Source organism: Sapajus apella, unplaced genomic scaffold, assembly GCF_009761245.1.
Source record: "Sapajus apella isolate SASKATOON/1434 unplaced genomic scaffold, GSC_monkey_1.0 scaffold90, whole genome shotgun sequence".
Taxonomy (NCBI): domain Eukaryota; kingdom Metazoa; phylum Chordata; class Mammalia; order Primates; family Cebidae; genus Sapajus; species Sapajus apella.
Genome location: NW_022437030.1, coordinates 881,309 through 953,397, shown reverse-complemented (window position 1 = coordinate 953,397; position 72,089 = coordinate 881,309). Strand labels below are relative to the sequence as shown.

Here is a 72,089-nt window from a genome sequence, read left to right as displayed (position 1 = left end):
CTCCCATTGCCTTTAGGCTGCACTCCAGACTCTAGAGTCAGATCAAACTCAAAGTCAAACCCATAAGAGGAAGGGCACAACACTAAAAATAATTGAAAAATTTGTGGATTCATCAGTAAAAACTGGGAAATGTATGAAATGATTCTGAAAGCGCTGTGCACAGGAGGCAGAAGCAGTTTTAGTTCCAGCTGCATCCATCAGTGTGAATGCATTTACTCAAATCTCGGATTCAGTGTGCTGGAGATGGCTGTGGTTCTAACTGTGGCTTATTTGGTTGAGTGAGACTGGACTAAATGGTGAGTTACACTGAATGTAGTGTAAATGTCAGAAATTCCTTCGTATAATATAGGAGAAGACATTCACAGACACAGGAAGATAGGAATGTTGGAAGGGATTTGTTATGCTAAATAAGATTTATAGGAGGCTACGTATTGGTTTGGATTCAGCTCCTACACCAGACCCAACAGACCATACCAAACGGGGTCACTCTTGCTGAAGTTCCACACCACCAAGCTGAAACCAAGCTATTAATCTAACTTTCCAAGAAATCAGGAGAGAGAGAGAATTTCCAAATTTCCCAACAGGCCAGTTTTAGCCAGCATGATTTTTAAAAGTTCCTTCTGCTTTAACCTTTACAAGAAAAATAAGTTTGAAACAACCAACCTACTTTTTGTTGTTTCTGCTTTCCTCAGCCGATTTCTGTCTATAAAACCGACCTCCTTTCCTGGGCTCAACGGAACACTCATTGTGTTTTATGAGTTGCCTGATTCTAGAATTGCAGATAAAAGCCAATTAAGATCTTTAAACTGAATTTGTTGTAATTTTGCCTTTTGATAATCATGTGTGACCTGCTCACCCAACCCTTAACGATATTTTTCCAGAGGGCTCCAGTGACACTTCCTTCGCTGGGATACTGAGAGTTACATTGCATTTCCATATGCCCAGTCCCTTCAATCAGACCCAACTCCTCTTTCTCTCCCATCCCAGATAGAACCCATAAGCAAATCATAGTGATTTTGCCCTTAAAAATACATCCATAATCCAAATGAGGTAGGAGGAGGGCTTGGACACTGGACCAAATTGAGGACTAGTTAAGACAGCACCAAGGGGAAAGCAGCTTTCCATAAGACACGCCCACCAGTATGCCATGTCAGTTTATCATTGCCATGGCAACACCTAAGAGTTACCCCCTCTTCATGGCAACACCAGAAGTTACTGCCCCTTTTCCAGAAATTTCTGAATAGCCCACCCCTTAATTTGCATATAGTTAAAAGTGGGTTTCAATGTGACTGCAGAACGGCCCCTGACCTGCTGCTCTGGGCACACTGCTTGTGGGATAGCCCTGCTCTGCAAGGAGCAAGACCTCTACTGCTGCCATACATTCCCACTTCAATAACAGATGCTACCACCATCCCTCACTCTTGAATTCTTTCCTGGGTGAAGCCAGAACTCTCCCTTTTTGGGGCTTGCCTGCCCTGCATCATAAGCACGTCTCATCACGACCACTGCTGTCTCTCCTGGTTACTTACATTCGGTGGCCGCTTTGTCTCCTTGCGTCTTCTGCTGTTGGTCCCCTTCCTACTACCCTCCACACAACAGCCAGAGTGATCCTGTGTTGTGTCTCTTTTCCAATAACCGATTCTCTAGTTCTCTGATACCAACTGAGGTTCCTATAATTCACTTCAGTTGTGACACTAACTACCCAGAGTTAGCACAGACCTTCACAAATTAAGGATTCTACAAGTCCCACATGATTGCCTCTACTTCAGGACCCAGCCACAAATGGGGTCCCCATGCTACTTGCACTTCTGCCTGGCTGACTACAAATTCAAGAGTTCCCACGACTTCTCTCTCTCCTTAGGTTTGATAATTCACTAGAGTGAGTCACAGAAATAAGGAAAGTGCTACTCTTACCATTACAGTTTTGATACAAAGGCTACAACTTAGGAACAGCCAAAGGGAGCAGATGCATAGCTGAAGGCATTGGAAGATTAAAGGTGGGGTGTGCAGAGCTTCTGTCCCTCCTCCAGGCAGTTGAACTTCCCAGCACATCAATATGTTCACATACCTGGAAGCTCCCCTAGCCTAGTAGTTTCAGAGATTTAGTGGAGCTTTTATTCCATAGCATGTTTTATTATTTTATTCCATAAGCATATTCACCATTGGTGAAAGAACTCCATCTCCAGTCCCACTCCTCTCCCTAGAGCTAGGGGATAAGTTTAAAAGTTCTAACCCTCTAAGCATGGGTTGGTTCTTCTGGTGACCAGCCCCATCCTGAAACTCTCTAGGGCTTCCCCACCCCTTAAATCATCTTGTTTACCTTCAAAAGACACTCCCATCATTCAGCAAATTCCAAGCATTTTAGGAATTCTGTGCCAGAAACTGGAGATGAAGACCGTTTTTTTCTGGGTTGTTTTTTTTTTTATATCACATTCTGCTAAACCACAAGCCATAGTCTGCTAAATTACAATTCTGTTCAAAATCCTCATTTCCTTCAGAGTAAAAGCCAAGGTTCCCACAGTGGCCCATAAAACAATACATTCTGGTCCCATAGCCCTTCTCCTAACTAACTCTCTTCCAGCCACAAAGGCCTCAAATAACCCACGCAGGTTCCCACTACAGGCTGCTTCTGCATGGTTCCTGTTTCCTCTAACAAGGCGCTCTGCCCCCAGAAACCAAGATAGCTTCTTCCCTCCTGCCTTTTCTCAGAGATCATTTGAGTTGTAAGGTCTTATCGACCTCCCTATTTAAATTGTGACTCTCTTCTAAGACTCCATTGTTTTATTTTCCTCCAAATCACATATCACCAGCTTGCATACTATGTGTCCTGTTTTATTGTCCAATTCCCACCACTAAAATTGATCTTTTTCTTCTTATAGTTTTTTTAAATTGTTTTGTTCATATAACATAGCAGTACATATTTTGGGGGTATGTGTGATATTTTGATACCTTTATGCAATGTGTAATAATCAAATCAGTGTCATTGAGATATACATCACCTCAAACATTTATCTTTTCTTTGTGTTGGAAATGTTAGAATACTTGTCTTCTAGCTATTTTGAAATATACAATGAATTATTGTTAACTATAATTTCCCTACTATACTACTGAATACTAGAACTTATTTCTTCTAACTGTATATTTTACCCCTTAATCCATTTCTCTTCATACCTCCCTTTTCTTTTCCCTTCTCAGCTTCTGGTGACCATGATTCTATCCTCTCCTTCCATGACAAACACCTTTTAAGCTCTCACATATGAGTAAACCACATCATGTTTTGCCTTTCTGTGCCTGGCTTATTCCACTTACCATAATGACCTCCGGTTTCATCTATGTTGCTGCAAATGATAAGATTTCATTCTTTTTTATGGTCAAATAATATTCCATTGTGTATATATACATTTTCTTTATTCATTCATTCATTGAGGAGCACTTAGATTGATTCCTTATTTGGGTATTATGAATAATGAAGCAATAAACATGGGAGTGAATATAGTGCTTTCAGACACTGATTGCCTTTCTTTTGGATATATACTCAGCAGTGGAATTACTGGATCACATCGTAGTTTATTTTTAGTTTCTTTAGGAACCTCCATACTTTTTCCATAATGGTCTACTACTTTCCTCCCTGACAATATACGCATGTCCTCTTTTCTCCACATCCCTACCGGCATTTGTTATTTTTTGTCTTTTTGATCATAGCCATTCTAACTGGGTGAGATGATATCTCATTGTGGTTTCTATTTGCTATCCCTGATGATTAGTGATGTTGAGCATTTTGTTGTATATCTACTGGCCATTTGTATTTCTTCTTTTGAGAAATGTCCATTCAGGTATTTACTCCATTTTTAAAATCAGATTGTTTTTTGCTATTGAGTTGTTTGAGTTTCTTTTATATTCTAGCTATTAATCCCTTGTTGGATGGAGAGTTTGCAAATATTTTCTCCCATTCTTTAGGTTATCTCTTTACTTTTTTATAGTTTCCTTTGCTGTGCAGAAGATTTTTGCCTTGATGGAGTCCCATTTGTCTATTTTTACCTTTGTTGCCTGTGCTTTTGAGGTCTTACTTCAAAATCTCTTTGCCTAGATCAATGTCCTGTAGTGTTTTCCTAGTGTTTCCTTTTAGTGATTTCATAGTTTCAGGTCTTACATTTCAGTCTTTAATCCATTTTGAGTTGATTCTTCTATGGTGAAAGATGGAGATCAAGTTTCATTCTTCTGCATACAGATATCCAGTTTTCTCAGCCCTATTTATTAGAGATGATCCTTTCTCCCAATGTATATTCTTGACATCTTTGTCAAAAATAAGTTGGCTCTTAGTATGTGGATTTATTTCTGGGTTCTCTATTCTATTCCAGTGGTCTATGGGTCTGTTTTTATACCAGTACATGCCATTTTGGTTACCATAGATTTAGAGTATAATTTCACATCAGATAGTGTGATGCCTCCAGTTTTGTTTATTTTGTATCCTATAGCTTGTAGAATTCCTTAATCAGGTCTAGTAGTTTTTCGGTGGAGTCTTTAGGTGTTTCTAAATATAAGATTGTTTTATCTGAAAACAAGTACAATTTGACTTCTTTCCAGTTTGGATGACCTTTATTTTTTTTTTATCTTGTCTAATTGCTCTAGCTAGGACTTTCAGTACAATGTTGAATAAAAGTGATAAAAGTAGACATTCTTGTCTTGTTCCAGATCTTAACGGAAGACTTTCAATTTTTCTTTATTCAGTATGATATTAACTGTGGATTTGTCATAAATGGTCTTTATCAAGTTGAAGTATGTTTCTTCTACACCAGTTTCTTGAGAGTTTTTTTTTTTTCATTAAGTGATGTTCAATTTTATTGAATGCTTTTTTTTACTATCTATTAAAATAATCATATGGTTTTTGTTCTTGATTCTGTTGATGTGATATATCACGTTTATTTATTTGCATATTTTGAACTATTCTTCTACCCTTGGAATGAATTCCACTTGATCATGGTGAATGATCTTTTCAAATATGTTGTTGAATTTGGTTTGCTAGTATTTTATGAGTATTTTTTGCATCTATATTCATTGCAGATATTAGCCTGTCATTTTCCTTTTTTGTCATGTCGTTGTCTGGTTTTGGTATTTAGGTAATGCCAAACTCATAGGATGAGTTTGAAAAGATTCCCTCCTCTTCAATGTTTTTGAAGAGTTTGGGTAGAATTGGTATTAGTTCCTAAGTGTTTGGTAGGATTCAGCAGTAAAGCTATCAGGTCCTAGGCTTTTCTTTGATGAGAAATATTTCATTATAGCTTTGGTCTTATAGCTCATTATTAGTTTGTTTGGGTTCTCTATCTCTTCATAGTTCAATATTGGTAGGTTGTATGTGTCCAGGAATTTATCCATTTTTTCTAAGTTTTCCAGTTAGGTAGCATATAGTTGTTCAAAATAGTCTCTAATGATTCTTCATATTTCTGTGGTCTCAGTTGTAATGTTTCCCTTTCCAATTCTGATTTTGTTTTTCTTCGTCTTTTTATTATATTTTTCTTGGTCTAGCTAAAGTTTTGCCAATTTTGTTTACCTTTTAAAAAACAACTTTTTTTTAATAAAATGGGATCTTCAAGATCCTCTCTTTGTCTTTGATCTTTGAGAATTTGATTATAGTATGTCTTACCGTGTTTTTATTTGGGTGAACTCTCACTAGTGACCTTTGAGACCTTCATGTATCTGAATATTTATAATTTTCTCAGGTTTGGAAAGTTTTCTGTTATTATTTCTTTGAGTAAGCTTTCCACCCTTTTGTCTTTCTCAGTTTCCTCTCTAACTACAACAATCTAAATATTTAATGTCCCATATAGATCCTATAAGCTTTCTTCATTCCTTTTTATTCTTTTTTTTTTTTCTCCTCTGACTCTATACTTTCAAATAGTTTGTCTCCAAGGTCACTGATTCTTTCTTCTGTTTGATCAGTTCTGCTGTTGATATTCTCTGTTTCTTTTTTTATTTGATTCACTGCATTTTTCAGCTCTAGGATTTCCATTCAATTTTTTAAAATTATTTTGATGTCTGTGTTAAAATGTCTCATAAATTTTTAATTAATTCTCCATGTTTTCTTGAAGTTTATTGAGCTTCTTAAAATGTTTTCGGTTCTTCCTCTGAGAGATCACACATGTCTATCACTTTAGGGTCACTCTTGGTACCTCATTTTTTATGCTTGGTGAGGTCATATTTTGCTGAATGTTCTTGAGGCTTATGGATATGGGATGATATCTGCACATTGAGGGATTAGTATTTATTTTAGTCTTTGCAGTCTGGCTTGGTTTGTGGCTACCCTTCAGAGGGTTTTCCAGGGATTCCAAACAGACTAACTGTTGAATTCCCTGAGCTTTTGAATGCTACCGCCATCTTAGCATTGGAGGATTCTCCAAGCCCAGGCTTGCCAAGAGTCCTGCAAGGACTGCAAGTTAATGTGGCTTTCCAGCCCATATAGGCCTGCATTCTGATGCTCTAGCAGGAGGCATTTTACTGTGGATGGGCATAGAATTTTAGTTGTTGTGGGGGAATATGTGTGGGTTACCTTCTTTCTGCCATCTTAATGATATCACTCTCTCTTTCCAGTTCTATCAGTATTTGCCTCGGGTATTATGATGCCTTGTTAGGAAAATATACGTTAAGGATTGTTATATCGTCATTGAGAAATGTTCCCTTTTATCATTCTGTGATACATCTTTTTATTTCTGATATTTTCCCTTACCCTGAAGTCTGTCTGAAATTGATGTAGCTACTCCAGCTTTCTTTTGATTGGCATAATATACTTTCCTGCATTCTTTTCTTCTCTCTCTTTTTATTGTGATTAGAAAAAACCAACATAAAATTTATCCTCTTAACTATGTTTAAGTGTACAGTTCAGAATGCTAAGTATATTCACAATCTTATGAAACGGATCTCCCAAGTTTTTTCATCTCTGTGCCCCATTAAAAAACAGCTCCCATTTCCTCCTCCCTCAAGCTCCTGGTAACCACCATTCTACTTTCTATGTCTATGGATCTGACTACTTTAGATATCTCATGTAAGTGGAATCACACAATATTTGTCTTTTTGTGAGTGGCTTATTTCACTTAGCATAGTGTGTTTAAGGGTCATTCAGGTTGTGGCATGACAGATTTCCTTCCTTTTTAAGGTTAATATTCCATTGTATATATATTCCACCTTTGGTTTATTGATTCATCTATCAGTGGACATTTAGGTTGCTTCCACTTCTTGGTTATTGTGAATGATACCACTGTAAACATGGGTATGCAAATATCTCTTTGAGACACTGCTTGAAATTCTGCTATATATGTAACCAGAAGTTGAACAACTGGATCTTATAGTAGTTCTATTTTTAAATTTTTTTAGGAACAGTTATACTGCTTTCAATAGTAGCTGCACCATTTTATAATCCTAACGGTGTACAAGAGTTCCAGTTTCTCCACATCCTCACCAACACTTGTTATTTTCTCTTTTGTTTTTTTTGATAATAGCAATTTTAGTAGGTGTGATATCTCATTGTGCTTTCGATTTGATTTCCCTAATAATTAGTGATGTCGAGCATCTTTTCATATGCTTTTTGGCCATTTGTATATCATCTTTGGGGGAATGTCTATTCAAATCCTCTCCCTCACGTTTTTTTTTTTTTTTTTAATAGTCTCGCTCTGTCACACAGGCTGAAGTGCAGTGGTGTGATCTCAGTTCACTGCAACCTCTGCCTCCCGTATTCAAGCAATTCTCCCTGACTCAGCCTCCCAAGTAGCTGAGATTACAGGCACCTGCCACCACGCCCAGCTAATTTTTGTATTTTTTAGTAGAGATGGGGTTTCGGCATGTTGGTCAGGCTGGTCTTGAATGATGATCTCAGGTGATCTGCTTGCCTCGGCTTCCCAAATTGCTGGGATTACAGGCATGAGCCATGGTGCCCAGCCCCAATTTTAATTGTTTTTTTTTTTAATTGTCAAATTCCAGAAGATCCCCATATATTCTGGAGATTAATTTCTTATCAGGTATATGATTTGCAAATATTTTCTCCAATGCTATAAGTTGTCTTCTCACTCTGTTGATGGTGTCCTTTAATGGAAAGAAGTTTTTAGGTTTGATATAAACCAATTTGTCTATTTGTGATTGTGTTGCCTGTGTTTTTCAAGTCATATCCAGGAAATCATTGCCAAATCCAATATCAGAAAGACTTTCCCCTATGTTTTCTTTTAGGAATGTTATATTTTCAGCATTATGTTTAGATTTCAAGCCCATTTGGAGTTAACTTCAGTATTAGATGTAAAGTAAGGGTCCAACTTTACTATTTTTGCATGTGAATATCCAGTTTTCCTGACACCATTTGTTGAAGACTTCATTCCCCATTGATCGGTCTTGACATCCTTGTCAACGATCATTTGACCATAGACTTGAGGGATTATTTCAGGATTGTCTATATCATCCCATTGGTCTACATGTCTGTTTTTATGCCAACAGCACTCTGATTACTGTAGTTTTTTAGTAAGTTTTGAAATCAGGAAAATTGAGTCCTCCAACTTTGTTGTTCTTTTTCAAGATTGTTTTGGCTATTCAGCATCCCTTGAGACTGCGTACAAATTTTAGAATTTATTTTTGTATTTATGCAAAAGAAAATGTCTTTGGGCTTTTCATAGGGATTGTGTTGAATCTATAGATTGTTTTGGGTAGCACTGGAATCTTAAAAGTATTAAGTCTTTCAATCCATGAACACAGTAGTCATTCCTCTTATTTATGTCTTATTTCATTTCTTTCAGCAATATTTTGTAGTTTCCAATGTAAAAGCCTTTCAGCCTCTTGGTTAGGTTTATTCCTAAGTATTTTATTCTTTTTTGACATTATTGTAAATGGAATTGTTTTCTCGATTTCCTTTTTCTGATTGTTCATTGTTAGCATGTAAAAATGCAACTGATTTTTTAGTGTTGATTGTATAGCCTTTATCTTTGCTGAGCTTGTTTAATAATTTGAAGAGAATTTTTATGGAATCTTTAGGGTTTTCTAAATATAATATAATGTTATCTGTGAGCAAAGATAATTTTACTTTTTGCTTTCCAAATTAGATGCTTTTAAAAAAAATTCTTGTCTTATTGTTTGAGCTTGGACTTCCAGAAAGCTTTTAATCTTTCACCTTTAAGTACAATGTTAGCTGTGGGTTTTTCGTATATGGTCCATCTCTTTACTTTTAATCTCTCTGTGTCTTTATTTAAAGTGGGTTTCTTATAGAGAAACAACATATAGCAGATATTGTTTTTTAATATACTCAGATATTATCTGTCTTTTAATTCAAATATTTAGGCTATTAATATTTAAAGTAATTATTGACATAGTTTAATAATATCTACCTTATTTATAACTCATTTATGACTAATTTGCATTTATTATCCTTGTTGTGTGTTTCTTTTTTTCTTTTGTCAGTTGAAGATGAAAGAAAAAAAGAAACACACAACAAGGATAATGAATTTTCTGTCTCTTGTGGTTTTAATTGAACATTTTATATGATTCAATTTTAGCTCCTCTTTTGGCATATCAATTATACTTCTTTTCACATTTTTAGATGGTGCTCAGGAGTTTGCAATATAAATTTATGACCAACCCAAGCTCACTTGCAAATAACACTATAACCACTTTTTGAACAGTGCAGGTATCTTATAATAAAATATTCCCACCTTTTCCCTCCTATTCCTTATAACAGTGTTTATTTTATTGTATTGATGTATAAGTTATAATCACTGAATGCAGTTGCTGTTGTTATTTTAAACAAACTATTATCAGCTAGATCAATTAAGAATAAGAAAAATAAAATATCTTATTTTACCTTCATTTATTTATTTGCTAGTGCTTTTTTTCTTTATGTAAAATTGTTTTTATCTATATCATTTTTCTTATTTCTAAAGAATTTCTTTTAACATTTTTTTGTAAGGCAGATCTACTGGAAACAAATTCTCTCAATCTTTGTTGTCTAAGAAAGTCTTTATTTGTCCTTCCATTTTGAAAGACAATTTGCCTGACACAAAAAGCTAAGATGGTTATTTTTTTTTTCTTTTATCATTTTAAATATTTCACTGTGCTCTATTTTTGCTTACATGGCTTCAGAAGGGAAGTTCAGTGTAATTCTTACCCTTGTTCCTTTGTAGGTAAGTTTTTTCTTTTTTCATTTGTTTGTTTGTTTGTTTGTTTGTTTTACCTCTGGCTTCTTTCAATATTTTCTCTCTGATTTGGTGTCTGTTTACTTTTCCAGTTTAAATATGATATCCCTACATGTTGACAGTTTTGGTATCCCTTGCCTGAGTTTCCTGGACCTGTGGGTTGGCATCTGTAATTAATTTTAGAAAGTTCTTAACCATTATTGCTTCAAATAGTTTAGTTCTTTTCTCTTCATTCTGGAATTCATATTACATATATGTTATGCCTTTTGTAATTGCCCCATGGCCCTTGGATTTTTTTATTCTTTATTTTCTTTGCATTTCAGTTTGAGGAGTTTATAGTGATGTATTTTTTTTTTCCTTACTTCTTTTTGATTTGGATCTATTTTGCTCCTTTTTAAATTTAGGCTCCTGAAGTAAGAGTTTAGATTATTTGTTTTAGACTTTTCATCTTTTTTACTGGTATTTGGTACTATAAATTTAACTTTCAGCACTTTTTTAGTTTTGTGACATAAATTTTTATATGTTGTATTTTCATTCCCACTTAGTTTGGTGTATTTTTTATTTATCTAAGAACTTCCTCTTTGATGTGTGATTTATTTAAAAATATATTGTTTAGTTGTCAAATGCCTGACAATTTTTCTGTTACGTTTCTTTTATCGATTTCTAGTTTGATTCTATTGTGGTTAGAAAACAAGTTCTTTGGCTATTATTTTAAAAATCAAGAAAATAGATGCTGGAAAAGTTATGGAAAAAAAGGGACTCTTATACACTGTTGGTGGGTGTGTAAATTAGTTCAACCATTGTGCAAAGCAGTATGGCAATTCCTTAAAGAGCTAAAATATACTTTGTATTAGGATTCAACCCAGCAATCCTAATACTAGGTATATACCTACCAATCCTAATACTAGGTATATACCCCGAGGAATATAAAGCATTCTACCATAAAGACACATGCACACAAATGTTCATTGCCGCACCCTTCACAATAGCAAAGACATGAAATCAACCTAAATGCTTATCAGTGACAGGTTAAATAAAGAAAATGTGGTACATATACACCATGGGATATTATGCAGCCATAAAAAGGATGAGATCATGTATTTTGCAGAAACGTGGATGGAGCTACAGGCCATCATCCTTAGCAGACTAAAAAACCAAATACCATGTTCTCACTTATAATTGGGAGCTAAATGATAAGAACTTATAAACACAAAGAAGGAAACAATAGACACTGGGATCTACTCAAGTGGGATGGAAGGAGGGAGAAGAGCAGAAAAGATAACTATTGGGTACTGAGCTTAATACCTGGGTGATGTAACAATATGTACACCAAACCCCTGTGACACATGGTTATCTATGTGACAAACCTTCACATGTACACCCTAAAATAGAAATTAAAGATAATGTCCTGTATAATTTCAATTTAAAAATTTTTGTTGGCATTTGTTTTATGGCTCAGGACATAAACTATCTTGGAATATGTTCCACAAGCACTTGAAAAGAATGTGTATTCTTCTATTGTGAGTAGAATCTGCTATAAATTAGATCTTGTTAGTTGATGGTTTTGTTCAGTTCTCTTATATACTTGCTGCTTTTCTGTCTAGTTGTTCTGTTGTGGATTTTTGCATTTCCCCTTTCAGTTCTATCAGTTCCTGCTATACATCTTTTTCAGCTGTGTTGTTTTATGCATACAGTTTTAGAATTGCTATGTTTTGTTGGTGCATTGGCCTTTTTATCATTATATAATGTCTCTCTGTGTCACTGATAATTTTATTTGCTCTGAATTCCACTTTGTATGATATTAATACAGCCTCATCAGCTTGCTTTTGATTAATGCTTACATGGTATATTTTTTCCATCATTATACTTCTAATTTGCCTATATTCTTACAATTGAAATGAGTTTCTAGTAGATTTTGTATGCTTAGGTCATGTGTTTTATTCACTCTGCAAATTTATCTTTTACTTGGAATAGATATACACCATTTACATTCAAGATAATTGTTCATGTTAGGGCTTACGTCTATGTATTTACCTTTCGTTTGTTTGTTTGTTTGTTTTCTCCATTCTGTTTTCCTTTACATTATTTCCTATGTGTTACATAAATTTTTTTTAGAATTCCATTTTGATTTATCTATGGTGATCTTAAGTGTATCTATTACTATAGCTTCTTCAATGGTTATTCTAGGTAGTGTGTGTATGTGTGTGTGTGTGTGTGTGTGTAGTCATTGTTTTACTAGCTTGAGTGGCATATAGAAATGTTACCTTCCTTTACTCTCTTTTACCTGGCCCTATTTATAGTGTGACTGTCTTAACTATTTTCTTTATATATATTTTTTACTGAAGTGGATAGCAAAGTCTATTGTCTTAGCCATATTTTTCCTTACCCTGTCCTTCTTCCTTCCTCATGTTTCTAGATTTCTACTTTTATCATTTCCTGTTTAGAGAATTTTCTTTAGCCATTCTTTGAGGATAGGTCTACAGGCAAAAAATTTACTTAGATTGACCTTGTCTGAGAATATCATGATTTCCCCTTGATTTCTGGAAACTATTTTCACTGGGTATAGGATTCTGGGTTGACAGTTTTGGTTCCTCTCAGCACCTGAAAAATATTTTGCCATTTCCTTCTGACATTCATTATTTCTTTCAGAAATATGCTGTCATGCCAGGCACGGTGGCTCAAGCCTGTAATCCCAGCACTTTGGGAGGCCGAGGCAGGTGGATCACGAGGTCAAGAGATCGAGACCATCCTAGTCAACATGGTGAAACTCCATCTCTACAAAAAATACAAAATATTAGCTGGGCATGGTGATGCGTGCCTGTAATCCCAGCTACTCAGGAGGTTGAGGCAGGAGAATTGCCTGAACCCAGGAGGCGGAGATTGTGGTGAGCCAAGATCACGCCATTGCACTCCAGCCTGGGTGACAAGAGTGAAACTCCATCTCAAAAAAAAAAGAAGTATGCTGTCATTCTAATTTTTTCCTAATAGTAAAAGTGTCATTTTTCCTCTGGATTTCAAGTTTTGTTTCTTTAGTTCTCAGAAGTTTAATCATGGTGCACCTTGGAATGAATTGTGAAGATCTATCTTATTTGGGATTTGTAGGTTTATATCTCTTAACAAATTTGCGGCATTTTTAGCCATTATTCTTCAAGTACTTTTTCCACCATGCTTTTTTATTCTCCTCCTTCTGTCACTCTGATGCCACAAATATTAGATCTTTGTAATAGTTTTATATGTCCTGAAATCCTGTTCAGTTTTTTAATTCTGTTTTCTCTCTGTTGTTTAGATTAATTTCTGTTGTTCTCTTTTCATTTATTCTCTCCTCTGTTCTCTTCATCTGATGTTGATCTCATCCACTGAGGGTTTTTTAGTCATTGTATTTTTCAGTTCTTAAATTGCATTTGGTTGATTTTTATGTTTTCTATTTCTTTGCTGAGACGTTCCGTGTGTTCACTTATCACAAGCATCTTCATAATTGCCCATGGAAGTATTTTTATAATGGCTGCTTTAAAATCTTTGCCAGAGAATTCTAAAATTTCTGTCATATAGTATTAATATGTATTAATTTTTCTTGTTACTACTGAATGGGAGTAGAAGTTCAGGTTTCTCACTCAGCCTCCACTGACAGCTGTGTGTTAAGTGCTCTCTGTTATTGCTCAGCAGGACTGTGATTTCCAGCTCCTCACATGGGCTCTGCTGACACTAGAGGGGGTGATCTCTTTATCACCAAGCCATAGTGAATGTCTTGACTCCTCTAGTTTTCATTTAACCTCTAACCAATGGAGAGAGGATGACTATCTCATAACTGCTGAATGTGATGTAAGCTCAGGTACTTCAGGTACTCCTCACAATTTTTGCTGATACGCAAAGTATACAGTCCCAGCTCCCTGCTTGACTTTCTCTGATATCACCTTTTTGAGGTGGTATTGGGTTTCTTTCTACAGCCACACAAGGGTGAAATCTAAGTTTCCATTTGGTCCCTGATGGCATGGTGGCGGGGAGGGGTAGTATGGGAAAGAACAGGGACCACAGATTTTTTTCATGGTGTTTGGCTGAAGTGAAGAGATCATTGCCTAAATATTTTTTGAAAGACTTAATGAACTTTAATAAACCAATTAAGTGTTTTAAATTTATTTTTCTTTTTATATTCAAGTGTGGGTTTGTTATACAGATATATTGCACAATGCTAAGGTTTGGGCTTCGATTAAACGCATCACTCAAATAGTGGCCACAGTAGAAAGTAGGTAGTTTTTCAACTCTTGTCCTACTTCCTCCCTCTTTTGGAGTCTCCAGTGTCTATTGTTCCCATCTTTATGTCTGTGTGCACCCAATGTTTACCTCCTACTTATAAGTGAAAACACATGATAGTTGTTGTTTTGTTTCTACGTTTTGGTTTCTGTTTCTTATTTTTTTAAGATGGAGTTTTGCTCTTGTTGCCCAGGCTAGAGTGCAATGGCGCAATCTTGGCTCACCGCAACCTCTGCTTCCTGGGTTCAAGTGATTCTCCTGCCTCAGTCTCCCAAGTAGTTGGGATTATAGGTATGCACCACCACGCCTGGCTAAGTTTTTGTATTTTTAGTAGAGACAGGGTTTCTCCATGTTGGTCAGGCTGGTCTTGAACTCCCGAACTCAGGTGATCCGCACACCTCAGCCTCCCAAATTGCTGGGATTCCGGGCATGAGCCATTGTGAACAGCCTTGGTTTTTGTTTCTTCGTTCAATATTGGATTTAAAAAATGTGGTACACATACACCATAGAATACTATGCAGCCATAAAAAAGAATGAAATCATGTCCTTTGCAGCAACATGGATACAGTTGGAGGCCATTATCTTAAGTGAATTAACACAAACAAAAAACCAAATACCGCATGTTTTGGGGCATCTAAGTTGATTCCATGTCTTTGCTATTGTGAATAGTGCTGTGATGAACATACAAGTGCAGGTGTCTTTTTGATAAAACAATTTATTTTCTTTTGGGTATATACCCAGTAATGAGTTTGCGGAGTCTAATGGTAATTCTATTTTTAGTTTTTTGAGAAATCTCCAAATTGCTTTCCACAGGAGCTGAACTAATTTAGAATCCTACCAAAAAGTGTGAGTATTCCCTTTTCTCTACAACTTTGCCAACATCTGTTCTTTTTTGACTTTTTAATAGCCATTCTGACTGTGTGAGATGGTATCTCATTGTAGTTTTGATTTGCATTTCTCTGATGATTAGTGATATTGAGCAGTTTTTTATATGTTTGTTGGTCACTTGTACATCTTTTGAGAAGTGTTTGTTCATGTCCTTTACCCACTTTTTAATGGGGTTGTTTTTTCTTGTCAATTTATTTAAATTCCTTATAAGATTCTGGATTTGTCCCCTGTCAGATGCAAAGTGTGCAAATATTTTCTCCCATTTTGTAGGCTATTTATTCTATTGATAGCTTCTTTTGCTGTGCAGAAGCTTTTTAGTTTAATCAGGTCCCAATTTTGTCAATGTTTGTTTTTGTTGCATTTGCTTTCAAGGGCTGAGTTATAAATTCTTTGCCTGGTCGTCTAAATATTTTCCATCTTCATAGGCCACCCCTTTCCTAGACCTTTACTGAGGCTTCTGTTTGTTTGTTTGCACTTATTATTTATAGGTTGTCAGCTTCTTCAGCTCCAAGTCTAGGATATATCAGGCCGAAAGAAAGCCCAGAGTGCTCATCATCATATCGTTCATCAGGCCCAGAGTTCCCTAGCAGGCCTGCCTGCTCTGTTCATGTTTCTTTATCTTCTTGCACTTATTTTATGTATAATGTCCAGGGCTTTTAATTGCATTATAAAAGAGAAGTAAACAAAAGTACACCTACTCCATCTTCCCAGATTTGGAAGAACCACTTTTGCCCATTTTAAAAATTGAGTTTGTCTCATTGAGTTGTATGCATAAAAAGTTTTTTGACAAAATCTAACAATCGGTTATATTTAACTTGGTTTTATTACTTTTATGACTATGAGTTCTTTTTTAATATCTTTATTAAAAATTTTTTATTTCAGTCTGTGGTAAGTCTTTTTTAAGAGTGTCTTTTGAAAAGTAAATGAATGAATTTGTAATGAAGTACAATATATAATTTTATGTGTTTTTTGTGTCATATTTAAGAAATCTTCCCAAATAAATACAAGGTAATTAAAATTTGTGTCAATGTTTTTAAGGTTTTAACAATGTAGGTTTTACATATAGATCTGTGATCTTTCTTGTGTTATAATTCATTGCTGTGCATTTGTATATGCCATGAAGTGAGGATCAAGGGTCTTCCTCACCCATAATGATATTCCATTCTTCAAGCATCATTTGTCAAAACCTAAATGGCCATATGTATGTGGGTCTATTTCTGGACTCTATTCTGTTCCACTATTCTATACATCTGTCTTTAGACAAGTGTCACATTATTTGATTCTTGCAGCTTTATAATGATAGATTTAGAAATAGGTAGCAATATCTTCTCACTTGGTTCTTTTTCTTCAAAATAATTTTGGTTATTTTAGGTCCTTTGTATTTTAACATAAATTTAAAATCAGTTTGTCAATTTCTACAAAAAAAATGCCTGTAGATTTTTATTGCATTGAGTATAAATATCAATTTGGTAAGAAATAATGTTCGAATAATATTGAGTCTTCCAGTGCATGGGCGTGGACCCCATTCCATTCTGTTGGCAATGTTTTGTAGTTTTCAAAGCACAGGTCTTCATATCCTTTGTCAGTTTTCATATGCTTTGAGGTTAGGGTAAGTGGTATCCTTTTTTTTTTTGAAATGGAGTCTTGCTGTCACCTAGGCTGGAGTGCAGTGCCATGATCTCAGTTCACTGCAACCCCCACCTCCCAGGTTCAAGCAATTCTCCTGCCTCAGCCACCCGAGTAGCTGGGATTACACGCATGCACCACCATGACAAGCTAATTTTTGTATTTTTTGTAGAGACAGGGTTTCACCATGTTGGACAGGCTGGCCTCAAACTCCTAACCTCAAGTGATCCACCCTCCTCGGCCTCCCAAAATGCTAGGATTACAAGCATAAGCCACTGTGCCTGGCTGGTATTTGTTTTTAATTTTAAATTGTGGGCCAGGCACGGTGGCTCATGCCTGTAATCCCGGCACTTTGGGAGGCCATAGAGGGTGGATCACCAGGTCAGGGGTTCGAGACCAGCCTGGGCAATATGGTGAAAGCTTATCTCTATTAAAAATACAAAACATGAGCTGGGCATAGTGGATCATGAGGTGAGGAGTTTGAGACATGCCTGGCCAATATGGTGAAACCTTGTCTTTACTAAAAATACAAAAACTAAGCTGGGCATGGTGGCACACACCTGTAGTCCCAGCTACTCAAGAGGCTGAGGCAGGAGAATCACTGGAACCCAGGAGGCAGAGGTTGCAGTGAGCCGACATCATGCCACTACACTCCAGCCTGGGCAACAGAGCAGAACTCCATCTTAAAATAAATAAATAAATAAAATGTCTTTAAATTGTGATCGTTTATTGTAAGCATATAAAAATAAAGGGTTTTTTTTTCATATTGATCTTGAACTCTGCAACTTTGCTAACTCATTTATTTGTTCTAATAGTTTTTTGTAGATGTTTAGGATTATCTGCATAGTTGATTTTATCATCTGCCAATAAAGACAGTTTACTTATTCCTTTTCAATCTTTTATTTCCTTTTCTTTCTTCTTGTGCTGGCTTAGAACCTCTAACAAAATGTTCAACTGAAGTGGTGAGAATGGACATTCTTGCGTTGTTCTGTATTGTGTGGAGAAAGTATTCAGTTTTCACCATTAAATATGTTATTAGTTGTATGTGGGGTTTTTTTGTAGCTGTTCTTTATTAGGTTAAGTTCCTTTTATTGAAAGTTTGCTGAGAGGTTTGTTATTATTTTTACTATAACTACATGTTAGATTTTGTCAAATGCTTTCTATACATTTATTGAAATGATCATGTCATGTTTTCTTTTTTGTTAATAAGATGTCAACAAGGTGAATTACACTGTTTGATTTTCAAATAGTTAATGAGCTTTTCATTTCTGACATTATATTTTTATGTACCTATTGAGATATTTTTCACTTCTATTTTGTTAATATAGTGAATTGCATTGATTTTCTTGTTAAATTTGTGTATATTCATGGGGTACCAGCACCATTTTGTTACATTCATATATTGTATTGTGATGAGGTCAATGCCTTCAGTGCATCCATCACTGGAGCAATACACATTGTACCCACTAAGCAACTCCATCATTACCTGCCTTCCACTCACTCCCATCCTTCCGAGTCCCCACTGCTCATCATTCCACACCTAGATTCCATGTGTACATGTTACTTAGCCCCCACTTGGGAGTGAGAACCTGTGGTATTTGTGTGTCTGAGGTGTTTCACTTAACATAATGGCCTCCAGTTCCATCTTTGTTGCTTCAAATGATGTTATTTCAGAATACATTTATTTTTGAAAAGAGACTTAGAAGTTATCCTTTGTGGGCAGGGGATTAAGATAAAGGCCACTCATAAAATGAGATCTTCCTTTTTCAGTTAGAATCATGCCATCCAGGAGTCACAGAAGACAAGTGGCAGCACCTGAAGCAAGCTGGGCACAGTTTCTGTAATTGGCAGCAGAGCCCAAGTAGTAAGTAATTAGAAATATGTGAAAGAACATTTTATGAAAGTTATTTAATCATTGGACTCTCTAAGATCAAAACAATGAACAACTCTATGGTCCTACCTGCTCTGTGTCATTGATCATGCTGTGGGTCTGGCGAACAGGACTCATATGAGTCACTATTAAAAAAATCAGTCCCTTATTCAATTCCATGGCCTGAGTCAATTCATAGACTTAGAGCCTCTGGAATAAAGGGAAAATCAGGTAGACATTGAGTAAGAATAGTAAGATAACACAAATGTATACTGAGAGTCTTCTTCCTTGCCATAGCCAAGAGGACTAGAGACCAGAATAACTGATGATTAAGAAAATGAAAATACCAGAACCATTCAGAAATAATTAGACTCTAGCTGTGAGTAAGCACTTCTGGGAAACTCTAGAGTGCACTATGATCCATTTGTCAAAGTGTGGACTTAGAAAATGTCCTTCCCATCTCTGTAACTTTGGACTTTGTTAATTTAGAGGTTTTAGAATTCAAGACGAAAAGACTTCTAGCAGGGGTTGCAGCAACACTTCCATTAAGCCGAAAGTAGAAAATTCCAGCCGATAATTTTGACCTCTTCATGCTGCTGGATAAACAACCAAAAAATTATTGCATTGGTTGATGTAATTTGTTCTAACTTTCAAGAGGAAAAAGGGGTGCTGCTGCAATAACAAGAACAAGAAGGAATATTTCTGGAACCAGAAGGTGCATGAGAGAAACTCCTGGATAATATTGTACTGGGAATAGTCTTAGCGGGAATGTAAATCGAGATGTAAAAGGAAGTTCCACGATCCTTTTCTTACCTCCCCAACAACTAAGGAGTGTGTACATGGTCTAAGCCTAGCTGATCAGAAAACTTTCTCTCTGTCTCTCTCTTTCTCTCTCTCTCTCTCTTTCTCTCATCTTTTAGTCAAAGATGCTAGGATGAAAGAAATGGTCAGAGCTCAGTCATTCTAGCTGGCTATGCTGCAGAGAAAACCACTAGATGCCCACTAATATCCATGCTCCCATCTCTCACAAGCAAACCTTCGTCAACATTGAACAATACATCTCAGACGATTAGGAGAAAAAGAAATAGGCTTACTTGTTCTTACAGCCACTAACGTGGAGGGTTTCTCTCACAATCCTAATACATACTCTAATGATCAATTAACTTCTATCTTGATCTTAGGCCTGGTGTCCAATCTTTGTGCCAATTCAGTGATTTCTATAACCAATATGATAATTACAAATGTAATTACCCTTGGGTAAATGAATATCACAATCAGTCTTCAGCCATTGCATTAGCAGAAAGGAAATTAGTTGACAGTCCACTGAAAACAATGCTCTGTCATAGGAGATGCAAGTGTTGCAGAGATTACTGGTTGTTGCCAAATCTGTTTTCCCCTTCTCCTGCAATAATAAATCCCCCACTTCTGCAGAACACATGGCTATTCAGCGTTTCTTGAAACGAGGTATACGACTAAGTCCTGGCCAATGGAATGTAAGCAGAAGTGATTTGTGTGGCTTTCCAATTGTGCTCTTAAAAGACGGGAGAACACCCTCTCCTTACTCTGTCTGGAAAATAAATATGGTATGTGATATGCTATACTAGTGCATCAGGGTGGCACAGCAAAGACATTAATATGTGTATATATTACACATATATACTAATGTGTGTATATGTGTATATATATATATACATATACACACATATATACAGCCTGACACCATGGACTGCTATGAGAGAAAAACTTCTATCTTATTTAAAACACTTATCACAGTGAGCAGTGAGGGGGGTCTCATTAGAACAATCAAACCAATGTCTTAATTAATGCACACGTGTTTTCAGCATAAAACGGACATGTGAAAGGGACACTCAAATGCATGGATTAGGTGTCAGGAGAAGGGCTCTGTCTTCCTCAGGGCCACTTACTTGCTAGGTGAGTTGGGCAAGTGCATTCCCTTGTCTGGATCTCAACTCCCCCATTGGTAAATGCAGCCCCTGACAGCCTGAACAGCCAAGTCTAAGATGAGAACATGCCATGCCAACAGAACAATGAAAAAGAAAGTGTAGGCACAAGCAAGTCCTGCCAAAGGGGAACAAATCCTCGGAAAACATCTCTTGAAATGCATGTAGTGGGGCAACTCCATGCCCTTTCATGTATTTATTTATTTATTTTGCCTTGGTGTTATTCTCCAAGACATTTGTGTTTTTTAATAAATCTTACACATTCAGTGCCAAACTTCCATCTGCCTCCTCCTGCTGAGAAGTCATAATGCCATATTTATGACACCAGCCTCTGTTTCCATGGGGATGATTGTATCAATGTAATTCCAGCATTATGACTTCTGTGTACATTTGAGAAGATGGTGAAAGCAATGAAAAATTTTCAAGTGTATACATTTATTGTTATCCTGATAACTCACAGGAATGATACTGCTGAAAATAGACTTGGAATCAGACAGATGTCCACTAAAGAATGAGGTCATTCTTTTCTGATGGCTGAAAACCACATTTAACCCCTAGATCCTTCCTTCTTGAAATCTTTGGTCTGCTTTATTTTTAATTTTTTGTTTTAGTTTTTAATATGACATAATTTGCATTAGGTATCTGTAAGGCTTTTATCTGCTCATTGCCTTAATCTTTCATCTGTATGGGAACTACATTAAACTCATCCTGAATAATGGCCTCTATTATTTAAATCCATTATTCAAATTCAATTTTTCTAGGAAGCTATCACTCCTACTCCATCTGTAAATGTGGAAACTTAAATGTAAAGGTCCTTCCTCAAATTTTCCACAGGAAAAAAAAATGTCATCCTTTTAAATGCATGCTTCATGCATTGCACACTCTGTAAGAAGGCAATTTTAAACAACCTCTTTCTTTACAACATCAAAATTGAGATTTTAAAAAATTTTGCTGATTACAATAGTAATTCATGTTTACTGTGAAGAAAATCAAACACGGAAGAATTTGAAGTAGAAAGTAGCTACCCAACATTCTATCCAAAATTGCTATGCCCCACAGAAACATTGTTTTATTTCTATATTTTTCTAAATGTTTAAATCGAAAAAAATGAATATTTACACAAATTGAATTATATGATTCTGCTGCAGACAGTTTTCCAAAGATGGTCACAACAATATCCCTCATCCTGCATGCTTTTCTGCAAGTTTCTTGCCACTCTCCCATCAAGAAATGTTATTTCACCATCTCCCTGAATCTCAGCAGGATTTTGGATTGCTTCGATCAATAGAATAGAGCTAACATAAAGTTATACTAATTCTGTGTATAGCCTTTAACTGGCCTGGCAACTTCTACTTCCTGCTTTTTGGAAAGCAGACATATTAAGAAGTAGGACTACCCTGAGACCACCATGCTAAGAGGAACTGGAAGATGAGATTCCTTTGTTGAGAAGTAAAGAAGTTAAAGTGCACTAAAGCACTAGACACGCTTTTCAGATGCACGCTTTTGTTTGTTTTTGGGTTGGTTTGTTCCTTGATTCCACTCTTACCTACATACATATCAACACACACAACCTGTAAGACTTGTAAATGAAGAAGCCATCTTGGAAACGGTCCTTCTGTCCCAGCTGACCCCGCTGACTATAACAAAAACCACCCAACCAAGCCCCTCTTTGAGTGCTGCTCTATTAAACCAGAACCAGAATGAAAGAGTTACTTTAAGCCCTTAAGTTCTGGCATTGTTTGTATCATTAGCATTTAAATAACCAAAACACATGGCTTGAGCATTTTTTAATTTTAAAACAAATTAAATGCATCTCACCTATTTCAGTAGCTCTCAGAGTATTCTATCATATGCATTTACCCTATGTTAGCTCAGCCTCAATAGATGTACTTTTAGACTATTTTCCATTTTTATTATGCCGTAGCAAATATTTCTTTACATTTATCTGTATGTATCTGATTGTTTTCAAGGATAAATTCTCCTAAGTCTTATCACTGGGCCAAATGAGACTTCAAATATTACATCTTGATATCTTCAGTCTGATTATATTTCAGAAATGTATGGATTTATTCTTACACCAGGAGCATATGACTTTCTCCCACATCTTCATCATCATTGGATTTTATCAATCTTTACAATTTTAGCCAATCTGCTGATATAGACATAGTTTCATTTGTATTGTTCATTTCTTATATTTGGTAAGTTGCTTACTTATCAAGTATAAACCATTTCAAAATCATTTTAAAGCTTAGACTCATATAATTTTAAATAGAAATATGCACTACGTAGATTGTATATAGCATATAATGTATACATTATTGCTACTCACCAGTATTTCCGTATTTTTGTTCCCTTCCAGAGCAGCACAAGAGGAACAGATTTCCCTGACTCCTTGAGCTTATCTACGACCATGTGCTTTGATTTGGGGGTTGCGGGGGAGGCAGAACAAGTTAACATGCATCAATTCCAGATGAAAACCTTTAATTGCTGGTACATAATTCTTTATGTTCTCTCTTCCCCTGCTGTAGCCATGTAAAAACATGTGTGGATAGAAAAACTCCATAAGACCTAAATGGCCTGGAAGATGAAGCCAAACCATTGAGTAAATTTCCTGGAGAGTCTTCCAGACACTAAGGCTTCATGTGAGCAAGAAATAAATGTTTGTTACATTAACACATTGTGATATGGAATTGTTTAAGAATAAGAATAATCTAACTTACCCTGACTGATATATACACGTATGATCATAGACACACCTTTCAAATGCAGACTTGATGGGTTGGCTGGTTGGTTGGTTAGCTGGTTGGTTTGTAAGCTGCTTGACTCTACCCTTACCTACACATGTATCGACGCTCATGACATAGGTCATCTTGGTAGAAGAGTTTTAAAATCTGATATGTAATTTTTCCTTTATGCTCATAATCCTATACAAATATTCACAGGAATGTATATATGTAAAGTGTGATACTAGTCTTTGTTTTATGAAAAGAAAGTAGACTATTTTACACCAGTCTCTGTATCTCATATTTCTTATTCAGTAAGTGGTACCCGTCTTGCAGCTCTAATTCACTCATTTTACTGATTGCCCAGTAGAATGCAGTATGCATGATGCAGTATAATTTATTCAACCAGTATTCCCCCACTGTGGGCATCCACTTTGATCTAGCTTTGTGGCATTAAAACCAATGCTGCAATAAACATTTTTGTGCATTAATACATCCCTTAATACATCTACTTTTATGTCACTTTTTTTTTTTAGGGCAGAGTCTGGCACTCTCAGTCCAGCTGGAGTGCAGAGACACGATCATGGCTCACTGCCACCTCCATCTCCCACCTCAGCCTCCCAAGTAGCTGGGACTACAGGCACGTGCCACCATGCCTGGCTAATTTTTGGTTTTTTTTGTAGAGACAGAGTCTCCCTATGTTGCTAGGCTGGTCTCAAACTCCTGGGCTCAAGTGATCCACCCTCCTCAACCTCCCAAAGTGGTGTGATTATAGGCACGAGCCGCCATGCCCAGCCATCTGCTTTTATTTCTATTGGCGTTCTCAGGACAGGCCTGATAAGGTTAAAGGATACATGCGTTTTTATTTTTCATACATGCCACAAAATTACTTTAGCCAAAGGCTATGGCATTGCACATTTCCACCAGGAATATGAGAGTATTATATTCTTACATCCCTAAGAGAATAAGTATTGTAGCTCTTTCCAATGAATGCTGGAATCTCACTGTTCCTTAAATCTGAACTCTCTTGGCTACCAGCGAATTTAAGCATCTTTTTCTACATGTGTGGCCATTTAAATGTGTTCTGCTGTGGTTTTTTGTTAGCCAGTTTTTTAACAATGTTGTGGTTTTCAGGTCAATTTGGAGAAGCAGTTTGAATAACATAGACAATTTACTCCTATCTGTCATTTGCGTGACACTACTTTTTCTTCATCTATTTGTCCATTGATTTTAACTGCTTCTTTAGCCACACAAAGGTCATTACTTTTTTTTTTCTTTTTTCTTTTTCTTTTATAGATAGGAAGCTCACTCTGTTGCCCAGGCTGGAGTGCAGTGGCACAATCATAGCTCGCTGCAGCCTCAAACTCTTGGGCTTAAACAATCCTCCCACGTAATTGGGATCACAAGCGCATGCCACCACACTAGACATTATCATTTCCTTTATAGTGTCTAAGTTTCTTGCCCTAGTTGAGAAACTCCCTGATGCCCATGTTGCAAGATTTTCTTAAAAGAGTTTTTGTTTGGTTGGTTTGTTTTTCACACTTGAGCATTTCAATAATAAGAAATCTATTTTCTTTTTTAAATTAAGATGTTATTTATATAAAATAAATTGCATCTATTTTAAGTGTACAATTTGATGACTGTGGTAATTGTATAAGATCAATAAATCACAGTTAAGATTTGAAACAGTTCCCCTACCATGTTTTCCTCTCCCCTTTATTCCTCCATCCCCTTCCAGGAAATCACTGACCTGCTTTCCATTGTGACAGCTTTGCCTTTTTCTAGAATTTTGTATAAAGGGAATCACTCAGTATAGACTTCTGTTTGATTTATTCCACTTGGCATAAAGATGTTTTTTAAATTCATCCATGATTTTGAGTAAGTTAATCTTTTGTTGCTGCTTGTTACATACCTACTATACATAGAGAAATCACAATTTGTTAATCTATTCACCAGTTTGTGTCTGTTATAAATTATCTGCTATAAACATTTATGTACATGTCTCTGTGAACATGAATTTATTTCTCTTGGGCAACTACCTAGGAATGGAGCTTTTGGGTCATAAGGGTGTCATGAAGTTCAGGATACTACCAAATCTTGTTTTCCAAAGTGACTGAACTATTTTGCATTTTAACCAGCGATGAGTGAGCCTTACAATTATTTTACATCTTCATCAACACTTGGTATTGTCAGTATTTTTTATTTGAGCCATTCTAGTAGGCAAGTCATGGTAGTTTTTAATAAGCTCTGATGACTAGTGATGTTGAATCTTTTCATATGCTATTGGCCATTCACACATATCTTTATTGGTAAGATATCTGTTCACAAATTTGGTCCTTGTGTTAAAAAGATCTTCTGCCCCCTCCTTTTTCTTGGGGGACGGGGATGGAGTCTTGCTCTATCACCCAGGCTAGAGAGCCGTGGCATGATCTCTGCTCACTGCAACTTCCGCCTTCCAGGTTCAAGCAATACTTATGCCTCAGCCTCCCAAGTAGTTGGTACTATAGGCACGTACCACCACACCTGACTAATTTTTGTATTTTTAGTAGAGTTGGGGTTCAGCATATTGGCCAAGCTGGTCTCAAACTCCTAACCTCAGGTGATCCGCCCACCTCAGTCTCCCAGAGTGCTGGGATTACAGGCCTGAGCCACTGCACCTGGCCAATTCTGCCCATATTTATTGAGTTCTTTTGCTTCTTATTCTTGAGCTATGAGTTTTTTGTGTATTCTAGGTACAAGTTGTTTGTCCCATGTATGTTTGCAAAAATTTTTTCTCCCAGTCAATGGCTTGCTTTCTTTTCTTAACTGTGTTTCTTAAAATCTAAAAGCTTTTCATCCAAATGAAGTCTGTTTTATCAATTTTTAATTTATATTTTATGCTTTATGTGTCTTACAAAGATTTTCTCCAGTGTTTTCTTTCAGAAGTTTTATAGTTTTAGCTCTTCGTTTAGGTCTATGATCCACTTGGAGTTAATTTTTGGTTTAATGTTAGGTAAGGGTGTTAGTTCATTATTTTTTTTGCACATGAATGTACAACTGTTCCAGTACCATTTATTGAAAAGACAATGCCTTCCCCATTGACTTGTCTGGGCACTCAGTTGACCATATATGTAATTTGGATCTATTTCTGGACTCTATTCTGTTCTATTGTTCTATATGACCATCTTTTGTTGTTGTTGTTGAGACAGAATCTCGCTCTGTCACCCAGGTTGGAGTGCAGTGGTGCCATGTCGCAACCTCCATCTCCCAGGTTGAAGGGATTCTTGTGCCTCAGATTCCCAAATAGCTGGGATTACAGGTTCTTGCTACCATACCCAGCTAATTGTTGTGTTTTTAGTAGAGATGGGGTTTTACCATGTTGGTCAGGCTGGTCTCGAACTCCTGACCTCAAGTGATCCACCCACCTCAGCCTCCCAAAGTGCTGAGATTACAGGCATGAGCCACTGTGCCATGCCTATGACTATCTTTATGCCAATCTTGATTGCTATAGATTTACAATAAGTCTTAAAATCAGATAGTTTAGGTCTTCTGAATTGATTCTTCTTTTTCAGATTATATTAGCTATCTAAGTGCTTTTTATGTAAATTTTAAAATCTACTTGTCAGTTTCTTCCAAAAGCCTATTGGTTTTTACTCTTCTCAGACCCAGGAGCATCCCAGATGCAGAGTGCAGAACTGGGGTGATGTGATACTGAGGGAGCTCAGGGCAGATGGAATAACAAGGAAGAGATTTGCCTTCCTGCTTGAAGCATCTAACAAATCTTACAAAGTATATTGAAAAAGTGTCTCAAGACACCGGACATCAGGTAAAGATGAGCAGGGATTTCTGAGAGATGGGATACAAATTTGATGAGCCCTACCTTTGAGTTGCTCTCCAAGCTATGGCCCAGAGAGTATTTCCACACACAGCACACAAACAGGCAACCCTGAACACAAGGGTCTGCCAAAGCTGAACTAGGACGGGGCACGGAGGATCCCGGGGGCTGAGGCTCCTAGAATTCACAAGGCAAGATACTGAAGAGAAGAGAGTTGCAAAGAAATAGAACTCCAGAGATCTACAAAAGTTCCAGTACTCTTCAGCGTGCATGTGAGAAACCTATCAAAAGGCTTAGAGGGAAAAATCCCTACACGGGGTGGGAACAGTGCCTGTTCATACCATCTGGAGTGGAAAATCTTCATAATTATAGGGATTGGTAGAATACTCAAAAGAGTCTTGCCTCATAGTGGAGAAAATTTTACCCTAGACTAAATGTTGTTCTGTTCCCTCCTTACAAAGCTTAAAGGAAGACCCAACAGGATGAAATTGTTTCCAAGTCACTTAACAACATCCTAGAGTGAGCTCAATGATATTTATAAGAATACAATAATGTACAGCACTCAACAAGAGAAATTTCACGAAGCTTGGCACACATTCAAAAATAATGAGGCATGCAAAGAAGTAGAACAAATGCACCTCATAAATAGGAAGAAAAGTCAATCAAATGGACCCAGAAATGACACTGATGATAGAGTTAGTGACAAGGCCATTAAAACAATCATTATAACTGCATTCCATATGTTCAAGAAGCTGTAGGAAGATTGAACATTATAAGTAGAGACCTGGAAGATACTGAAGGAAACTCTCAAATTGAACTATTTTTTTCCATCTTCTTTTTGTTCATCTTTGTTGTCATTTTATTTCTCATTCTGTCTTCAACTCCATTTACCTTTCCTGTCATAGCCATTTGTATTTTCGTTTCATTCAGTGAATTTTTTTTATTTCAGAAGTTGTATTTTTCTAGAATTTCAAAATTCTAGAATTTTTATTTCTAGTTATCTGCTGAGAGTTATTTTTCTATGCTGTGATTTTCATTAATTGGCAATACGTTTTGTTTTACTTCATTGGAAATACTTAGAATAGTCACAGTCTCTCGAGAATAAGTTCTATTTTCTTAGTTCTATGTATGTTAATGTTGGATTATATCCTAGACATTATGAATGTTAAGTGAAAATTTTGGATTCTGCTATTTTTTCTCTTATAAGTGTTTTTTCCTTTGTTTTAGCAGATAATTTTGTTGCCTGGGCTTAACCTTCAGACTCTGCTTCTTGAACAGTGACAGTGGATATAATCTCAGTTCAGATCTTTAACTGAGCTGCTTTGAGTCTTCTGCACAGGTGTGGTTTGAGAGTAGGTCAGACTGGGTACACAGAACGGCTCCCACTGCCACTATTCTCTTCAGTGTTCATAGTAGTCCAGCTTCAATTTTCTGGTTTGCCAGGTCAGAAAGAAGAGAGGTTTGTCCACATGCATCCCAACAGCTGCTATGTTCACTATATGGAGCCACAGAGACGGGACCTCACCTGGGGGACTTCTCATCTCCCCTCTCTCAGTAGGTGGTCACCTCACATTGGTGTCTGTCTGCTTCTCTTCCTCTCTGACACTTTCAGGAAATTACTTTTGTATTATGTCCAGGTTTAATATTTGCTTCCCCATAAGAGAGAGGTTGGGTGGGTTACCTAGTATGACATTGGTCCATTATAACCAGAACCTGGACCAGGGAGTAACGTATTTTTGGAAATAGTATTAGATGAGAGTCAGTAAGCTGGATGGCAAATTGTTCCAACACATTTATTATATAACTGCTCTTTTCCCCATGGAGTTAACCAGTTTTGTCATATGTTAAGTTCTTAAGTACTGGTACTTATTTTGAAGTCTCTTTTCTATTTTCCTGATCTGTTTATTCTAATACAACTACGATATTGATTTTAAAACAGTGACTTCCTGCTATAATCTTAAAAGGTGAATTTTCCATCATGGTTATTCTTCATAGCGTTCTAGCTTATTTCTAGGTACTTATTTTTTATACATATTCTAGGATTATTCATGCAGATGTTTAAAAGTATTTCTAGTACCAACTGGAATTACATGAGGTTTATATGTTTATTTAGGGAAAACTAATGCTTAAAATAAGTCATCCCGTTCAAGAACAAGTTTCTTGGGGAGACCTTTCTATTATCAATAAGATTTTATAATTATTTTCAAATGATTCTGTGTCTTTAAAATAATGTAAATTTTATTCTAAATACTATATAACCTGTCTTTTATAGGCAATGCTTTCACATTTTTATGTACTGATTTCTAGGGTAATGTAATTCATTTTTTATATTATTTATATTCAGCCATCTTTCCAAATTTTGATAGCTTTTTAAAAAAAAACAATTAAAAGTCCTCATAGCCCAACCTTTGAATTTTGTGAGTTTATAGATAACCATTAGCAAACACATAGACATAACTCTTTATTTTTCCAATATTTATACCACTTTTATTTCATGCTTTGCATTGTTACCATGTTCACAGACTTAGTACTAAATGCTGACCACACCAGGCATCCCTTATCAATTGTCAGATTAATCAAAATAAGTTTATCTGCTGTTTAAATTCATTTTTGCTGTTGAAATTCTTAGATTATGATTTATTGTCATAATTCAATTCGTTTCTTATTATTGCTATTTTACTCACAATTTTATAGCTACTGAATTTTATTAAATATTTCTGTATCTGTTAATATAATATGACTTTCTCCTTTACTGCATTATTATAATAGATTACATTGATAGATTACAATATTGACCTTGCATTCCTTGAATAAATCATATTCAGTTATTATTTTGATACATAAATTCTAAAAGTATTAGCAAATAGGGTTTAGCAATGCTTCTATATTCATAAGGAATATTTGTTTATAATAAATTTTAGACAAAAATTGTCATAAATTGGTGTTCAGATTATGCTGGTTTTGTAATGTGAATGCACAAGGTTTGCATTTTCCATGGCCGAAATATCTAAATAACATTGGAATGATCTATTCTTTAAAGAATAAATTCATCCTGAGAATGGTACCAATTACAGAACTTGAACCAACTTTGAGGCTTTCCTATGGCCATTGGTTTATTCAAGTCTTCCAATTTCTGAGTAAAATTTAGTGATATTTATTTTGCTAGGAACTATTTCCTTTGGGTGTTAAAATCTGGATAACAGAGTTGCACACAGTATTCTTTTGTAATTTTTAAAATGGATATAGTCCCTTGTTCATTCCATATCTTGCCTATTTTTGTCCTCCTTTCTTGCCCTAATTAGGCTTGCAAGTGTTTCTGCTTTATTGGTTTTTTTCAAAGAAACCATTTTTTGGATTTATCTTTTCCTTTTTCTGTTTCATTATTTCAACTTTTATCTCTATTAATTCCCTCTTCTTTGTTACTTAGTTTATTCGATTCCTTTTTCTAACTTTATGTAATGAATATTTTGCTCCTTTCATATTTTTGTCTTTCTTTTTTAAAAATGAAGGCATTTAAAGCTCTAGATTTGGAGAATTCAGCTTTTGCTGGGTTCTTTTATTTCGTCTGTGATTTTTAAAAAAATTGTTCTCTAATTCAAAGGTTTTCTAAAAATATGCTTTGACTTTCTAAATAAATTTTTTCTTTATTATTATTATTTACTGCTAATTTTATTGCATTATTGAAACAGCCAAGTAAAAAGGGGTTCCTGGAGAATCTCCCACCGGCCTAACCACTAAGAGGTTGGGGTGGAGCCTCGGGAAGTTTGTGCTTTGCAGGGGGAGGAGGCTGGCTTCTCCCCTTCCTGGCTGGTGACCTGAGATTCAATCACTCAGGTGGAGAGCCTGTTAGCAGGACTCCATCTCACTTTGCTAAGTTGTTTTCCTTTGTTCTTTTTCACTCAGTAAATTCCACTCCTCACCCTTCTATGTGTCCATGAGCCTAATCTTTCCTGGTATGTGACAAGATCCCAGTTTTTTCTATGACATTATAATCAGAGAATGGTCAGAAAAATTTAAGATTTCCTTCATGGTCAAGACCATTTTTTAAACATGTATTCGGACACAGAAAAAAGACTCCTTTTGTATTCAAATGATGCAAAGTTCTACATACAATTATCATATTGAATTTGAGTGTGACCAAATTCCTTTTCAAATGACTTAAAAAAAATTTTTTTTGGAACCAACTGGAAGAGCACTAAATGGTCAAAGCTGGAACATTTTGAGAAACAAAATAAATAAAATAGTACAGAGTAATAGCCTAATGTGTAAAATAAATAGCCATGAGTCCATTCTGATGTAAATAAATGATTGAATAAATAAATGATTGGGGGAAAATAGATAAATCTCCCTGGAGAATTCCAAATAATCTACATAGCAACTCTAGCCTTGAGTATATATGGAAGCTAACTACCCACTTCAGCGTGGGCTGTGCCTAGTGACTTCCTTACGCAGAGTATAGAACAGACGGGGGAAGGATGGAGAGCAACCTTACAGTGGAGAAACATGACAGATACCACTTCATCCAGGTGATCAGAGTTAGCATCTGCATGATAGCTCATGCTAATAGTGTGTCCCCTTGATATAAGGTAGTGGGAGTGGCACATCACCTCTGTAGTACTCCACCCAAAAACTCCAGTCTAATCATGAGGAATATATCAGACAAATCTCACTGCAGGGGCCCTGCAAACTATCTGACTAGTACCCAAAACTGTCAAGGTTGACACATCAGCAAAAATGTCAGAATAAGGACTTGCCAAAGCTCTCCCTCCACAAAAGCAACTTTTAAAGCTGGCAAAAATCATCAAAAGTCAACTCTTTCAAAACACTGGAAATTAATGTCAGGCTTGCAGCAACTTTGAAAGCATTTAGCCAAAATTAAGAACAAACAAACAAAAACTCTGAATCTCAGTAAGACTAGCAAGCTTCGTGGCATTTTACCTTCTTATTTTCATTCCCCATTCCATAACAGCCTGCACTCTTGGTATAAGGAATAGAATGCACTTACAAGTGAGAGCTGAGTGATGAGGCCACATGGACACATGGTGGGGCACAACACGCATTGGAGCCTCTGAGGGGAGGGAATGGGGGGAGGGAGAGCATCAGGAGGAATAGCTGATGGATGCTGGGCTTAATACCTGGGTGATGGAATGATCTGTGCAGCAAACCACCATGGCACACATTTACCTCCGTAACAAACTGAACAAAAATTGAAGAAAAAAAGAAAGAAGGAAAAGAATGGGGCTGGAATTCTTTCTCAAAGCCTCCATACCAAAGAGAAATCATTATGTAACCATTCTAGCTGTTTCTTGGAAGACCCCACTCAAAGGTTTGTCTTTATTTTACTTCACTAGAATTATCCCAGTGCTAGAAGCTACTCTCTGGAAGACATCTGTCAAATGTTTTAAAATCTTGGCTGCTTCAGGCAATGAATAACATTTGGGGCAAACAATTGACTAATTCACAGCTTAAAAGGAAAGGCTGAGGAATGAGACTTCCATAGATGCCAGAAGACCCCAAACTAGGCATGGGGCTGTGCACACACTCACACCTGAGACTTGCCACTCTAAGCTCTGAAGCAGAATAATTTTGAGGCTTTGTGAAAGCAGCAAGTGAAAGCTGAGGCAGAGTTGTAAACTGCCTTGCTCAATTTTGAAGCTGTGCTTCAACATGCACTCAGAGCCCATTGGCAAACACACAGAGACTTATTGACTCCAGTCATTTAAGGTAAAGTCTGTCTAATTAGCTGACTACTTAGTTAATTAAGTAGAGACTTCAGCGTCCACACATGAAAAAGATAGATTTCAGAAAATTCCTTTAGAGAAGTCACTGAATGGACAATAGAAACTACAGCAAGAAGCACCAGCAAAACCTGGGTAGTGGAAAGAATCTGATTTCCAGAGTTACCATATTTATTATTTGAAATGTCCAATTTTCAACAAGAAATTATGAGATGCAAAAAGAAGCTATGATCCATACACAAGAATCAAATGAAAATTGTCTCTGAGGAAATATAGACATAGGACTTACTACACTAGCTATTTTAAATATGTTCAAAGAGTAAAACAGACAAACAAAACATTATGTCTAAAGAACAAAATGAATCAGAAGAACAATGTATCACCAGAGAGAAAATATCAATAAAGGGAAACTAATTATAAAAAGGAATCAAGTAAAAAAGCTGGTGTTAAAAATGTAACTAAAATGAAAAATTTACTAGACGGGCTCAATATAGGATGTAAGGCAGATGTAAGCAGGCAGAAGAAAGAATCAGTAAATGTGAAAATAGCACAACTGAGATTATTCATTCTGAAGAATAGAAAGAAAAAAGAATGTAGAAAAATGAATAGAGCCTCAAAGACCTACGGAATCCTGTCAAGCACACCAACACAAGCATAATGAGAGTCTCAGAAGGAGAGAAGGGGAGAGGAAGGAGAAGAGGGGATGAGCAAGAGCAGAAAAATATTTGAATAAATAATGAGTAAAAACTTCCCTGATTTAATGAAAGACATTGAATCTACACATCTAAGAAGCTCAATGACCTGTACAAAGTATAAACTCAGAGATCCACATCTAGACACACCTTAAAGACTCAAAAGACAAAGAGGGAATATTGAAAACAACAAGAGAAAAATGACTCTTAACAAATAAGGAATCCTCAGTAAGATTAATAGCTGATTTCTCATCTCACCTTAGAGATTAGGAGGCAATGTGATGACATATTGAAAGTGCTGAAAGACAAAAACTGTTAATCAAAAATTCTATATTCAGAAAAAGTCTCTTTCAAAAAATGAAGGGGAATTTTAGACATCTCCAGATAAACAAAAGCTGAGAGAGTTCATTACTAGTAGGCCTGCTCTGCAAGAAATACTGAAGAAAGTCCTTCAGGCTGGAATGAAAGGACATTGGACAGTAACTCAAATCCACGTGAAGAAATAAAGCATATCAGTAAAGTTAACCACACAGTCAAATATAAATGATGTTTTAAACATATTTTTGTTTGTAACTCCATTTTTTTTCCTGTCAGATTTAAAAGACAACTGCATAAAGCAAAAATTATAAAGCTGAGTTGAAGGGTACAAAGTGCATAAAGATGTACTTTTGGACAAAAACATAGATGGGAAAGAGATACATAGGAGCAAAGTCTGTGTACGTTATTGAAAATAAGTTGGTATAAAGCTGAATTATCTTGTTATAAATTAAGATTTCAATGATAATTTTCAGGGCAACCACCAAGAAAATGACTTAAAAATCTATAGTTAAATAAGTGATAATGGAATTTAAATGATTAACTGAAAATATCTAGCACAAAAGAAGGAAATAATGAAGGAAATGAGAACCAAAAATATGTGGCATATAGAATACAAGTAGTAAAATGGCAAACATAAATCCTACCTTATCAGTGACTACATTAACCGTACATGAACTAAATACTCCAATTAAAAATATGGATTGGCTGAATGGATTTTGAAAATTTGATTCAACTATATGCTACCTACAAGAGACTCATTTTACATTCAAAGACAAATAGGTTGAAAGCAAAATATAAAGAAAGCTAAACCATGAAAACAGTAACAAAAAGACAGAGGAGTTGCTATCACTAATATGAGACAAAATATACTTTAAGAGAATATTATTACTAGAGACAAATTGTAACAACTTATTTAGAAATGTGTTCTTTACTTTCCAGATATTTGTAAATTTTTCAAGTTTCCTTCTGTTATTGATTTCTAATTTCACTCCATTGTAGGTAGAAAACATACTTTGTATGATTTCAATTCTTTTAAATCTACTGAGACTTGTTTTATGGCCTAATTGGTATTCTATACTGAAAAAATGCTCTATACACATTTGAGAAGTATATGTATTCTTCTGTCATTGAGAGGAGGGCTGTTTAAATGTATGTTAGGTCTGGTTGGTCTGTAACAGTGTTCAAGTCTTATATTTCCTTGTTTATCCTTTCCTTAGTTGTTCTACCAATTCTGCCATTGATGGGAGAAATAGCAGAAGGAAGGAAATAATTAACATTAAAGTAAAACTAAATTAAGAGTGAAAAAAATAAAAATCGATGAAACCAAAAGTTGGTTATATGGAAAGATCAACAAAATTGAAAACTTTGATCTAGACTGGCCAAGAAAAAGAGTAAAATTACTAAAATCAGGAATGAAAGAGGGGACATTACTATCAACCTTACAAAACCAAAAGATTATAAGGGAATATTATGAACAAATGTATATCAACAAACTATATAACTTAGGGAAGTGGACAAATTTCTAGAAAGGGAAAAACTACCAAACTGACTCAAAAAGAAATAGAAAATCAGAATGGAACTATAATAAATAAAGAGATTGAGTCAGTAACCAAAATACTTCCCAGAAAGTAAAGCCCAGAACCAGGTGACCTCCTTGGTGAATTCTACTAAACATTTAAAGAATTGAATTCACACTAATTCTTCACAAAGTCTTTCAAAAAATAGAAGAGGAAGGCCAGACACAGTGGCTCATGGCTGTGATCTGGTGCTTTGGGAAGCCAAGGCAGGAGGATTGCTTGAGGTCAGGAGTTCAAGACCAGCCTGGACAACATGGTGAGAACCTTCTCTACATAAAAATTACCCAGATGTGATAGCAAGCACCTGTAGTCCGAGCTACTCAATTAGCTGAGGCAGGAAGATCACTCGGGCCCAAGAGTTTGAGGCTGCAGTGAGCTATGATTGTGCCATTGCACTATAGCCTGCATGACAGGGCAAGACCCTGTCTCTGAAAAAAAAGAAGGAAGGAAGATTCATTACCCTAATACCAAAAGAAGACAAAGGCATCACAAGAAAAGGAAATTACATGGAAATGGGTGCAATAGTCCTCAAAAAAGTACTAGCAAGCCAAATCCAGCAGCATATAAAAAGGATGATAAATCCTGACCAACTAGACTTTAGCCCAGCAATTCAAGGTTGGCTCAATATCTTGAAAATTAATCAACATAATTTTATCAATAGAATAATAAATAAAAACCACATGATTACCTCAATAAATGCAAAATCAAAACAAAATCAAATGTTTTTCACAACAAACTAATTTTAGGGCTCAGGAAACAGTACCCCAAAGTGAAGGCCTCAGAGTGAGCCTCAGAAGTAAGATTTCTCTCAGACCTTCTACCCTCCTGTCTCTCACCCCTCATTCTTTCCAGCAGGCCACAGAAACTAGACCTCCTCTTTCCCAAGGTGGATCATAGAACTCTTTTCCCTGAAAGCCAGTTATAAAGCATAAAAACATTAATCTTCCCCCCATCTTTCTGTGTAAAAGCCAGCCATAAAGATCTGACCTACCTTGTTTGATGGTAGATCATAAGACCACCATTCTAGAAAGGGATGCCTTATACCTGGGAAGAATGAATGCTGTATAGAGAGAGGCCAAGAAGAATCTGAATAGACAGGACTTGCTGGGTTTCGCTACCTCAATCTACTAGCATTAAATCATACCCTTGATGTCCAATCATACTTCTATACTGCTGTTCTTTCTTCATCAAACCTAAGCATAAAAATGAGTAGTTTTCCCTGTATCATTGGGTCTTTATTCTAAAGCCTCCAGTGTTATATAAAACTATGATTAAATGAGTCTGTTATGCTTTTCTCTTTTTAACCTGTCTTTTGTTATAGCAGTGTTGGCTGTGACCCTTATGTTGGAAGAGTGGGAGGGATAATCTTCTTTTTGCCCCTATAGTAGGAATACAAAGGATCTTCCTTAACCTGATGAAAGGCATCTAGAAACCCACAGCTTACATAATATTTAAAAGCAAAAGACTGAGTGCTTTCCCCAAAATCAGAAATAAGACATGGATGCCCACCCTCACCACTTCTACTCAATATTGTACTGGAGGTTCAAATCAGGTGATTGGTCAAGAAAAAGACACAAAGGGCATCCAGACTGGAAAGAAAGAAGTAAAATGATTTCTATTCACAGATGACATGATCTTAGAGAAGGCTCAAAAGAATCCACAAAAAACTATTAGCACTAATAAATGAGCTCAGCAGGATACAATGTAAATATGCAAAAACAATTGCAATTGTGTTTCTCTACTCTTTCTTTCTTTCTTTTTTTTTTTTTTTGACAGAGTCTCCCTCTATTGCCCAGGCTGAAGTGCAGCTTGCTGCAACCTCCACCTCCTGGGTTCAAGCAATTCTCCTGTCTCAGCCTCCCAAGCTGCTGAGATTACAGGCATGCGCCACCATGCCTGGCTAATTATTTTGTTTTTCAGTAGAGATGGGATTTTGCCATGTTGGCCAGGCTGGTATCAAACTCCTGACCTCAGGTGATCCACCCACCTGGGTCTCCCAAAGTTCTGGGATTACAGGTGGGAGCCACCATGCCTGGCCTATGCTCTTTCAATGAGAAATTTGAAAATGAAATTAAGAAAAGCAATTCCATTTACAATAGCATAAAAAAGAATAAGGTACTTAGAAATAAATCAAACAAAAGAAATGTAAGATTTGTACACTAAAAGCTAGACAACATTGTTGAAAGAAACGAGCCTGATTATTCCTAATAATCAAAATGTGAAAATCATGCAAATGTCTATCAATTGATGAATGGATAAACAAAATATAATATATATATATACACATTGGAATCTTATTTGGCCATCAAAAGGATTGAATTATGATACCTGCTGTACTATGAATGCGTCTTGAAACCATTATGCTAAGTGAAAAAAAATTCAGTTACAAAAGGCCACATATCATATTATTTATTTTATGTATTTAAAATATCCAATTTAGGCAAACCTATAGAGATGGAAAGTAAATTAGCTGTTGCCAAAGCTGAGAGGATGAGGTGAGTGGAGGGTGATAAAGGGTACATGGTTTCTTTCTAGGGTGATTTAAGCATTTTTAAATTGATTGTGATGATTGTTTAGTATTCACAACTCCATGAATACTAAAAAACATTGAACTGTACACTTCAAATGGAGGAATTGCATGGCATGTGAATTATACCTCAATAAAGCTATCACCAAAAAATCAACAACTGTCAAGGTCACCAAAAACAAGGAAAGTCTGAGAAACAGTCACAGTTAAGAGGAGACTGAGGAGACCCGATGACTTAATATGATGTGGGATTGTGAAATCCTGATGGGATCGTGCAATAGAAAAAGTAAGGAAATGTGAATAAAGTAAATATTTACTTAATAATAATCTATCAACATTGGCTCATTTATCACAATAAATATACCATCCTATTGTTAAGATGTTAACAATAGCAGGAACTGCCTATGGGGTCTAAGTACTATCTTTGCAATTGTTCTTTTATCTAAAACTATGCTAAAATTAGAGTTTATTTATTTATCTATGAGACAGACTCTCACTCTGTTGCCCAGGCTGGAGTGTAGTGGCACAATCTTGGCCTACTGTGACCTCCACCTGCCAGGTTCAAGCGATTCTCCTGCCTCAGTCTCCCCAGTAGCTGGGACTACAGGCATTCGCCACCACACCTGGCTCATTTTTATATTTTTCGTAGAGATGGCGTTTCATCATGTTGGCTAGGCTGGTCTCAAACTCCTGACCTCAAGTGATCCACCCACCTCAGCCTCCCAAAGTGCTGGCATTACTGGAATGAGCCACTGCGCCCAGCTGAGTTTATTTTTTAAGGGACATCTTTGTACTTTTGAGAGAAGGTCCTTGAGAAGTACATTTAATTACATTTGTATCAATTCTCCCTTGCTTTACATATTTAGCTGCTATTGTTTTTGGTGCACACAGATTTGACTTATCCACAAATTGTAGCCTTTATCAGTGGCTTTTTATGTTGTTAGTGCTTTTTCCCCTAAAACCCATGTTAATTTTAATAGGGCTATTTTAGCAGCCCCATGGCACACATGATTTCTGTGTGGCCACATTGAAGTGGCATCTTTGCTACTCTTATTCATCTTCTTTCCTCTTCATACACTACTTCAGAGTTTCTAGCACTTTAAGACTTTGGAAACTTTTGGCTTCACCTGTGTCCCCACCTCCCAGTTCATAAATTTGCTGAATACTTATTAGAATCCCCCACATCCCTTCTATTTCAAGGATTTTTGCCTTTGCTTGCTTATGTTTCATGACAGCAGCCTCTCCACATCCAACCATAGGGATTTTGTTATTCACCTTATTTTTCTGATTTCCCGCAACTTGAGTTCTGTATTCTTTGTGGAGCGGGGGGGGGTGGGTTAGTGATTTCTTAACTATTTTCTTCAGATGGAGCATGTGGGTGATATACACCAACGTTTGCATAAAAAGAATATTTTTAGATCCTTTTTTAAAATTTTATATCCATTTTTAAAGCCTTCACTACTTCAAAAATCAAAAGAATCCTGAAGTTTATGAACAATTGAAGAAGGCGTTAACGAAGAGAGATCACAATTCAAATTGTCTCTCTATCCCTTGATTTCTGTAGAAGGGTGGAAAGACCTATTTCCAGTCTGGAAAAGGTGGAGGTTTTTCTCTTCCTTGACAGATTCAGAAATCTCCAGGAGTGGGCCTGGGGAGGTAGGAGGGTGGCCCATACCCGTAATCCAAGCACTTTGGGAGGCTGAGGTGGGCAGATCACCTGAGGTCAGGAGTTCGAGACCAGCCTGGCTAACATGGCGAAACCCTGTATCTACTAAAAATACAAAAATTAGCTGGGTGTGGTGGCACCTGTAATCCCAGCTACTCTGGAGGCTGAGGTAAGAGAATTGCTTGAACCTGGGAGGCGGAGGTTGCAGAGGCCCAAGATCACACCATTGCACTCTGGCATGGGCAATAGAGTGAGACTCAATGAAAGAAAGAAAGAGAGAAAGAGAGAGGGAGAGGAAAGGAAGGAAGGAAGGAAAGGAAGGAAAAGGAAATCTATCTCCAGGAGTGAAGGCAGAAATTGGAGGAGCAGCTCGAAAGTGTTTAATGCAAATGTTAGTTCAGTCATCCTAAGTAGAGGCCAGCTCCACCTGTTGGAACGGGAGTTGAGGGTAAATACGGCAGAGTGCCTCATGCATGGGCTCTGGGAAAGGAGCCAGCCAAGCCAGCCCAGGTGATAAAAGGTAGCTGGTCCTTTTTTTGCTCTCACCTCAGAGCCCTCACCAAGCAAGGCCTGGTTTTTCAAATAGCCTTCCTTACAGATAAAAGCCATGCCTCAGTACAAATGAATACTTGCTCTGATACCACTCAGATGTATTTTAAAGCATTGTTCCAACAGACTGATTTCACAGTAAGAGAGATGAAGGGTGGGGTGAGAGAAAGGAGCCCAGAAGTTTCCTTGTCTGTCTCTGTGTGAATCCGCCAGGCCTTTTAACAATCACACTTAACTTGAGAGTATCTGGAAGAATGGGCCATTTTTCATTTTCCGGAGAGAATTGCCAGCACCTATAGATTTAATATATCCAGAGAAAGACCAAACATAACATTTAGGATCTCTGACGAGTTTAACTGAAGATCACACCCCAGGACAAGTGGGGTGAGTTACTTAGCCATTTCCTCCTATATATGATATAATTTTTAGTATAATCACATTTTCTCAGATCTCAAGGAAGAGCCCTAGGGAATATTTTTAATTATAAGATAGACTTAGCATTTGGCCTTACGTATTATGAAGCATCTTTGTCAACATCAGATAGTTGAGTCCTAGGAGCAGATGGGAGCATTTATACAGGCTTATGTGAGGCACTTCAGTTCCTCTTATCCTCAAATCTGCTCTCACCTCATCGCCTGAATGTGCAACATCTGTGGCTTTGTTCTCACTTGCACTCTCTGATGGGAAGCTGTATAATTTGATCCATTGTGCATTAAAGGTGTTTTGTTAGGATGATCATTTAAAATACACACTCAAAAAGGCACACACCAGGGTGCCACATATTAAACATTTTATCTCTTCTCTTTAAAACAATCAGAGCTAAATGTTTTTACAGATAATCCCAGACCTCATTGTAGAGGAGTAAGTGCACACTCTTTTGAACCATTCTTTTTCAATAACCTGGCTTATGAATATCTTCCTCTTCTCTCTTCCCATTTTCACATTTAACCCAGTTTCCTACCTTTTGAAAGTCAGCAGAATCTTCTCTGTCTTGTGTAGCCTTGGCTGTGTTCTCCTGACCTCAGATCCAGAGACAATTCCTGTGGGTTATCTACCTAATGCTACCCACAACGTGAAAACCGGCCTGTAGCGGGCTGTCAGGAGCTGATGCCTTCATGTGATTATCATGCTTTGTACTGTCTTTTGGAAAGGAAAAAAATCAGTGAAGCACTGCTGGTCTTGCTGCATCTTCACACATTATTGTAATCAAGGAAAAAATACTTAAATATTTAAAAATAATTATTATTTAAAAAAATGTTATTGAGAAATAGCAGATTCTCCTTCAAAAGGCAAAGATCCCATAGGAGTAAAGGAGTCCAGACACCTTGTGGTCTGTTTCCTGCCCCTGGGATGGACTGGGGCCATTCTAGAATTTCAGAGCATTTGTTCTCTCCACATAGGATGGCTCAATGTTTATGCTTAATTCCATAAGTTTCCTTAGCATAGCAGAAGCTTCGGCCCTCTAGTTCTCCCAGTTAACAGCGATGCCCCCAAGAGCATAAGCCCCTCTACCAGGCTGAGCCATTAGAATCTCTTCCTCGGGAGTATGGATTGGGAATGCATAGCAAGACCCCTGGTATGTAAACACAGGTCCTGCTGGTGGCTGTGTTTTCTACTGTATGGACTGGAGAACAAAGGAAGCAGAGGCACAGGAGGAGGATGATGGGCAGAGAGGGGTGACATGAAAGCAAAGCAAGGGTCTCCCTTGCTGACAGCCAGGCCCTTCCCTGGTTCCATTCTTCCCAGAAAGCCTTCCTGCATCACGGGTACATGAGGACCCTTCTATGCTTACAACTCTCCCTCACTTATTTTGTTTTTGGTTTTTGAGACAGGGTCTCACTCTGTCACCCAGATTGGAGTTGGATCGCAATGGTGCCATCTCAGCTCACGGTAACCTCCACCTGCCAGGTTCAAGCCATTCTCCTGCCTCAGCCTCTCGGGTAGTTGGGACTACAGGCGTGCCCCACCATGCCTGGCCAATTTTTTGTAATTTTAGTGGAGACAGGGTTTCACCAGGTTGGCCAGGCTGGTCTCGAACTCCTGACCTTAAGTGATCCACCCGCCTCAGCCTCCCAAAGTGCTGGTATTACAGGCATAAGCCACAGCGCCCCGCCTCTCCCTCACTTATTTTTTTCCTTAAAACAGCTCAAGCAAGCTTCTGATATGACCAGAAGCTTCCTTACTGATACACATATCTAACTTTTAAAGACTCGTTATTCTTTCTCTTCTCCTTTTGCCTCTTCCACTTTAACATCTGGTGTTTTGCCTTTGTGGTTTTGCTGTGGACGCACATGTACACTTGTGCATTGTAAGTCGACTTGCCAGTCCATGTGGAAAAAATGAAAGACAGGTTCATCCTATTCATAAACAAATGCAGGGAAAGGCATTTCAGAGCCTGCCCTGGTGAGTCACCCGCACCCCCTCCTGTGGGGCAGTCACTCTTTAGCACGTCTGTGTGGAAAGGCAGAGCTGGGGATTGTAGGTGCTTTCATTTTTTCAAGAGAAACCAGAAATGATGATTTTTATGAGAAATCTCTTAATTTTGAATTGTCGATTCAAATTATGTTTAAAAACGCAGTAGACCAGCCCCCTCCCCACTGCAAAAATGTTTGCAGGCTGCTTGCAATCTCTGCTTTCCATCCTGTTAGTCACACTGTGGACTGAGGACCAGCAGCATCAGCAGCACTCAGGAACTTACTAAAAATGCAGAATCTCAGGCCTACCACAGACAGGATGAGTCAGAATCTGTCTTTTCACAAGGCCCCCAAGTCATTTGTCTGCACATTAAAAACTGAGAAATCCTGGCTTAATTCACTTGTTCCTAAATTTGGCTGCATATTGAAACTGCCTAAGAAACTTAAAAAATAAAATAAAATACTAATACCTGAATTCTGCTTCCAGGAATTTTGTTTTAATTAGTCTAGAATGCAGACTGGAAAAACAAAAACAAAAACCTCCCCAGCTGATGTTAACAGGTAGCAAATGTAAATGTAAAGAATGGCTGGTCTACCACAGGACCCAACACCACTTCCTACTGCCGCCCAGGTGATGTCCGCCAGTTCACGCAGACCTTATCCACCTTTGCTCCTGAAATGGCAGCTCCAGGTCTGAAGTCTCAAGACTTTCACAGGAGGTGGACGTTCTAGCTCCACAAATATTGCCAGAAAATAATTTTGGGAAAGGGGTGGGGAAGAGCGCTTCAATTTTTTTTTAATTTAATGATCCTAAATTAGAAGGCAGGACTTTCTCAAATGCCACAAAGAAATAGTGAGTATGAACATTTTAGAAAAATAACTATTACAGTCAAAAGTACTCAGTTCCTCAGTACAAAGATTCCAAACACACAGGACTTAAATCTGAATCTTAAATGATCTCAGGCGTCTGAAAATCCTAGTTCTTTGAAAATGTGGCCAAATAAGAAGGGAGAGAATAACAATAGCAAAATAACCGAGGTTGAACCCTGAGATGCCTAAAATTAGAGTGCAGGGAAAGCATCATCGTTTACCTTCTGACCCCTTGTCTTGTCACTCTGATCATTGCTTCTAGAATACATTCCAGCAGCTAAAACAAGCTTTTTGTTTGTACCTGAGTATATGTATAAAATTCTTCCAGTGTGATAAACTGCGAACAAAAACCAAGCCCCCAATTTTTTATCCCTTGTATGGATGGCCTGCGCAATGTGATCTGTGGCTCCTCCCCTCAAGAAGTAGATTATTTCAGCCCATCCTTTGAATCTGGGATGGCCACGTGGCTTCCCGTAGCCAACAGAATGTGTAGAAACTGTGCTCCCATTCCTGGGCCTAAGCTGCGGGAGACCTGGCATGCTGCCGCTCTCTCTCCTGGAGCACCGCCACTGCAATGTAAGCAAGCTGGATTCACTGGATTTAGAGAAGACCCAAGGCCCTCCTAGGCCTCCCAACAGCCAGCTGACCCCCAATACTTGAGAAACCCCCACCAATGTCAGCAGTCACCTGCCTAACCCACAGCTGACCAAAAATGCATGAGCAAGCCCAGTCAAGACCAGAGGAGTCACCCATCTGGCCACAGCATAGTGAGTTAATACTTGATTGGTTTCATACTGATAGCTAATGGATATACCCAGCCTAGAGAATTTCAATTTAAACATTAATATTCTGAAGAAATGGAGTCCAAAGAAATAACTGGAAAATAGTCAAAAAGCGATACTAGGGAACACTAAAGAAAGAATAAGTTTCTTTTGTCAATTTTGTTCCTCCGAGTCATTTAGAGACCGCACTGCTGTGTTACCTTGCTAAGGAAGGAGCTGAGCAAAATTGGGGCCAGCTGGTTGGAGGTGGTGCATATTGAGAGGATGTCCCTGGGCACAGCATCTGACAATGGCTTCCAATCACTTCCTAATTCCACCTCCACTACTGCTCCTTTTATATTTTCGTCTACATTATTGAGCATTGTAATTTGAAGACCAAATTTAAATATGAACAATGTTCATGTTCTGAATAACATCACATTTATGGATTCCTTAGATAATTCTTATGACTTAGTACGATTTCCCAAAAGATAACAGCATCACATGTCCTAGGGTTTTCTGCAAACTTCCTAAGAAAACTGAACTGTTTCATAAGAAACTGCTTTCAATATTCTTGCTAGAAAATCAGTTTAAAATTTAGCTCAAATGGCAAAAGAAAAAAAAGTCAGCATTTATAAGATACCATATGCATCACGGACTCAGTCTTCTCTCTCCCCTCACGAATCAGAAGTTATGTTCAATCTCTGGGCAGTAAGCAGCTTTGTAGGTGAGGGAATTATTCTGCTTCTACCTCCCTATGACATAGAATTAAGGCTGGATTTCTTTTTTTTTTTTTTTTGGCTTAGATTTTTTGTATTATTATACTTTAAGTTCTGGGGTACATGTGCAGAATGTGCAGGTTTGTTACATAGGTATTCACGTGCCATGCTGGTTTGCTGCACCCATCAACCTGTCACCTACATTAAGTATTTCTCCTAATGCTATCCCTCCCCTAGCCTCCCACCCCTTGACAGGCCACGGTGTATGATGTTCCCCTCTCTGTGTCCATGTGTTTTCATTGTTCAACTCCCACTTATGAGTGAGAACATGCAGTGTTTGCTTTTCTGTTCCTGTGTTAGTTTGCTGGGAATGATGGTTTCCAGCTTCATTCATGTCCTTGCAAAGGACATGAACTCATTCTTTTTCATGGCTACATAGTATTCCAGGGTGTATATGTGCTACATTTTCTTTATCCAGTCTATCTTAAAAAAAAATGCAGAAATAATTATTTTCAACTGGTTCTTCTTTTAGTCCTGCAAAAATCCCTGAGATAACGACAAATAACAAAAGGTAAAACTATCTGTTTGAAACTGTGGGGTGGTGGTGAGGGAAACAGAACATGAAACATACGTTAAAAGTATAATACATATATTCAACTTTATAAAGGAGGTAAATCCTGACACATGCTACAACATGGAAGAACCTTGAGGATACTATGCTAAGTGAAATAAGCCATAAAGCTGGATTTCTGCAGACTTCTCCTCACCTTCATAGCTGACTGAATTTGCCAAGAAGTGAACAGAAGCGGTCACATAATCCTATTCTAAGGCCATTCATAGTTTCTGACGAAGGCTGGTGGCTGCCTCAGATCAAGGGATAGCCCAAAGATGAACAATATTTGTATTGAGAAGCCAGATACAATTTCAGGAGGTGAACAGAAGTCTCACTTTCAGGTAAATACAAGACTAATGAAGGAAGTTGCTTTTTTCTCTTAATAGTGAGGTTGGCAAGCCAAGCACATGGCGTATTTATGGATCTCTGTCCTGGACATTATGAGGAACAAAGAAGCCATCCCCCACGCAGTGACTGCTCTCAAGGAGCTCACAATCTGGTTAAAGAGATACAATGGTCAGATCCGAGAAAAGGGGGTGTAGATCAGTACTTCCGAGAGGTGGCGTTGAGATGGTAAACGGTACCTGAGTGACCAGAGTTACAGGACACAAGACTATGCTGCAAGCTGGATAACTCAGGGAAGGCCATGGGAAAAAAAAATCAAGAAATCAATGGTGAGATTGAGCATGCTGTTTATTAACTACACCTCTAGAAGTATGTCCTGGCTGGCTGACTCGTTGATACACACACACACACACACACATACACACACACACACACACACACACACACGAAATGATAATGCTGTATTTGTCTCATCAAACCACCTGTCTCCTGAGAGTCTTAGAAGAGATAGCTGTGTAGTAGGTCGCTGTTGTTATTTCCTCACATTACCTGAGTAGACACTACCTGGGACAGGTAAGCTTCTAGAGAAGGAAATGATCCCAAGTGTTACCAGTGAGACAAGAGCAACCCAGACATGTGAATTAGGAGCATACAACAAAGCATCTTTTGATACGTTCTTGTGAATAGCAATTCTTAGAAAGCTTTCCATTGGGTGCCATCAGATGCACAGCTACCATTAAGACAAAATGGCACTTGCTTTCACTCCAGCCATGCTTACATCTTATCATTATCTATACTCCCAAGTTTCATGAACCCTTGTTTTTTAAAAAGTAAGAAAAACTTTGTCTTTAAACAGTTAGTTTTCAAATGCAATTGTAGCACATTTTCCAAAATGCCAAGTAATCTCAAAGTAATTTACATCTGAGCTAGGCATATGTCAGGTTTTCAGGATATTTCTCTTCCTACTTCCTAAATTGTGCTCTGACGAATCTAGTAGTAAAATTAGTTAAGTATTCAACTAGGCACAAACTGCATGATTAGAGAGGATAGCTGTGAGGGATGGAAGGAAACCAGGCTGATTTAAAATTTACCAAGAGATGATTTAATTCCACGCAATGAACATTTCCTGCACTGCGAGGAAACTGGTCATCATTATTCATTAAGACACAACCCACATGCAGTTAGATTAAGGGATTATCATTCAGGGATCTCACTAGTTTTTCTAAACAAATTTGACCCCATAGTCGTAGCAGTGCAGACCAATCTATAGATGGCAATTTTACCTTGTGGGTCTTTAAAACGAGCCTCTCCTTCTAGCTTTATCCAGCAGACAACCGCCTAGCCATGCTGCAATCAACCTGAAATGTGCTTCACGTTGCATCTTGCTGCCTTAATTAAAGTACCCCAATCATCCAATTACACTGCGTGATTTCTCAAGCCTCTCTTAAGCCCCACAAAAGCCAGGAGGAAAAATCCAATTGAATAAGGAAGCCCCAGGATTTCAGTAGGCTCTAACCACAAAGGCTTCAATTTGCTCCTAGGTGTATAATAGGTAGAAATGAAACAAGATTCTTAATCTCCTGCATGGCCTTCAACAGGAAGGGAACACAGCTCAGCTGAAGGAGGTAAACATGAAGCTGCTCACCCAACCTCACGCTACGCCACGTCTGGCCTCTCCAGTTATTTCTCTACCTCTGGGCTGATCAAGATGGGTGGCCTCGCCTTGACTGCTAACACATAAATCTTTGCAAGGAAACAGCTCACTTAACTGACTATATCATCCACTAGCAAGGTCATTCTTTACATTTGATAAAATGACCTACAAAAGGGATCTTTTGCAGAATGAGTGCATCCAAATGTCTCTTTACAAATAAAAGCCAAGTGTCCATGTAAAGACTTCTCTTGAGAAATGTAACCAAAACTTTCTGACACAACGCAAATCACTCAGTACCCATGATCTCATTTCATCTCAATCGCCCTACATGGGGACATTCAGAGTTAGTAAATAACGTGCTCACAGACAGACCAGAAGAAAGCTGCAGAATAAGACAATGTTGTTGGACAATTTGAGAAAACAAGACCATATTCCATCTACTTCTTCTCAGGGGACAGTGAGACATGGATGGGAGCATGGACTCCAGAAGCTGATCAACTTGGGTTTGAATTCTGCTTTTATTGCTTTCTAGTTCTATGACATTGACAAAGTTATTGGACCTCCCCTGAGCCTCAGTTTCCTCATCTCTAAGATGGAAAACCTCCCCTCTACCTCAAAAGGTTGCAGTGAGGATGAGATGCAGTAAGAATGCATGTGCAATATCTGACACGATGAGAGTACTCGGTCAATGCTGGCTATTATTATTATTTATGAGGCAATTTTGCTTGGTTTAATCTCCTTTCAATCTCTTACTGAAGTAGCTTAAGAGCCTAAGGTAAAACAACTTCCAACAGATGGACCTAAGAAGCAACTGAAGATCATTTGCCATGATGGTGATGAAGCATTAATTAAACTGGGATTACCACCCAAACTCAACCAGGCAGGAGGGATCCAGCAGGAAATCCAGCTTCTTGGTTTCTCAGCAGAGGAAGAGCTCTGCTCATGGTAAGGCTAGAGCTGAAGGCAGAGAAAGGTGGAGTTGAGTGGAGGCAGGGAGCCCTTATCACCTATGGCTTTCACTTTGATTAAGACGTCGTTCTCTTTTTTTGAGATGGAGTTTAATTCTTGTTCCTCAGGCTGGAGTGCAGTGGCGTGATCTAGGCTCACTGCAACCTCCACCTGCCAGGTTAAACGATTCTCCTGCCTTGGCCTCCCAAATAGCTGGGACATGCAGGTATGTGCCCCAATGCCTGGCTAATTTTTTGGATATTTTTAGAAGAAATGGGGATTTGCTATGTTAGCCGGGCTGGTCTCAAACCCCTGACCTCACGTAATCTACCTGCCTCAGCCTCCCAAAGTGCTAGAATTACAGGTGTGAGACACCACGCCCGGTCTAAGACTGCATTCTTTGCACTACATCCTTGACCAAGATGAACCTTAAACATAGAGCACTGCAAAAGACTTCGTTTCAATCCACTGCCTCCCAGAGCCAGCCATCTGCCTTATCCAGTTGGGGAGCAGAGATGAAATTAAATTGCTGCAGCATCTCTCCCCCACTCCTAAGAAACCAGTGAAGGATGGCAGACTGGCTGGCTATGGCCATTGAGAGAGCAGACCATTCTGTGTTAATGAGGCAGAAACCAGCCAGACTGCAAAGCCGCCAGAGATGCATTGTTTTCTGTGTTCTTGTAGAGGGACCTCAGGGAAAGACAATATCCTACAGCAAAATGCATGAAAGGAATCAGTATCCTCTTAGTATAGTGACATCTCTATCCATTCAAAGTTTCCCAGACCAGAAGGGGCATGAAAAACTTTTCAAAGAGTTAGAAGAGTAACCAAAAATAAGAAAAAGGAATTATATATGAGACCACTGCCCAAACGTCAAAGCTACACAATTCACCCACAGTGTGGAGATGAAAGGGGTCGGCTTGGATCTGAGAGCCGTCATGAAAGACATGGGTGGACCAGAAGCAAAGGAAGCATCCAGTCCCATCCAGAGGCACCATGGGGAGGGGAGGGAGAAGAGGTTGAGGATGCTCTTTCTTCTCCCAAGACGATGCTTCCCCAGTGTTTCTTGTTGCTATTCCACATTCTGTGTTCTATGTTGATATAGGTGAAAGACATCAAAGATCCTGAGTGTTAAAACAAGGCCACAAGAGACAGGGAGAAAATAGCCCAGGGGTGACCTGTGCTTGCTGCAGCCCATTCCCCAGACAGTGGCACCAGCGACCTCCGTCATAACGATCGCATGCCATTTGGCGATGTATTTCGTCACCCGGTAGTGGGGCTGCTGCCCATTCTACCTCTATGAAGTGTTGCCGGTAGAGTCATTTTACAGAAAGAATGTTGTCAGAGTGCTGTTAATCTCCACGGAGGTCCAGACAGGAGAACAAATAAACCCAGGCTTGGAAAGTGGGGATTGGGTATGTTCTCACCCTCTTCCTCCAAGCCTTTACAAGTGAGACCACCGTAGCTTGGGAGAGTTAACTGATTTCTGTAAGGTTACACAGCCAAGGTCAGAGGAGGAGCTAGGACTAGAATCCATACAGATTTAGAGGAACAAAACTCTTCATTGTTAGGAAGTGAGGAGTGCCACTGAATGGATGGGAATCTCCTTTATTGAAGAAGGCATGAAAAACAGGACTGATTTTCTTACCATTGTGACAGATCACAAGAATCTTTCAAAATTCTTCCAGGCCTAAGAGGCTACAAACCCTGAAAACAACAACAACTAAGGGGAAAAGCCAAGAGTCGGGTGGCACGTGGGCAGGAGATACCACTGGAAACGAGGCAGGCAGATCCTCCAGGAAGATTGCTGGGCTGAAATTTTACCGCAATTTGGCCTCAAGCAGAGAAATGAGAGCTTCCAATATGCAAGGCGCCCTTCTGGTTGCTGCTGCCCACACAGAGATGAAGAAACACCCGCGAGATGGGGGAGAGGAATTGTGCCGCAGTGTCGGACACAGATCTGACAGTCACTTTCATGTACGTTTCCTCATAGCCAGCCACTGAGCTAAGTATTGTTTTCCCTATTTTACAGAGAGGAACATCAAACAGTAATAGAAAAAGAGTCAGTGTGATGTGTTTGCACATGCTCTTCCTGTCCCTCTCAGGAATTTAGACAGAAATGGGTAAATACATAGAGAAACTGGGGTGTGTTCATGAAAACTGATGTTTCAACAAATCTAAAGACGGTAACATGAGAAAATGAAAGAAGCTCTCTGGTGTCTGCAGCCTCACCATCTTCTCACACACAGGGATGCATCTCCTCAAAAATGCCCTTGCTCTGCAGCTGAACCAGAGGCTGCGTGACCTTCTCCCCCGCAGAGAGCAAGGCAGCTGCAGAGCACCACTGTGAGGCTTCACCCAGGCACAGGTTAAGAACATGTGGACACTCTTTTGTAAACAGTGGAGGAGTCACAGAAGGTTTCTGGACAGAAGAGGAATCTGATTGGATATGGTGCTTATAGGGGACCTGGACTGGGAACACAAAACTCAGGTTTGAAAAGCTGGTGGGAAGGTGTGGAGCAGTCAAAATGAGAGGTAGCAAAGAGAGGTGCTGAAAGTGGAAAGAGAAACAGGGCCCTAGCTTTAGAAAGCCCGCAGGGTGAATCCAGGTAGATGTGGTCACGTGGTAGGGTACCATATCCCTATGCATCATTTAGCAAGACTCTCCTAGAGATGATGGCTTCAAGCCAAAGGGCTATTACAGTGAGAAGTGTACCCCAGTAGGTAGCTGGGGATGGGCGTCTTTCTGGGAAGGAAAACACTAGAGCCTCTCAAATCCTGGCAAAGTGTCTCCTGCCTTCCTTAGCTACCCCTCACCAGAGAGCACCTTTCTCAACCACATCAACCAGATGAGAAATGAAAAGAGAGGGATTTTTTTTTGTTCTATTCCAGCATTGATGTCCTCGTCTCTTCCCCTTGTGCTCATGTTCTAACCCGGAAGTGTTGTTCCGGCAGAGCCACCTTGCTAGTTCCCTGAAAAACAGGCAGAATCCTGTCTTGCTCCTGAGAGACTATTAGGAAAGCATTTTGATGATTACCTTTTGTTAATGTGCAGAATAGATTTTTAAATTGTCAGTTCTATTACCTAGCCCTATCCCTGGGCTTCCTGCAGAGCTGACCCCATGCCCTGCTTTCTCCATCTATCACAAACATAAAAACTCTTTAAAGATCCGTTTCCTCCTCCTGCACCCCTCATTATTATTACCTTCGTTTTAGCTGTCAAGAGACCTTGCTAAGAAAAGAATGCTATAATTCAGCATTAGCTTACCAGAAAACACTGGTGGGAGTTGAAATCACAAGCAGGCAGAGAATAAAGTAGAATCAAAATTCATCATGAAGCCATTTTCACCTCCCACTATCCACTCTGACCAAGACAATAACCCTTGTTTGTGAGGAGCATACAGATTTGCTGCTGTATATCGTAGGAAGAACATTGCAATGGTTGGCCCCTGTTATTCTTTATAATTGTCAGGATTCTCACTCCTCCCCTGGAAAAGAGCCGTATATTTTAGAAATGCTCTGATCTCTTATCCACAATCAGCAGGGGGAAAAGAAAATGTATAATTTAGCTTACTTTCAGCAGACGATGTTTGGACTGGATTCCCAAAGCAGATGACGTGGGTAATTGGCAACTCTCTGCCACTAAGGACCATGACAAATGTTGCAGAAGGGCCTTGGCCAGTGCTTCCACAAGAAGTCCCTTGGAAGCACTCAGGTACCTGCCTGTGCCCTGATTGGGGGGATGGGGAAAACAGCTGTTGGAGGAGGCTGAAGGGCTTCGGGCACCGATTGGATGACAGCAGTTTAAAAGGTAAGAGAACTAACTCTACAAATATGGCCAAGTCATCTTAATTAAGACCAGAATAATTTTATTAAAAAGAAATGGTGTTTGACTTCAGAAATCCAATCTAAGTCGCCACCAGGAATTGGAAAGGATGGAGGGCACTGGCTGACTACACAGCAGAAGGCACGTGGGATTTTTCAGTTGCTTTTTCTTTTCTTTTTTTTCTTTCTTTCTTTTTTTTTTGAGGCGGAGTTTTGTTCTGTTGCCTAGGCTGGAGTGCAGTGGTACAACCTCAGCTCACTGCACTCCTGGGCTCAAGTGCTTCTCCTACCTCAGCCTCCCAAGCAGCTGGGATTACAGGCTACACAACCACACCCAGCTAATTTTTGCATGTTTAGTAAAGATGGGATTTTGCCATGCTGGCCCAGCAAGTCTTGAACTCCTGACCTCAAGTGATCAGCTTACTTTGGCCTCCCAAAGTGCTGGGATTACAGGCATGAGCCACTGCGCCCAGCCTAATTGCCTTTTCTGAAGCTAGTCTCAGATTAAAAGCCAAGTGGCTAACTGGGGCTAGGGGTGGTGGACTGCTGAGAACTACTGACTCTGGGATTTGGCTTGGATACTGCACAAACCCCCATGAGCCTTTTACCAGGAGCCATCCCTCTTGGTTTCCAACCCTGCAGAGTCCCTTAAGCTCTTCTTCCCCATACTGAGACACTCATGTCTACCCTTTCCCTCCCTGCACACTTAAAAACTTCAATGTTTTCCCACTGCACTTAGATCAAAAACCAAACTTTTAGCCAAGGCTGCAGGGTTCCCAGCTAGCTCCTGCCCCACCCTCAAATCTCACATCTACCCAGTCCCCTCTGTTCACTCCAGTTCAGCAACTCTGGACTTCTTTCTATGAACACAAAGGACTTGCTCCTGTTTGGGACCTTTGCATTTATAGCTCTCTCCTCCTGGATGGCTCTTCACTCAGAGCATGGCTGATTCCTTGCTGTATAATTCAGCTCGGATGTTACCTGTTCATGAAGCTTTTCTGACCCACCCTATGTCAATATCCCTTGCTCCTTCTGTAACTTTCTAACCACTACTCTGCTATTTTTCTTTGTCATCCATCTCCAATGTTACTACATATCTCTACTTTTTATTATTCTGTTTCTCCACACTAGAATATAAACTCCTTGAGAACAGGGTCCTTGCCTATCTTGGCCACTACTAAATCTAGAATACTGATAAAAAGTGCTCAATCAATATTCTGGAATGAATGAATGACTCAGTCAATCACTCAGTCAGTCTGTTAGGAGAAGAATCACTGCCACATGTAATTGAAAATCCAGAAGCAAGTCTTTAAAAATCTCGCAGCAGTCAAGCAAGTCCACGTGATGCCAGTCTGGTTATACTGTGGAGAGAATTCCGCATGCATTTGGATGGGAGCCACCACTGAAGCTCCAGCCAGCCCTGTGCTCCTCGCTGGCACTTGACAGAAGTAATTTGTAGGAAGTCGCTTTATAGCCAAAATCAGGAGTTCTAGTTTTTGCTCCCCAGAGCCACTGACATGCACTTATGGGTATTTTTACCCAGAGATGCATCCCACAGCCAGTCCATTAATATCTTACATAAACTAGTAGGAAGGAGCGTCAGTTGAAAGTCTTTAAAATATTGTCTCAAGCAGTCTGTGTGCAGGCAGTAATCTCAAAGCCAGTGTGATGCCTCTACTTGGGAAGAGGGGTCTGCCATAAAAAAAGACACTGGAATTGAACCCTCCTTCTGAAGTCCACTTACCTACCCTTTTTTCTTACACATCTATTTAAATGTTGTCCTAGGTTGCCACATGCACACCCAGGGAACACAAAAATAAGGCAATTTTTCCAGTTACCATGCTCACTGGAGCATATTTGGCTTCATCTTGAGTCATTGATCTGGAAAGGAAAGTAGAATGAGATGAAACCAAATGGGGCCAAACACATTGGTTGAGGTTGGATCCCTTTAGAACCACTTTAAAATAAATAAACGTCAGTGCTTTGTAGAAAGAAGAATGTATGGGCAGGCTGAACTGTCTCCTCTAGAATTTGCTTTCCCTAGAAATTACAGGTAATAACTCTGTCGAGTGAGCTGTGCACAGAACTTTGAATGTTCCCTCGGTATGAGGACAGTGAAACATGGAATCATTTGGCTGTATCTGCAGGTTTGGAGCTGGCCACGTGCTGCAAGAGGAAGGCTTTTTGGGAGGGGAAACCAGGCAACAGCTCCAGGACTCCAGACACCTCCAGGGCTCTGATGGGCTTGGAGCCTCTAGATCCAGGCCACTGCTTTCAGCATGATAGAGGTCTCAAGGCATTTCCATAAAAAGCATTAAAATAGTAAGGTGTAATATATTAAAGCCAATCTTTCTCAAATCTAAGAAACACAAAACATTTACAAAGCCACTCCCACTCAGAATAGCAGTCTTGTCATTAACTCACCTTCACCACCACTCAACCAATATTTAAGCACATACCTCATGCAAAGCCATTATGTTGCATGCTAGGTGATCAACAGTAAGCAAAACAGACAAGTTCCCTGCCTCTTCTAGAGCTTTCATTCAAATGTAAGCCTTTTCTTTCTTTTTAGGAAAGTTTTATGGAGATTTAATTCACATACCACACAACTCACCCATTGAAAGTATACAATTCAAGGCTTTGCATATTTTCATAAAGTTTTTCAACCATCACTATAATCAATTCTAGAATATTTTCATTATCCTAAAGGGTAACGCAAGGTTTTAAGGAACCAATCATTTAGTCAGCTATTGAGTTGCAATCATGATTATTCCTTCTACTTCCCTGAAAGAATAAAGCATGTAATATGAGGAGGCCTCTGGTTTTGGGGTTTCAATAAGGCTCTCGGCAAAGTGACATTTACGCTGAGAGCCAATGGAAGAGTAGGAGAAAGCCAGGCAAAAGGAAAGAAGTGAGCAGGAGGAAGCAGAAAAACACCACTGTGAATTAGGCTTTGTGGTGGGTCTACGGAACTGAGAAAAGGATGTTGAATTTTATTTTAGAATAATGGGTTTTCTATTGTTTTAAGAGTTTTAAGTCTTCCTGTCTATTCCCATACTCCATGCACAGATTTTCATTTCAAAAAAATATCTCCTGCTGATGATGAGAGAACAGATTGGAGGGAGGCAAGCATGAAAGCAGGAATATCAGTCAGGAGCCCATCACAGAAGTCCAGCGAGGAGATGAGAGTGGCCTAGATCAAGACAGTGGAAATGGGGGCAGTGAGTTCATTCAGGATTTATTAGGGGCAGAACTGAAAGACCTTCACAATTGATTGACTTGGAGGAGTGATGACTTCAAAATTTGATGCCTCCGCTCCTGGGTATATGGGTTACAGAAGATAAACTGGAAGAAAACTAAGAATTTTGGAGTTGGGAGAGAGATCATCAGGGTTTGTGACAAAGCAATCAATGGGTTCGCTGTCCAACGCACAGAGGCCAATATCATGGCAGTGGCTTTTGAGAAAAGAAAAGTTTTATTGCCAGTCAGCCAGCAAGGAGACAGGAGGAAATGCTCAAATCTGTCTCCTCAAGCTGGGGTTTTAGTTGGGTTTCATAAGCATAGGTTAATGAGGTGTGAGGTGTGATCTGATTAGATCTTGCAATGAAGTGATGTTGGGAAGAATGATCTGACTGACTGCCATGGGGTGACTAGAGTACCATCTGATTGAATCCTAGATCCTACTTGATGGTGTCCACTTCTTAATTCAGTCCCCACTCCTTCACCCAAGCACGTAGGTTCCCCCTTTGGCTGCACACTTGGTTCATCTGGGCATGCTCAGGTTATATGACCTCAACCTGGAGATCCATGGCAAATGAAAAACAATTTTGTTACCAAAAGCCAAGCCAGATTGGTCTGGTGTGGTTACAAGTTCAACATTGGATATATTGACTAAGCTTTCAGGTAGGTAGTTGAATATGACTCTGAGGTCAGAGGTGAGATCTGAGCTGAAGAAATAAATGTAGGAGTCATTGTTGCTAATTGGCTGTTGATGTCCTGCATGTAGGTGGGGCCACCCAGGGAGAGACGACACAGCAGAGAAGGGGCCTTGGGTCAAGCTAAGGGAAGACCAACATTTCAATAATAAATAGAAGAGGAAGTCCTGGTAAAGAGGCTGAGGAAGAGCTGCGGGGGAGGAAGAGGTCAACCAAGAGCATGCGATGACCTGGAGCCAAGGGGAATTGGTATTTTAAGTAAGGGAGAGGCTATTTGTTTAAAAGCTGCTGAGAGATGAAGGCTAAGAGAATGTCCTTTGAACTTGGTGACATGAAAATTATTGATGCCCTTAGCAAGAGTCATTTCAGTGACAGAGCAGTTGGTGGAAGAATGGAGAGAACATACGCAGACAACTCTTCTGAGAAATGTGGCTTCACATGGGAGGAGAAAGATGGCTGAGATGGAGGGCCATGTGGAGTGAGGGAGGAAGGGTTATTTTAAGATGGCGGTGATATAAGCAAACCATAATGCTAATAGAAAGGATCCAGTGAAGAGTGGGAAAGAAAGATGACTGTCGGGTAAGGTGCTTGAGATGGGAGAGTAGAGCTGAGACCCCAGCACAGCCATAGGGGCTGGCGTTAGTTGGAAGGGAAACCTGCTTCTGCCTGGTGGGTCCTAAAGCAACAAACCTTGGTTTCACTACAGGCCTTGCTGGAGGCAGGGATATTCTCCAGAAGCCCCACTGGACATCATTTACTACTCACCTACTCGCCATGTCGCTGGAGTGGGATGAAAGGTCTTCTCCTTGCCCCTCACAAAACACAACTCCCTCTCTCTCGCATTAAAGACATGTTTTGGCAACAAGACATCAGAGGCATCCAGAAACCTCATGGATAGAGAACCTATATCTACCTCCTGCCTCTCACAGCTGAGACATCAATTTATACTTCACACATCAAAATACCCTTTCTCAATGCCCCCTGCTCCTCAGAGTTCAGATCCTCTATCCTTCACCTCCTCAGGATAGAAATAAGTGCCCACACCCCATGGAATGTCAGAAGTATCACATCCTTCCAGAGAGGTAATGTCATCCCAGGACATTATTTCTTCAAGTGCAGTAAGATCGGCCTTGAAAGGGATTGTGGCAACAGAAGAGAGTGGCTGCCACCCAGCTCCCTGCCCTACTTCTGGCTCATGGGGTTCATGAAGCCTCTAGCTTGAGCTGTGAAGGGGGCTGCTCCCCATCATTTCCATATGGTGCATGCTACTATACACACTGGCCACAGAAGTCAAGTGCATTGGCCTTCTGTGCCGCTTCACCATGGTCAGGCAGGCGTGAGGACTGACTGGGCTTTGGACCACAGGTTCAGGAGGAAGGGAACCACCTGGCCCCAGAGCAGAAACCCAGTAGTTGTGAGGACACAGGGAATGATGCCTGTGAAGGGTCCTTGAATAGGGAACTAATGTTGTGAATTATTATAACTATTATCTTGGAATGCTTATTTCTGCATTTTTCTTTTTTAAAAAAGTTATTGTGGGTACACAGTAGGTATACATATTTATGGAGTATGTGAGATAATAGTGTGCACCTGTAGTCCCAGCTACTGGGGTGGTTGAGGCAGGAGGATGACCTGAGCCCAGGGAGACAAGGCTGCAGTGAGCCGTGATAGTGCCATTGCACTCCAGCCTGGGTGACAGAGTGAGACCATTTTTGAATCTTTTAACAGACATTGCATTGTTGTATATGTGGAAGCGTGACTTTACTATGCCTATGTTGGGGTGAAGAAGAATGACCGCATGGGCCTTGGGCTGACCTCAGCACTCCCACACATGAATCTCCCAATGTTAATAATCCTCCTAATGTTAATAATTCACTTGATTGGTACAAAAATATAGTTAGAGAGAATGAATAAGACCTGTTATTATTATTTTGATTATTTTGTTATTATTATACCCTCTGCCTCCTGGGTTCAAGCAATTATCTTGCCTCAGCCTCCTAAGTAGCTGGGATTACAGGCATGTGCCACCATGCCCCACTAATTTTTGTATTTTAAGTAGAAATGGGGTTTTACCATGTTGGCCAGGCTGGTTTTGAACTCCTGAGCTCAGGTGGTCTGCTTGCCTTGGCCTCCCAAAATGCTGGGATGAGCCACCACGCCCGGTCTATTATTATTGTTTAAGTGATTTTCCTGCCTCAGCCTCCCAAGTAGCTGGGATTACAGATGCACACCACCCAGCTAGTTTTTGTATTTTTAATAGAGACTAAAAATAGAGGCGGAGTTTCACCATGTTGGCCAGGCTGGTCTTAAACTCCTGACCTCAGGTGATCTGTCCTCCTTGGCCTCCCAAAGTGCTGGAATTATAGGCATAAACCACCATGACCAGCCCAGGAACTCAATTTTTAAGTTTTTTTCTGGGGTTCCCTTGGCCAAGAGAGAGGGTTTGTTCCATCAGTAAGGGACTTAGAATTTTAGTTTTAGTTGACAAATCCCAGGAAACTTTCATGGGACAAGGTATTTCATCAAAGAGCTGAGACTAAACTCTATCAAGGATATAAGGGGCCAAGCCAAAGGAAGAAGGAATTGTGCTGGGATCATCCTCCACCTCCACAGCAGAGAAAATTAATGGCATAGTCCTTGATGCATTTGAGAGAACCACTTAGCTAACTGCTGATTCTGCTAGTTCGGGTTATTTACTTACCCGTTCAACAGAAGTTGAAAAATCACCTGTATTATTAATTTGCGTAAAACCTTCCAGCTTCAGAATGTGACTCAAGCTATTTTTACAAAGAAAAGTTGGAATTCTAAGCTTTTTGCTTACAAATTACTAAAGTCATTCATCAGCTGTGCACGTAAATGCCAGGCTTAGAATTTTTTTAACCTTCCATTTTTCAGATGAGATAAACATGCACAGGTTTACTGAATTGCTCTAATTCTGATTGCACACTCAGATATAAAAATACCAAAAATCTTTTAGACCCTTCCCTATTTTCAGACAATCAGATAATTCTATCTTCCTTTGGGCAAATCCACATTCATAATACATAGTTACTGTCTAGTCTCTCTCTATTTTTTTTTTATCAATTAGCAAGCATTTATTTAGCCTCTATGACATGTTTAGCTCTGTAGTGGGCACTGGGTGAAGACACTCAACCTATTTAGCCTTTATTGAATGCTGGGCCTCAGAAGCTTCTACTTCAGCTAAAGAAAGCAGCAACCTTCTGAAATTATTAATTCACCAGGGAATCGTCTGTGGTCTATAATTGAATGGAATTACATGGAATCCCTGGGCATTCAAATATAAAACCCAGTAGAACCTCTAGAGTTCTGGAAGACAAGAGGAAACAAGAAAAGAAGGACTATATAAGACAGAAGGAGAAGTACATTTCAGACAAGGGGACTCACCCCCAATCTGTGTGTTTGTTTTGAAGACTGTGAATAGTTGGGACTGACTCATAGAGGCAGACAATAGGGATCCATTGAGGGTTTATGAGTGAGATGAGTACAGATATTGAGTTCTGCTGCAGTGGATAGACTGCCTGACTCAATTGTCAATGACAGCTGTTCTAGTGGGCAGCTCCCCCATGTAGGGAACACATAGCAAGACCTCAGTCCTACAAATGGATGGGCAGAGGGCATACTATTTGGCAGCAGGATAGAACCCCTTAGTGACAGAAATTGACCTGCTCATCCCCTGCCAATGGAGGAACCCAGGAACAAAGGAACCTGCAAGGATATTCAGAATATGGGAGAAAAAGGGAAGGGGCACATTCATTCCTACAGTATCAATGTGAGCAGTCCCACCATTTGATCACAAGTTCCTTCAAGGATTCTAGACTCACCAGGATAACATCATTCTCTTCCGAGGAAGCAAGAAAAACATCACGACAATCCAGTCTTGGCCACGGTTCTTTTAGGGGGGGTGGGGAGGGTGGGGACAGGGAGGTGGACACTGAGGTGAAAATAAAGGGTATCCTCCCCCATGCAAGATGTGCTCCTCCAGGCGCAGGTCTGAGTTGTTAGGGACTGAACCTCTGGATTCAAAAGAATCATCGCACATGAGTACAACCCTGGAAATGCCACGGCCTGCCTGCAGTCTGTGCTGCCCACCTCCCCTGACCCCTCTGCAGTGCCCCTCAGGGGTTTCACTCCATGTGTGTCCTTACCAGGATTGGGGCAGGGCACAGCTAGAAGCCCCTGTCCCTCCTCCTGATCATGGCATATAAACTGCATGGTTTCAGCCAAATCCAGATTTTTCTTTAGAAACCATGGATCTTAAAACGTGTTGAGTCCTGGACAGTAAGAGATGTTTATAAGACCTTCTGTCTTTGTCAATCAAAGGTACAATGCCCATGGGAAGAAATGACCCAAGAGGAGAGCCATTCTGAACTGGGCTCAGGAACTCCATTAAGGATGGGGAGGAAGGAGCAGAAGCAGAGGCAGAGAAATAGAAAAAAGTTTCCTTTCTTAGAACAGGTGGGCTCTCAGGTGTGGTGATTCATGTCTGTAATCCCAGCACTCTGGGAAGCTGAGGTGGGTGGATCACCTGAACTCAGGAGTTCGGGACCAGCCTGGCCAATGTGGTAAAACCCCATCTCTACTAAAAATACAAAAATTAGCAGGGCACAGTGGCACATGCCTGTAGGCCCAGCTACTTGGGAGGCTGAGGCACAAGAAGCACTTCAACCCGGGAGGCAGAGGTTGCAGTGAGCTGAGATTGCACCACTGCACTCCAGCCTGGGAGACAGAGTGAGATTCTGTCTCCCCCCAACAAAAAACAAAAAAAGAAAAGAAAAACAGGGAGACTCTCCCTCCACTGAAAACACTATTTCAGACTTACTTTTTCTTAGCCATTGTCGTTGTCAACTCAAGACAAAAATCAAGCTTTTAAAGAATTCAAGTTATTTGTATTCAGAAGTCTTCATGAGGACAATAGACTGAGACCTAGGTGATGGGAGCAGACAGGTCAGACTGCTCCAAAGCAATTTCAGCCCACAGCTTATATGCAGATGTCAGGGGTTGAGTATGTGCAAAATCATGTCAAAGTTTGGATGTGAGAGTACATCTGGCTCTAGATGACTAAAGTACCTTTGAGTAAGAGATCATAGCAGCACAATCACTAACCCTCTCCTACGCTGTCTTATGTTTAGGCAAAGGCAAGGGCTCAGGTCATTTATCTTTTCAAGGATGTAGTGACTCAGGGAGAGACGTGGGTGGCTGAGGGCTCTGTCCTGCTTTGTCCTCAAGGCGTTGTTCTGGAGGGATGCATTTCATCACAGTGAGGGGCTCATGCAGAAATGAGCAAACATGGCTTTTTATGTTTGCTATCTTTTCTCACAATTGTCATTAAAGAAAAGAATATAGAAGTTAAAACATAAACCAAAGGGAGCTGGTTAAAAAAGGTGAGCAGATTAGTGTAGGGAGTTGAGAGCTCAGATCTGGAATCCTGAAGACCTTGGCTCCATCCCTCGCCCTGCCACAGTGGCCTGGCACAGGCCTATTTAACCTCTCAGCTTCTCAGCCTTGTCATTTCTCAAACAGAAGCAGCAACAGTCCCTTCCTCACAGAAAAGGTGTCAGGGCTAAATGAAATCAATCACGAAAAGAATTTAGCAAAGATGGGACCAAAACTCCTGACGGACACTGGGGCAAGTGTCCTGGGCAGTGGATGGCTGGGCTCTGAGCAGGGTCCTATGGACACTGGGGTGGGTGTCCTGGGCAATGGGTGGCCAGGCTCTGGGCAAGGTCCGACAGACACTGGGGCAGGTGTCCCGGGAAGTGGTTGGCCAGGCTCTAGGCAGGGTCTGACCAACACTGCGGGTGTTCCAAGCAGTCGGTTACTGGGCTCTGGGAAGGGTCCCATGGGACGCGTGGCTTTTCCCTGGCTTTTCAGTTTCCTCCTGGTGCCGCAGGCATCCATTCCCTGGAACTGAAAGCTGAGTCCTAAACCACATTCTCTCTTTGTCCCATTTGTGGATTTCAATGACAGAGAGTGAGACAGGAGGGCATCTCTATTCCCTGCTGGGGAACTTTCTCCTGGTTCGAGCCAGGTATCAAGTGGGCAGTTACTGAGAAATAAGGCCACCGGGTCCTGGCAGTGGGAGCAGAAAGAAGAGGTCAGAGTCCAAAGACAGTAGGACTTGGCAATTGATGAAGAAGGATATAAATATGACTGCAGGTTCTGGGATAATGGAGAAGCCATAGAGAAGAGACCTTGAATCCAGAACGGAGAACAGTCTATGTTGGGAGGGAATAGCAAGTCCTACAAAATTTGGATAAGAGGTTTGATGAAAGATGGTAGGGCAGATAAGTGGAAGTTTCCAGTGGTTAAATAGCAATACAGGATCCATATCTATTGTATCCATATGTATGTATCTACACATCGAGGTGTGTGTGTGTAGGAGTTATCAGCTTAGAGGTGAAATTTAAGGCAAGAGAATGAGAAGCTCTTTGAACGACAGACACAGGGGAGTGAAAACACTTAAAGGGAAGGGGATGCAGTTACAGAAATGGAAGACGAACTGATAAAAAAGTAGAGTTGGAGGGGAACTTTGCAAAAATCCAGCCCAATTCACTCACTTAAAGGATAAGGAGACTGAGGCTCAAAGAGCATCCGTGATTTGCCAAATGGTTGACCATATCCAAAAAATGGGAGATGTGGGCCTGAATCCATATTCTCAGACTCAGTTTCTGTCCTTTCCCACTGGAGACATGGACATCGCTGCCTGCAAGTGAATGTTAATTAATGTTGATCACCAAGATGAAACTGGTGATCATGAACCTCTAAATTGGTGTAAACTTATGATTCAAGAAATTGTGAATACTAAAAATGTGAATATACTTTGTCATTTCACATAGGTCAGTACACACACACACACACACACACACACACACACACACAAGCAAAACCAGAAAGAAATCTGAAAATTAAACAGAATCTCATTAATTGAGGGCAGATTAATGATTTCAATGGCTGGAGAATCATTCCACCTTTTTTTTTTATGACTTGGAAAAGGAAGTTGCTGGAAAAAGTCAGATTCAAAGCATCTCTTTTCTGCCTGGATGCATCCTGCTGTTTTTCAACTAGAGTCTTGCAGGAAGTTGTCCAGAAGGGAAACGATTGTGCTGCAAAACTTCTAGGTCATGAGCTGTGCTTTCATAATTTGCAATGTCTCTATCAAAAAACAATTGAATTTGAAGAACCAGAAACACATGTTACATGAAAGGTTTCTGATTACAGCCCTCACTTTCAGGCTCAGAAAACAAACCCTTCTCTAAATGATGCCAACCCCTCTGAACACATCGTCTTTACTGGTGGCTCAGCTGGCATTTGAACCAAAATTGCCACTTAAACCTGCCCCTTTAGTTCCTGTACTGATTGCATAAGATGGGACCGTTAATTAACCACCTCGCATTGTGTTTCTCCTCCACCATGGTAGGGCGGGCACTTGACTGATGTTGTTGAGTTTCTTCACTTTGATTTTATTGTGGGATCTCAAAGGGAATGAAATATACTCATGCTGGAAACGTCTGTATATATTTGGTAGCTCTCAGTGCTTTCCACAAGATGCAACTGGGGCTTGCTTTTAGTGTCCGATATGTCTCAAGTAATCTGCTTTCAAGAAAGAATTAAGTCAGGTTTTAGAATAAATACACTTCTCTCACAGCTGCTGGCCCCCTCATTTAGGGAAGCTGCTCCCCGTTGCTCCCATTCTGCCATCCATGAGATACTGTACCCATCACAGAGGAGCCCAGGCTATTGTAAAAGGGGGCACAGGCTTGGTGACAGTGGGTCCCCACAGCCCTACCCCAGGTTTCTCAGCCCTGGGAAAACAGATGAGCCTGTTTCTTCATGAAGCACCTTTGAAGCAGTCATGTTACGAGTTTGAGAATTTTCTAATGTTGCTATGTATCATTTTAATTTATAATTAAAAATGTCTTCTAAATCTGTGATGACTTTCTCTTTTGAGTTCTAATTTCGTGACTTGGAATCTAACTGTTGAGTCATTTACTATTTGTGAGACCTTGGGCAAAATGCTTAAAGCCCCGCCTCAGTTTCCTCATATGCAAAATGAGAATGATGGTTCTTACCTCATAGAGTAGAGCTAATATACATAAGCCCAGTGCCTAGTATATTAGGTGCTCAATAAATGTAAGCTATTATTGGTCTCCATCATTACTCAATTAGGCCGACTGGAGGTGTAGCTATCTGACAGTTTCTTCAAAAAACAGTTTATGGGGACTAAATTCTTAACAATGATGTCTACTTGAAAATTACTAAAGGAATAGATCTTAAATATTTTTTTCACCATTTAAAAAAATGTGAGGTGATGGGTATGTTAATTAGCTTGATTTATTTCACAACATGTACATGTATCAACATTCACATTGTACATCATAAATAGATATAATTTTGTCAATTATGCCTTAATAAAGCTTTGGATTTATTCTGTTTTCCTGTTCTTAAATTGCTTAATTTCTGTTTCACTTTATCATTTTCATTCTTGTGCTTATGTTTATTTTGTCATAATTTTTAAAGTTTTTTTTTAAATTAACATTCAGTCAATTTATTTCCATTCTGTCTTACTTAGTACCACTATTTTAAAGCTGTGAATTTTTTCTCTGAATATGGTTTTAGCCATCTTATATATAGAAATTCAATCATAGTCTAGATATTCTAAAATTTTAACTTTGGTTTCAACTTAGAAAGGAATTTCAAAATTTCCAAAATGTTGGGTTTTGGTTTTTTTCTATTTTGATTATTAAACTGTAGATTTTTTTTTCTTTTGTTTGACATAAGAGAATGCAATCTGTACTATTTCTAATTTTGAAATGCATGGAGGCTTTCTTTGGCACCCAAGATATGATCAGTTTAGAGAAATATCTCAGGGGCAGTAGAAGGTACGGTCTGTTTGAATATGAAATTAAATGGAATTTTTGTTTGGATATGGAATTAAATATATATTAATATGTAACAATAATTACTAATTACATATTATTCCCATCCTCTATATCACCATTTACATTCATGGATTTTGTCATAGGTGTTAAAGTCTCTCTGATTATGTTTTTGTTTCTCTTTGAATTTTCAGGTCCTTTTATGTGTGTGTGTGTGTGTGTGTGTGTGTGTGTGTGTGTATACATATATATTTAATTAATTAGCTAATTTAAGAGACAGGGTCTCTCTCTGTTACTCAAGCTAGAGTGCAGTGGTGCAATCATGGCTCACTGCCCCCTCAAACTCCTGGGCTCAAGTGATCCTCCTGCCTCAACTTCCCTAGTTGCTGAAACTACAAGCTCAAGCCACTACACCTGCCCACTTCATGTATTTTGATACATATAATGTGACTGCTAGAACACATAGACCCTTGCCTCCCTACTCCCAAATAAATATGATATTATGCTTTCTGTTTCCTATTTTAGATCTAATGAAACAATTGTTTGAATTCTTTCCATCCAGATAACTGGGATAAGTTTTCTGCCTTCTTTTAAAACTCTGGCTCCATTGTCAATGAGAGCTGACCTTGTAGACAGAGTGGGTATGGAGAAAACAGAGACACCTCACAGTTAGGAAGTTGGGCTGAAGCCATCTTCAATGCCATCACCTTGGTCATTGTCATTCCAACCGATGGGGAAGGGGAGGAACACAAAGGGCAAGCAGGGAGGTTTACGGGCCAGGCCTGGGATGGCACTCACTTCTGCTCACATTCCATTGAAATCCCAAGCAAATGCAGGGTGTATCTGAACAGCCAAATGCTCACCTATAACTCTGGGTCATGTAAAAAGAGAATAGGTTTTGGTGGACAGCTAACAGTTTCTGCCAGAATGCTGTTTTGTTTTGTGTTGCGTAGAGATTTAGGCCACTTACATTCTTGTTACAGATACACGCTTTTTTACCTTTAATTCAATGCTGTCTGATATTAAACTGGAGAATCCCAGTTATATTGGATCTGGAGACTGTCATTTCTCTCTCTCTTTTTTTAATCTTGAGCTATATGGTCAATTTTCTGATGCATCCTTACCCCTGCCACCCTTCTGGTAATTTAAAATTACTTAAAAATTAAAAAGAAATTTTTTTTAGAGGCAGAGTCTTGCTATGTTGCCCAGGCTGGACTCCTGGGCTCAAGTGATTCTCCCACCTCTGCCTCTCAAGTAGTTAGGAGTACAGGCATGTAACACTCCACCTGGCCACTTTTGTATTTTAAAGGATAAACTTTAAAAACTTTTAATATATTGATTAACTTTAAAAAATGAAGTGATTAGTAACTTCTTGCTGTGAAAGACAAGGAAATTAGCTCACTTACACTGGCCACTCAGCCCCTACTGAGTTGTCAACAAGCTGTAGGATTTTTGTCCCAGCCCATTAGTTACATTATTTTAAATTGTGACACTTGTCTTTCATTCTTACATTCATTGCTGTTAAACCTCATTATTAATTTTAAATTTTAACGGAGTCATAGTTCAAAGTTGGGTTTTTGTTTGTTTGTTTTTGAGACAGTGTCTCACTCTGTGGCCCAGGCTTGAGTGTAGTGGTGCCATCACAGCTCACTCCAGCCTTGAACTCTTGGGCTCAGGCAATCCTCTTGCCTCAGCCTCCCTAGTAGCTGGGACTACAGAGATGCACCACCACACCCAGCTAATTTTTAAATATTTATTTTGTAGAGACAGAGTTTTGCCATGTTGTCCAGGCTGGCCTCAAACTCCTGGGTTCAAGTGGTCCGCCTGCCTCGGACTCCCAAAATGCTGAGATTACAGGCATGAGCCACTGTGCCCGGCCCATAACTAGTTCTTACGTTTTGTGTCTTCTTCGTTACTGTACTCTCCACACTGATTCTCTTGGTTGACTGGATTTCATCAAATGTTATTTTCAAGAGAGGTTTGCAGGTGCAGGTGTTATGATTCCTGAGTCCTTGCATATTTTAGGAATTCTTCATTTGCCTTTATAACTGCTTGGGGAAAAAGATCTCAGATCACACTGTACAACATTGATATGAAGAAGTTGAGCGATAGATTACTTTTTTTGGCATAAGCTTCTCCAAGTAAGTTCTCCCAAGATATGTTTCAATGTTGCTCATTCCATATTACATTTTTCTAAAACATGATGTGTTCTCTTTATCTGCAGATTCAGTTCTTTAGGAAAAATATAATCATTTATTTGAATATATTTTTTCTGTGCCAATCGTAGCCTTCTCTACCTACCAGTATTTTTTACATTGAATCATCCTTGTCTATTCATCTCAATATTTTTTCCTTCTGATCAAATATCCGCTAATCAGAGGCCTTCCCACATCCCAGGAAACCTAATAACCTTTGTCACTCTTTCCTCCTCATCCTGCCTTATTTTTCTCCACAGCATTTCTCATCAGTGCATGCTACCCCTGTACTCACCCCAATGAATACATAGCTCCACAAGGACAGGGGATTTTTTTTTTTTTTTTGAGATGGAGTTTCACTCTTGTTGCCCAGGCTGCAGTGCAATGGCACGATTTCGGCTCACTCCAACCTCCGCCTCCAAGGTTCAAGCGATTCTCCTGCCTCAGCCTCCTGAGAAGCTGGGATTACAGGCATGTGCCACCACGCCTGGCTAATTTTGTATTTTTAGTTGAGATGGGGTTTCTCCATGTTGGTCAGGCTGGTCTCGAACTCCCGACCTCAAGTGATCCACCTGCCTTGCTCCCAAAGTGCTTTTTTTTTTTTTTTTAACCTTGTGTCAGAGCAGCATCAGGTGCACATAGATGATACTCAATAAGCACCTGACTGAATTATCTCAAGGGTTCTGTGTGTTGGCAACTCAATTTTTAGCTGTATTTTGTTCTTTGCTGTTTCTAATTTATGAAACTTATTTCCTTAGCTCTAAGTTTCATTTCTACTTTATTGTAATGTTTTGACTTTGACTTCTTTTTTCATTAAAGACTTTTCTCTTTAAATTCTTTTAAAATATAGGGTGTTTAATGTGAAGGATGTTCTATTTCCTAGAGTAAATTTTCTTTCAGAATGGGTTCTATATCTGTCCTTTTTCTGTAGTATTCTTTACATTGTTCACAGGCATAAGGCTAGAGGCAGTGGTTCACACCTAATCCCAGCACTTTGGGGGGCCAAGGTGGCAGATCACCTGAGACCAGTAATAAGAGACCAGCCTGGGCAACATGGTGTGACCCTGTCTCTACAAAAAAACAAATAGTTGATGGGCAGTTTCTTCACATCTTTCTCATGGCTGCACAGCAGGCTTGTGGATTCCCAGTTACAATGTGGGTGGTCTTGAAGCTCTCCCACCCAATCTGAGCTCTTTGATCTTCTCCAAGCTGCTTCCAGCTGAGTCCCTTCCTCTTAGACAATAAGATACAAGTCAGGAATATGCAGTCCTTAGAAGACAGAGAACTCAAAAAGTACCAGCCCAGGAACCAACCGAGCAGAGGGGAAAAGGGCTGATGGACAGCCCTGCCCTAAGTTCCCCACTCCTGTGAGGAGGAAAGCCCCAAAGCCATCTGTTTCCCCCACCTTTCCTCCCTGGCTAGGAGGAGAGGGAAAACAACTTCTGGAAAGACAGGCGTGAAGGAGGTGGGATTTATCCTGAGGTTAAGCATTTCTGTCACAAGTGAAAAAGTTTACCTGGTTTGGCGGAACCATCCACATTGGAAGATGCTGTCCTTGGAAACAGGATATGCCCCTGACTAGGCAGAGTGAATTCTGTCCAGTTTTAAACAACATTACAGAAGAAAATAAGAAGGGAGTCAGTCAACTCAAATCACCACTCCTCATAAGCCCCACCCTCTCAGGTAACAAGACCCAGGTCAGGACCGGCTCCCAGACCACCTGCCATTGGAGACAGAGTTCTGGGGAGCCTTGCATCTCAACTGCCTCCCTCCCAGACAGCGTGAGAATGCCACTCCCAACAGCTTTCCCTTCCTTGGCAAGCAGGACTGAGACAGTCATTAGGTCAGTGCATTGCACTAGGGAGCCAGTGAGAATGCAGCTGGGGGCTGAAATCCAGTTTACTCTGAGCCATGTGTCCTGGTGTGGGGTCACATCTACTCAGAGAAAGGACCTTTCTCTGTACAAAGGTGCCACTCACTCACACACAGGGCTGCATGTGGGCTGGCAGTAGCCCTGCTGAATAATGCTGGATGACTGTATACGTGATTGGGGAGGAGCTTCCACCTTGGAGAAACACTTTCTGATATCTCCCCTAGGCACTGACTCAACAGGCATTTGATTCCCTCCAAATGCATTTGGCTTTTCACAAATTACTAACCTTGTCCTTGCCCATGCACAGCTTCTAGGAAGCCAGAGTATAGGAGCCAAATTCCAATTCTAGCAGGTCTTTTGTCTGCTGCTGTTCAGAGTTTATAGTGTGAGGCTGTGCTACCTGTTTCCTTTGAATGCTGCCAGTATGGTTCTGCTGGTCCATTCTGCCTCATTTTTCATTCATGTTTTTAGTTTCTGAAATGGGCGACTTTGATTATACGGCTGCATACTACTATATGCTACTTCCAACCTGTCCTTGATGTGGTCTCTCTGTGCTGTTATAACTGTTTTCACATTATGAAGTGTGAATATGCACTTTCATGTGCCACCTATTTAATATGCATGCTCATAAAGGCTTAAAGCACATCTGAATCTACTTTTTTTTTTGAGACAGAGTCTTGCTCTTTCACCCAGGTTAGAGTGCAATGGTGTGATCCTAGCTCACTACAGCCTCCAACTCCTGGGCTCAAGCAATACTCCTGACTCAGCCTCCTGAGTGGCTGGAACTACAGGTGTGAGGCACTACACCTGGCCCTGAATTTACTGTTTTGGTGAAAACCTAAATGTATTCAAGTGTTCAGTAAATGTTATTTGGTGTTAATAAGTCACCAGAGGCTTATAACATATTGAAGATGACATCAAGATGATCCCACATTCTGATTATTTTAATAATTTGAGTTCTGGGATACAAGTGCAGGATGTGCAGGCTTGTTACATAGGTAAATGTGTGCCATGGTGATTTGCTGCACCTATCAACCCATCACCTAGGTATTAAGCACCACATGCATCAGCTATTTAGCCTGATGCTCCCTCCTCCCCGCTCCCCACAACAGGCCCCAGTATGTGGTGTTCCCCTCCCTGTGTCCATGTGTTCTCATTGTTCAGCTCCCACTTATAAGCGAGAATGTGCAGATTTGGTTTTCTGTTCCTGTGTTAGTTTGCTGAGGATAATGGCTTCCAGCTCCATCCATGTCCCTGCAAAGGACATGATTTCATTCCTTTTTATGGCTGCACAGTATTCTGTGATGTATATATACCACATTTTTTTTATCCGGTCAATCATTGATGGGCATTTGAGTTGATTCCGTGTCTTTGGTATTGTGAATAGTACTGCAATGAATATATACATGCATGTATCTTTATAGTAGAATGATTTATATTCTTTTGGGTATATACCCAATAATGGGATTGCTGGGTCAAATGGTATTTCTGGTTCTAGGTCTTTGAGCAATCACCACATTGTCTTCCACAATGGTTGAACTACTTTACACTCCCACCGACAATATATAAGGGTTCCCTTTTCTTGATAATCTTGCCAGCATCTGTTTTTTCTTGACTTTTTAATAAAATCATCATTCTGACTGGTGGGCTGGCAGTAGCCACAATGAAATGGTTGTCTCATTGTGGTTTTGATTTGCATTTCTCTAATGATCAGTGATGCTGAACTGTTTTCATATGTTTTTGGCCACATAAATGTCTTCTTTTGAGAAGCGTCTGTTTATGTCCTTTGCCCTCCTTTAATGGGATTGTTTTTTCTTGTAAATTTAATTTCCTTGTAGTTTCTGGATATTAGACCTTTGTCAGATGGATGGATTGCAAAATGTTTCTCCTATTCTGGTTGTCTGTTCATTCTGATAGTTTCTTTTGCTGTGCAGCAGCTTAATTAGATCCCATTTGTAAATTTTTGCTTTTGTTGCAATTGCTTCTGATGTTTTTGTCATGAAATCTTTGCCCATGCTTATGTCCTGCATGCTATTGCCTAGGTTTTCTTCTAGAGTTGTTATAGTTTTGGGTTTTACATTTAAGTCTTTAATCCATCTTAATTTTTGTGTGAGGCGTAAGGAAGAGGTCCAATTTCAGTTTTCTGCATGTGTCTAGCCAGTTTTCCCAGCACCATTTATTACATAGGGAATCCTTTCTCCTTTGCTTGTTTTTATCAGGTTTGTTGAAGATCAGACAGTTGTAGATGTGCAGTCTTATTTCTGAGATCTCTAGTCTGTTCCATTGGTCTATGTATCTGTTTTTTCACCAGTACCATACTGTTTTGATTACTGTACACTTGTAGTATAGTTTGAAGTGAGGCAGTGTGATGCCTCCAGTTTTGTTATTTTTGCTTAGGTTTGTCTTGGCTATATGTGCTCTTTTATGGTTCCATATGAGTTTTAAAGTAGTTTTTTCTAATTCTATGAAGAATATCAATGATAGTTTAATGGGAATGACATTGAATCAATAAATTTAACAGGAATGACATTGAATCAATAAATTACTTTGGACACTATGGCCATTTTCACAATGTTGATTCTTCCTATTCATGAGCATTCTTCCTATCCATGGACTGTTTTTCCATTTGTTTGTGTCCTCTCTTATTTCTTTGAGCAGTGGTTTGTAGTTCTTCTTGAAGAGGTCC

The 72,089-nt window shown here is 39.3% G+C and overlaps 1 long non-coding RNA gene across 1 annotated transcript; it reads right to left on the bottom strand.

Moving 5' to 3' along the window:
• Positions 1 to 18,569: 18,569 nt before the first annotated feature.
• Positions 18,570 to 66,537, bottom strand: LOC116534859. Its single transcript, XR_004261919.1, has 7 exons — positions 66,134 to 66,537; positions 63,846 to 64,049; positions 54,248 to 54,384; positions 41,316 to 41,494; positions 22,297 to 22,431; positions 18,880 to 18,999; positions 18,570 to 18,757 (listed from the first exon to the last, which is right to left on the bottom strand). It is a non-coding gene; the product is annotated as an uncharacterized LOC116534859 (long non-coding RNA).
• Positions 66,538 to 72,089: the final 5,552 nt, after the last annotated feature.